Source organism: Pristiophorus japonicus, chromosome 27, assembly GCF_044704955.1.
Source record: "Pristiophorus japonicus isolate sPriJap1 chromosome 27, sPriJap1.hap1, whole genome shotgun sequence".
NCBI lineage: Eukaryota > Metazoa > Chordata > Chondrichthyes > Pristiophoridae > Pristiophorus > Pristiophorus japonicus.
The window spans coordinates 13,870,077-13,940,848 of NC_092003.1; the positions used below are offsets into that span (position 1 = coordinate 13,870,077).

Genomic DNA, 70,772 nt, shown 5'->3' on the forward strand with positions numbered 1-70,772 from the left:
ATAACAGTATCTTTTATTTATACCTTTAACTCAGTAAAACGTCCCAAGGAGCTTCACAGGAGCGTTATAACACAAAACAATTAAACTTAACACTGAGCCACACAAGAAGAAATTACGGCAGATGATCAAAAGCTTGGTTATAGAGGTAGGTTTTAAGGAGCGTCTTAAAGGATGAGAGAGAGATAGAGAGGCGGAGAGGTTTAGGGAGGGAGCTCCACAGCATGGGGCCCAGGAAACAGAAGGCACGGCCACCAATGGTTGACTGATTATAATCAGGGATGATCAGGAGGGCAGGATTAGAGGAGCGCAGACATCTCGGGGGGTTGTGGGGCTGGAGGAGATTACAGAGATAGGAAGTGGGCGAGGGCCATGGAGGGATTTGAAAACGGGATGAGAATTTTGAAATCGAGGTGTTGCTTAACCGGGAGCCAATGTAGGTCAGCGAGCACAGGGGGTGATGGATGAGCGGGACTCGGTGCGAGTTAGGACACGGGGCAGTGAGCACAGGGGGTGATGGATGAGCGGGACTCGGTGCGAGTTAGGACACGGGGCAGTGAGCACAGGGGGTGATGGATGAGCGGGACTCGGTGCGAGTTAGGACACGGGGCAGCAAGCACAGGGGGTGATGGGTGAGTGGGACTCGGTGTGAGTTAGGACACGGGGCAGTGAGCACAGAGGGTGATGGGTGAGCGGGACTCGGTGCGAGTTAGGACACGGGGCAGCGAGCACAGGGGGTGATGGGTGAGTGGGACTCGGTGCGAGTTAGGACACGGGGCAGTGAGCACAGGGGGTGATGGGTGAGCGGGACTCGGTGCGAGTTAGGACACGGGGCAGCGAGCACAGGGGGTGATGGGTGAGCGGGACTCGGTGCGAGTTAGGACACGGGTCAGCGAGCACAGAGGGTGATGGGTGAGCGGGACTCGGTGTGAGTTAGGACACGGGGCAGTGAGCACAGGGGGTGATGGGTGAGCGGGACCCGGTGCGAGTTAGGACACGGAGCAGCCGAGGTGGCAGGGGAAACACTGATTGGCTGCAGCACCTTGGGTCAGGGAAGGGGATGTAAATCAAGCCACCAATCGGACAGCTCGTCGAGTCGCGGGCCTGCGAGTGTCAGCGAGAACAGAAGGTCAGGCTCGGCGCCGACGCCCCACGTGGTTAAATAGCTGCCATGATTTCGAGGGTGGAGGTGCCAGAGGGTGCCCCTGGAACTGCACCATAGCTGGGGTCATCAATTTCAGGAGGCGAGGGGAGAGGAGAGAGCTGAGCTGATAATTCTGTTTGCAATGTTCCCTTTCTCAGACAAAACATCAATGTATCTGTTATCACTCCACGAAAGGAATTCCTTGACAAAGGCACAAAATATAAGATAAGGTTAGTTGCAGTTACACGAGGTATTAGGTAAAAGGGAACGATTCACTCCCGTCTGGTACTGTACGGCCCGTGTGTGCCTCAGTCTCAGCTCCTGTACATGTCCATACACAGCAAACCTCCTTCCACTGTCACAACAAAGATTCATAGGTCAGGTACAGCATGGGTTAGACACAGAGTAAAGCTCCCTCTGTGCACAGGGAGCTTTATACTGTATCTAACCCCCTGTACCTGCCCTGGGAGTGTGTGATGGGACAGTGTAGAGGGAGCTTTACTCTGTATCTAACCCCCTGTACCTGCCCTGGGAGTGTTTGATGGGACAGTGTAGAGTGAGCTTTACACTGTATCTAACCCCGTGCTGTACCTGCCCTGGGAGTGTTTGATGGGGACAGTGCAGAGGGAGCTTTACTCTGTATCTAACCCCGTGCTGTACCTGCCCTGGGAGTGTTTGATGGGGACAGTGTAGAGGGAGCTTTACTCTGTATCTAACCCGTGCTGTACCTGCCCTGGGAGTTTGTGATGGGGACAGTGTAGAGGGAGCTTTACTCTGTATCTAACCCGTGCTGTACCTGCCCTGGGAGTGTGTGATGGGACAGTATAGAGGGAGCTATACTCTGTATCTAACTCGTGCTGTACCTGCCCTGGGAGTGTTTGATGGGACCCCCTCGATTAGATTCCAGCCTGTAACTGACTCCCGGGTATCTGTTATTCTATATATAACCCGCCCGAACCCCTCGATTAGATTCCAGCCTGTAACTGACTCCCGGGTATCTGTTATTCTATATATAAACTACCCTGAACCCTTCGATTGGATTCCAGCCTGTAACTAACTCCCAGGTATCTGTTATTCTATATATAACCCCCCACCCCAAACCCCTCGATTAGATTCCAGCCTGTAACTCACTTCCGGGTATCTATTATTCGATATATAAACCCCCCCGAACCCCTCGATTAGATTCCAGCCTGTAACTCACTCCCGGGTATCTGTTATTCTATATATAAACCCCCCCGAACCCCTCGATTAGATCCCAGCCTGTAACGCAATTCGATTACTATTTGGGTTGTGTCCTGATCTCACAGTTCAGTCACATTATTTAAGAAAGGAGGGAGACAGAAAGCAGGAAACTATAGACCAGTTAGCCTACTGGTCATCTGCGGTTGGGAAAATGCCGGAGTCCATTATTAAGGAAGCAGTAGCGGGACATTTAGAAAATCATAAACCAGTCAGGCATGGTCAGCATGGTTTTATGAAAGGGAAATCATGTTTGACAAATCTGCTGGAGTTCTTTGAGGATGTAATGAGCAGGGTGGATAAGGGGGAACCAGTGGATGTGATGTATTTGGATTTCCAGAAGGCATTCGATAAGGTGGCATACAAAAGGTTCCTGCACAAATTAAGAGCTCATGGGGTTGGGAGTAATATATTAGCGTGGATAGAGGATTGGCTAACTAACAGAAAACAGAGAGTCAGGATAAATGGGTCATTTTCAGGTTGACCAACTGCAACTAGTGGGGTGCCACAGGGATCAGTGCTGGGGCCTCAACTATTTACAATCTAAATTAATGACTTAGATGAAGGGGCCGAGTGTAATGTAGCCAAATTTGCTGATGATACAAAGATGGGTGGGAAAGCAAGTTATGAGGAGGATGCAAAGAATCTACAACGGGATGTAGACAGGCTCAATGAATGGGTAAACATTTGGCAGATGGACAATAATGTGGGAAAATGTGAGGTTATCCACTTTGGCAGGAAAAATAAGAAAGCAAATTATTATTTAAATGGAGAGCAATTACAAAATACTGCAGTCCAGAGGGATCTGGGAATCCTTGTGCATGAAACGCAAAAAGTTAGTATGCAGGTACGGCAAGTAATCAGGAAGGCAAATGGAATGCTGGCCTTTATTGCAAAGGGGAAAATAGAGTATGAGAGGAAGTTTGCTAGGAACATAAAAACTGACTGCAAAAGCTTCTATAGATATGTGAAGGGAAAAAGATTAGTGAAGACAAACATAGGTCCTTTGCAGTCAGATTCAGATGAATTTATAATGGGGAACAAAGAAATGGCAGACCAGTTGAACAAATACTTTGGTTCTGTCTTCACGAAGGAAAACACAAATAACCTTCCAGAAATACTAGGGGACCGAGGGTCTAGTGAGAAGGAGGAACTGAAGGATATCCTTATTAGGCGGGAAATTGTGTTAGGGAAATTGATGGGATTGAAGGCCAATAAATCCCCAGGGCCTGATAGTCTGCATCCCAGGAGTGCAGCGAAGGTTCACCAGACTGATTACCTGGACGGCAGGACTGACATATGAGGAGAGACTGGATCGACTGGGCCTGTATTCACTGGAGTTTAGAAGGATGAGAGGGGATCTCATAGAAACATATAAACTTCTGACGGGACTGGATAGGTTAGATGCAGGAAGAATGTTCCCGATGTTGGGGAAGTCCAGAACCAAGGGATATAGTCGAAGGATAAGGCGTAAGCCATTTAGGACTGAGATGAGGAGAAACTTCTTCACTCAGAGACTTGTTAGCCTGTGGAATTCCCTGTCGCAGAGAGTTGTTGAGGCCAGTTCGTTAGATATATTCAAAAGGGAGTTAGATATGGCCCTTATGGCTAAAGGGATAACGGGGTATGGAGAGAAAGCAGGAAAGGAGCACTGAGGTGAAGGATCAGCCATGATCTTATTAAATGGCGGTGCAGGCTTGAAGGGCCGAATGGCCTACTCCTGCACCTATTTTCTATATTTCTAAACCCCATACCCTTCACTGTAACACTTTCTGATATACACCACACCCCTCACTGTATCACTGATATACCTCACACCCCTCACTGTATCACTGATATACCCCACACCCCTCACTGTAACACTGATATACCCCACACCCCTCACTGTAACACTCTGATATACCCCACACCCTCTCACTCTAATATCACCTCGGATCCCAGGAGAATAATGCCCTTCAAACGCCCTCCACCCTATTCTCGACCCAACGTGGGTCTCACAATATTTAACACTCTCAGTACAAATAATCTTGCTTCTCCGAGTGCCCCGAGGAGCAATGGCGCGGGGGGGCGGGGAGCGATTGTGATCTGGGGATTGTTATTGCAACAATCGAGGGAGATCAAATCGAGGTCAAGGTGCAAGGAGACGCTCCCCTTTTAAGCCGCTGCAGAGGAGGGCGAGTGGGACGGATGCTCCGCCCGTTATGAGCAGACTGCAGGAAATACTCTGTTGACAGCTGCCAAGCCGGACAGAGAGAGAGATAGAAAGAAGGCGAGAGTTTGGGAACAGTCTCCACAAGCCCAGGAAACGTGAGTGGGCTGAAACTGACATTCCTCTCTGAGCTGGAAAAGTTTGGCTGAAGTTTGGCAAAAGTTTTTAAAGTTTCTCGCAGTCAAGGAGCTCCAACATTGAGGGGTAGGATTCATTCTGTGTTTCATTATTTCCCCCACCAATATAACTTACGATCGATTTGTGTCTGTTTTCTAATTGTGTCTTAATTATTTGCCATTTATTTAACTGCGTACGGACATTATTCTCTGAGCCGTTTTATACAAGATGCGTCAAGGGATTGGAAAATGTTCAATCAACATATTCCTTTAAATTAAACTGTGGGGCTGTGGGGCAAGGATTGCACAAGTTCAAACTGGTTTAAAAAAAAAGGCCAATTTAGTCATGTTGATCAGGAAGTTGAGATTCAGACCAAGGGAGGATTCAGAGACTGTTCGGGGTGAAACCCTTTGCGTTGGTTTTTAAATACAGGCCGACTCGGCAGTGAAGGGGAATGTCTGATGCCGCTCTCGCTGTTTGGGTGAGATAGAGAGGGAGAGACGGAGAGAGAGATGTGGAGAGAGAGGGAGGGGGCGAGGGAGGGCGGGTATGAGGGCGGGCGAGGAGGGCAGTCGGTGGAGGGGGTTAACCAATTTACTCAAAGGGAGAATGGAACTGAGGAATAAATTGCTCCGGGGAAGGAGACTGAGTCTCAAAATTCAGAATGATAGATCTTTGTTGAAAAGAACGACTTGCATTTATATAGCGCCTTTCAGGACCATTGGACGTCTGAAAGCGCTTTACAGCCAATGAAGTACTTTGGGAGTGTAGTCACTGTTGTAATGTGGGGAACATAAGGAAGGGTATTCAGGAACCAAGATGGTCAGATGGAATTAAGATCCAGATCAGCCATGATCGGATTGAATTGTGGAACAGGCTGAGGGGCTGAATGGCCTCCTCCTGTTGCTGTGACGGGGCGGGTTTGATGGCAAGAATGTGCTCCTCATGTCTCTATCCTCTAGCCATCTGCAGTCTCTCTCTTCCAGCGATGGACAGATCAGCAGAAATGAGATGATAACTTACTTCATGCAAGCTTCCTGCTCAACTACAAGATGGTAAACCTGCACAACTTCAGCGTGACCTGGTACTGGTTTGGCACTACCTGTGATTTCTGCAAGAAAAGGGTACGTATACCGCACGGCTTTGGTCTCCCTATCTGAGGAAGGACATACTTGCCTCGGGGGGCGGTGCAGCGAAGGTTCGCGAGATTGCTCCCTGGGTCACGAGGGTTGTCCTCTAAGGAGAGTTCCTCGCCCTTCCCTATCTCTGTAATCTCCTCCAGCCCCACAATCCCCCGAGATCTCTGCGCTCCTCCAATTCTGCCCTCTTGAGCATCCCCGATTTTATTCGCTCCGCCATTGGTGGCCGTGCCTTCAGCTGCCTGGGCCCCAAGCTCTGGAATTCCCTCCCTAAGCCTCTCCACCTCTCCTCCTTTAAGACATTCCTTAAAACCTACCTCTCTGACCGAGCTTTTGGTCACCTGTCCCTAATACCTCTCTGTGTGGCCGGGTGTTACATTTTGTCTGATAATCGCTCCTGTGAAGTGCCTTGGGACATTTTACTGCATTAAAGGCACCGTATAAATGCCAGTTGTTGTTGTATGTTGCCCAGCCTGGATTTAAATGGACCCCTATTCACGTGAGGCTGGGCCACATTGGTCGGAAGCTGTGGGGACTGAACACCGTGTCAAACAGGATTGCCTCTGATTTCCATGCTCGCTGTTCCGTGATGGTTTCCTTTGCTTTCCTCCCACAGATCGGGTTTTGGACAGATTTCTACAACTGCAATGGTAAGAGTGTGGGTTGACATGTATGGGGGGTCCCGGGGGGGGGGGGGGTCCTGGCGTCTAGAGATCAGAACACAGGAACAGGAGTCGGCCATTCAGCCCCTCGAGCCTGCTCCGCCATTCGATGAGATCGTGGCTGATCTGTGACCTAACTCCATCTCCCCGCCTTTGGCCCATGTCCCTAAATACCTTGGGTTAACAGAAAGCCATCAATCTCCGAGTTACATTTAACAATTGACCCAGCAGCGATTGCCGTTTGTGGAAGAGAGTTCCAAACCTCTCCCACCCTTTCAAGCGCATGCAACGGCCACCACATGTTAAAAAAATCCACGCAAAGGCATCTTCCACCCTTGAGGATGTAGTTCGGAACACCTGTGAACTCATCCTTTTTTTTGGCGTGGAAGCAAGTCACCCTCGTTTCGAGGGACTGCCTATGATGATGATGTTTCCCAACTTCACTCCCAAAAGGCCTGACTGTAATCTTTAGACTGTGCCCCTCGTCCTAGACTCCCCAACCAGCGGCAATAGTTTCTGTCTATCTACCCTCTCTGTTCCCCTCAATATCCTGAAAACTTCGATGAGGTCTGTTACGTATGGAGAAAGAATCAGACTGAACACTGTGACCTCAAAGTAAAGTGTGACCATAGTCTTTTATTGCAGGTCTCCAGAGTGCCTCTCCAACCTATGAAGCCTCCTTAAATACCTGTGCTCCCAAGGGATTATGGGATGAGCCCTCTGGTGGCTGTACAGTGTAAATACAAGTTCATATATATAACAACACTCCCCCCAAAGTCAATAGTGTAACTATTTACAATGTGAGTCGATCTGGGGCCCTTCTTGCCCTGGTTGATCATCTCGGTGTGAAGGCTGGTGTTGTTAAATCATTTGATGGGCCCTCGCTGGGCTGCTGTGCAGCTGGCCTTGCTGGGCTGCTGTGGATGATGGGTTCTGATTCGTGGTCCACTGCGGTGCCGGTTGCCACTGGTGTGTATGTTGGGGGATCAAAAAAGGTAGGGTCCAAGGTGGGTTGCTCAGGATAGTCCGTGAATCTGAGTTTGATTTGGTCCAAGTGTTTCTAGTGAATGAGTCCATTTGAAAGTTTGACCCGAAACACCCTGCTCCCCTCTTTGGCCACGACAGTGCCGGGATGCCACTTGGGACTTTGTCCATAATTCAATACAAATACAGGATCATTGATTTCAGTCTCGCTTGACACATTTGCGCTATCATGGTATGTACTTTGTTGAAGCCGCCTGCTCTCTATTTGTTCATGTCAATCAGGGTGAACTAAAGAGAGCCTTGACTTAAGTGCTCGTTTCATGAGCAGTTCAGCAGGTGGGATCCCAGTGAGTGAGTGGGGTCTCGTGCGGTAACTAAGCAGGACTCGGGATAGGCGAGTCTGCAGTGAGCCTTCAGTTACCCACTTCAAGCCTTGCTTGGTGGTTTGCACTGCTCTCTCTGCCTGACCATTGGCCGCTGGTTTCAACGTGGCAGATGTGACATGTTTGATCCCGTTACGGGTCATGAATTCTTTGAACTCAACACTGGTAAAACCTGGCACGTTGTCACCCACCAGGACATCGGGTAGGTCATGTGTGGCAAACATGGCCCGCAGGCTTTCAGTAGTGGCAGCGGACGTGCTAGCCAACATTATCTCCACATTCAATACACTTGGCATACGAATTTACAACCACAAGGAACATTTTACCCAAGAACGGGCCTGCATAGTCGACGTGTACCCTAGACCACGGTTTGGAGGGCCAAGACCATAAACTTAGCGGTGCCTCCCTGGGTACATTGCTTAACTGTAAGTATGTATTACATCTGTGAACGCAGGACTCTTAAGTCCATGTCGATACCGGGCCACCACACGTGGGATCTGGCTATCGCTTTCATCATTACGATGCCTGGGTGGGTACTGTGGAGGTCATTGATGAAGGTGTCTCTGCCCTTCTTGGGGACCACTACTCGATTGCCCCACAGAAGGCAGTCTGCCTGTGTAGACATTTCATCTTTGCACCGCTGGAACGGCTTTATCTCTTCCTACATTTCCACTGGGACACTGGACCAGCTCCCATGAAGCACACAGCTTTTGACCAGGGATAATAAGGGGTCCTTGCTCATCCAGGTTTTGATCTGCCGGGCAGTGACGGGTGATTGATCACTCTCAAATGCTTCCATAACCATTGCTAAATCTGTGGGCTGTGCCATTTCCATCCCCGTGGTGGGCAATGGCAGCCTACTGAGAGCATCAGCCTGGCCTGTGGCAGATGGCGTAGTTGTGTGCGGACAATGTGAGCGCCCATCTCTGGATGCAGGCCGATGCGTTGGTATTTATCCCTTTACTCTCAGAAAACAGGGATATGAGTGGCTTATGGTCAGTTTCCAATTCAAATTTTAGCCCAAACAGGTATTGATGCATTTTCTTTACCCCATAGACAAATGCTAACGCTTCTTTTTCAATCATGCTGTAGGCTCTCTTAGCCTTACAGACACCGGGATACATAAGCAACCGGTTGCAGTTTCCCAAAATCATTAGCTTGTTGCAATACACACCCGACGCCATATGACGATGCATCACATGCTAGTACCAAACATTTACAATGGATCATACTACACAGCAATTTGTTTGAGCATAACAATTTTCTCGCTTTTACAAAGGCATTTTCTTGGCTTTTGCCCCAAACCCATTCGTCACTTTTTCGTAGTAAGACATGCAGTTGTTCTAGCAGTGTGCTGAGATCTGGTAAGAAGTTACCAAAGTAGTTCAGGATCCCAGAAACGACCGCAGCTCCGTCACGTTCTGTGGCCTCGGTGCGTTCTCGATTGCCTCCGTCTTCGCGTTGGTGGGCCTGATGCCATCCGCCGCAATCCTCCTTCCCAAGAACTCCACTTCAGGCACCAGGAAAACGCACTTCGAGCGTTTTAACCTGAGCTCCACGCGGTTGAGTCGACTAACAACCTCCTCCAGGTTCTGCAGGTGCTCGGCTGTGTTCCGACCTGTGACCAAGATGTCATCCTGGAAAACCATGGTGTGCGGGACCGACTTCAGTAAGCTTTCCATGTTTCTCTGGAATATCGCCGCCGCTGATCGAATTCCAAACGGGCATCAGTTATAAATAAAAAGACCTTGGTGCGTGTTGATGCAGATGAGGCCCTTCAACGATTCTTCCAGTTCCTGCGTCATGTAGGCTGAAGTCAGATCCAGCTTTGTGAACGTCTTTCCTCCTGCCAGCGTTGCAAAGAGGTCATCGGCTTTTGGTAGTGGGTATTGGTCCTGCAGGGAGAAACGTTTGATAGTTACTTTGTAATCGCCACAGATTCTGATGGTGCAATCTCCCATGAGGACTGGAATGATCGGGCTGGCCCAATCGTTGAACTCGATCGGTGAAATGATGCCCTCTCGTTGCAGCCGGTCTACCCTTTCTCTCATCATGTACGGTACTGCTCTCGCCTTGTGATGGATGGGTCTCGCCCCCGGAATGAGGTGGATCTTCTCTTTTGCTCCTTGGAATTTCCCGATGCCTGGTTCGAACAGCAAAGGGAACTTGTTTAACACCTGGGCACACAAAGTGCCGTCAGCGGGCAATAGCGCTCAGACGTCGTCCCAGTGCCAGCGTATCTTTCCCAGCCAGCTCCTGCCGAGCAGCATGGGACCATTGCCCGGTACCACCCAGAGTGCTAGCATGTGCACCGCTCCATCGTAGGAGACCTTTATGGCAGCATTGCCAATTACGGGAATCAGTTCTTTCGTGTAAGTTCTTAGTTTCATACGAATTGGAGTTAAGACTGGCCTTGAGGCCTTGTTGCCCCACAGTTTTTCGAAAGTCTTTTTGCCCATGATGGACTGGCTCACGCCCGTGTCCAGTTCCATTGACACCGGGAGTCCATTTAGTTCACCATTCAGCATTATCGGTGGACAATTCATGGTGAATGTGTGCACCCGATGTGTTATATATGTGGACTTGTATTTACTATGTACAGCCACCAGAGGCCTCATTCCCCGGAGTACCAAGGGATCCCATAATCCCTTGGGAGCACAGGTATTTAAGAAGGCTTCACAGGTTGGAGAGGCACTCTGGAGACCTGCAATAAAAGACTAAGGTCACACCTTACTTTGACCTCAGAGTGTTCAGTCTGACTCTTTCTCCATACACAACAACTGTCAACGAACCCAAAGATGCAGAGAACAGTGGGCATCCTGGAGAAATTTTCGGAGGGAGATGATTGGGAAACTTTTGTGGAGCGACTCGACCAATACTGCGTGGTCAACGAGCTAGATGGCGAAGAGAGCCAAGCATAGAGCAATTCTCCTCACCGTCTGTGGGGCACCAACGTATGGTCTCATGAAGAATCTGCTCACTCCAGCGAAACCCACGGAGAAATCGTACGACGATTTGTGCACACTGGTCCAAGAGCATTTGAAACCGAAGGAAAGCGTTCTGATGGTGAGGTACCGGTTCTACACCGACAAAAGGTCTGAAGGCCAGGAAGTGGCGAGTTATGTCACCGAGCTAAGACACTTTGTAGGACAATGCGAATTTGAAGGACATTTGGAGCACATGCTCAGAGACTTTTTCGTACTTGGCATTGGCCACGAAACCATACTTCACAAATTTTTGACCGTTGAGACCCCAACCTTGAGTAAGGCCATAGCGATAGCCCAGACGTTCATTGCCACCAGTGACAATACGAAGCAAATCTCTCAGCACACAAGTGCTGCTACAAGTACTGTGAACAAAGTGATGTTGTTTTCAAATCATAACGTACAGGGCAGGTCACACATACCTGCAGCTGCACATCCGCAGATGTCTCAGAGTCCACCATCAAGGGTGATAAATGCAAGGCCATTAACACCTAGTTGGCGCTGCGGAGGTGATCATCGTTTTCTATTGTGTTCCTAACACAGATGAGACTGCACACAGGGAGGTTAAAGTAATAGTGACCTCAGTCTTTAATAAGACACTCCAGAGTGAGGAACAGGCCTTAGGGGCCGTCTTATATACAGTGCTCCCAAGGGATGCTGGGATCCCGTGTGACTTCAGGGGATGAGCTCCCTGGTGGCAGAACATGGTAGTGCATGCTTTACAGATACACAACATCACTTCCCCCCCCCGCAAAGTCAAAGTGAAAACTATTTCCAAGGTGAGGCGGTCGGGAGCCTTTCTTTCCCTGGTGGACTGCCTCGGTACAAATGTCTGTTCTGGTGTGTTGGCTGTGCCCTCACTGGGCTGGCGTGTTGTTGGCCCTGCAGGGCTGGGTGAGCCTGGCCTTGCTGGGCTGTTGGGCGTGATGGGTTCGATTTCCTCGTCCGGCATGGTGTTTTTGATCCTTTGGGTGTATGTTGTGGGCTCGAAAAAGGTGGTGTCTGCTGTGGGTTGTTCAGGGCAGTCTGTGAACCACAGCCTCGTTTGGTCCAGGTGCTTTCTGCAAATTTGTCCATTGTCTCGTTTGACTACAAACACCCTATTCCCTTCTTTAGCTATCACCGTGCCCGCGATCCACTTGGGACCATAACCATAGTTTAGCACATACACAGGGTCATTCAGATCAATTTCCCTTGACACAGTGGCGCGACCATCATTTACATTTTGTTGCTGCCGCCTGCTCTCTCCCTGATCATGCAGGTTGGGGTGAACCAGCGAGAGTCTGGTTTTAAGTGTAGCTTGCTGGGGGCACCCCTGTGAGCGAGTGGGGTCTCGTGCGGTAGCTGAGCAGTACTCGGAACAGGCGGGTTTGGAGTGAGCCTTCTGTGACTCGTTTAAGGCTCTGTTTGATGGTTTGTACTGCCCGCTCTGCCTGCTCATTGGTGGCTGGTTTAAACGGGGCCGAGATGACATGTTTGATCCCATTGCGGGTCATGAATTCTTTAAATTCGGCACTGGTGAAACATGGCCCCTTGTCACTGACCAGTATGTCAGGCAGGCCGTGGGTGGCAAACATGGCCCTCAGGCTTTCAATGGTGGCGGTGGCGGTGCTTCCCGACATTATTTCACATTCAATCCATTTTGAAAAAGCATCCACACACCAGGAAGACTTTACCGAGAAACGGGCCCGCATAGTCAACATGGATCCTCGACCATGGTCTGGAGGGCCAGGACCACAAACTTAGTGGTGCCTCTCTGGGCGCATTGCTCAACTAAGCACACACACTGCATTGCCGTATACAAGACTCTAAGTCAGAGTCGATACCGGGCCACCACACGTGGGATCTGGCTATCGCTTTCATCATTACTATACCCGGGTGTGTGCTGTGGAGATCCGAGATAAACGTCTCCCTGCCCTTTTTTTGGTAGCACTACGCGGTTACCCCACAACAGGCAGTCTGTCTGAATCGTCCTTTCGCCGCTGGAACGGTTTGATTAGCTGTTACATTTCAACGGGGATGCTGGCCCAGCTCCCATGCAGTGCACAGTTTTTTACTCGGGACAACAGAGGATCTTGACTGGTCCAAGTCCTAATCTGGTGGGCCGTGACACGTGATTTATCATTTTCAAATGCTTCCATGACCATCAACAAGTCTGCGGGCTGCGCCACCATCAACAAGTTTGCAGGCTGTGCCATTTCCACCCCCGTGGTGGGCAATGGTAGCCGACTGAGAGCATCCGCACAGTTCTCGGTGCCTGGCCTGTGGCGGATGGTATAGTTATACGCTGATAGCACGAGTGCCCACCTTTGTATGCGGGCTGAGGCATTCGTATTTATCCCCTTGTTTTCAGTGAAAAGGGATATGAAGGGCTTGTGATCGGTTTCCAGCTCAAATTTGAGGCCAAACAGGTACTAATGCATTTTCTTTACCCCGAACACACACACTTATACCTCTTTCTCAATCATGCTGTAGGCCCTCTCGGCCTTAGACAAGCTCCTGGAAGCATAGCCGACAGGTTGCAACTTCCCCGCAACGTTAGCTTGTTGTAATACACACCTGACTCCGTACGACAACGCGTCACATGTTAGCACAAGTCTTTTACACGGGTTATACAATACAAGCAGCTTGTTGGAGAATAAAATGTTTCTGGTTTTCTCAAAAGAAATTACTTGTTTTTTTCCCCATACCCAGTTCTCATCTTTGCGCAATAACACATGTAGGGGCTCTAAAAGGGTGCTTAACCCCTGTAGGAAGTTACCAAAATAGTTGAGGAGTCCCAGAAACAACCGCAGCTCCGTGACGTTCTGTGGCCTGGGCGCGTTCTTGATAGCCTCTGTCTTGGCGTCTGTGGGCTGAATGCTGTCCGCCGCGATCTTTCTCCCCAAAAACTCCACTTCTGTTGCCATGAAGATGCATGTCGACCTCTTCAGCCGCAGCCCTATGCGATCCAGTCGCTGGAGGACCTCCTCCAGGTTTTGTAGGTGCTCGGTGATGTCCCGACCCGTGACCAATATGTCGCCCTGAAAGACCACCGTGTGTGGTACCGACTTGTGTAGGCTCTCCATGTTTCTCTGGAAGATCGCTGCAGCCGACCGAATTCCAAACGGGCATCTGTTGTCGATGAACAGTCCCTTGTGCATGTTGATGCAGGTGAGGCCCTTCGAAGACTCCTCCAGCTCCTGCGTCATGTAGGCCAAAGTCAGGTCGAGCTTGGTGAATGTCTTGCCTCCTGCCAGCGTCACAAATAGGTCGTCTGCCTTAGGTAGCGGGTATTGGTCCTGTAACGAGAAACGATTAATAGTTACTTTATAATCACCGCAAATCCTGACCGTGCCATCACTTTTGAGTACTGGAACAATCGGGCTGGCCCACTCACTGAATTCCACTGGGGAGATGATGCCCTCGCGTTGCAGCCTGTCCAGCTCGATTTCCACTCTCCCCCTCATCATGTCAGGTAACACTCGCGCCTTGTGGTGAATGGGTCGTGCCTCTGGGACCAAGTGGATCCGCACCTTCGCCCCGGAAAAGTTTCCAATGCCTGGCTCAAAAAAGGAAGGAAATTTGTTAAAAACCTGGGTACATGAGGCCTCATCGACATGTGAAAGCGCTCGGATGTCATCCCAGTTCCAGCGGATTTTGCCCAGCCAGCTCCTTCCAAGCAGTGTGGGGCCATCGCCCGGGACAATCCAGAGTGGCAGTTCATGCACCGTGCCCTCGTAGGTGACCTTGACCATGGCGCTGTCCAGGACAGTGATAAGCTCTTTGGTGTACGTTCTCGTGTGGATGGGGATCAGGGCTAGTCTGAATGCCTTGTTGCACCACAGTCTTTCAAACATCTTTTTACTCATGATGGATTGGCTAGCGCCAGTGTCCAGTACCATGGCTACGGGGAAACCATTCAATTTTACATTTAGCATTATAGGTGGACATTTCGTCGAAAATGTGTGCACCCCGTGTACTTCAGCTTCTGCCTCCTCTCTCTGAGGCTCGAAATTGCTTTGATCCACCATGGACCGATCTTCCTCTGCCACGTGGTGGTTAGCAGGTTTTGCAGAGCTTGCAGCTCATTTGCAAGCTCATTGGAGTTGCCCCATTGTTCCACAGCTCTTGCAAACATACTCTTTGAAGCAGCATGAATAGACTGAATGGAAGCCTCCACAACGCCAACGAGGTGTGAATTGCCTTGCATTCATCCTTTGTTGCAGACTCTGAGTCATCTGGGTCACCTGAGGCCTGCTGGCAATTGCAAACTCGTGGTTTCTGCCCTGTACATTCCTGCTCGCAACCACAGTTCCAGTTAATTTATGAACATTGCTAGCACTTGTGTGCTGAGAGATTTGTTTGGTGTTATCACTGATGGACGTAAACACTTGTGCTATCGCAATGGCCTTACTGAGGGTCGGTGTCTCTCCAGTCAAAAGTTTTCGTCGGATGGTCTCGTGGCCAATGCCCAGTACAAAAAAGTCTCTGAGCATTTGCTCCAGGTAGCCATCAAACTCACATTGTCCTGCAAGTCGCCTTCGCTTGGCGACGTAGATCACCACTTCCTGACATTCAGATCACTGGCACATGAAGAACCGATACCTCGCCATCAGCACGCTCTCCCTCGGGTTAAGCTGCTCCTGAACTAGTGTACACAGCTCCTCATACGACTTATCTGTGGGTTTCACCGGAGCCAGAAGATTCTTCATGAGGCTGTAGGTCGGTGCCCCGCAGACCGTGAGGAGGACCGCTCTCCTTTTTGCAGCGCTTCCTTCTCCGTCCAGCTCGTTGGCTACAAAGTACTGGTCTCGCCGTTCAACATAGGCTTCCCAGTCCTCACCCTCCGAGAACTTCTCCAGGATGCCCACAGTTTGCTGCACCTTTGCGTTGGATTCGTATTCTCGTCGCCAGTTATTGTGTTCCTAACACGGATGAGGCTGCACACAGGGAGGTTAAAGTAACAGTAACCTCAGTCTTTAATAAGACACTCCAGAGTAAGGAACAAGCCTTAGGGGCCGGCTTATATACAGTGCTCCCAAGGGATGCTGGGATCCCTTGGGACTTCAGGGGATGCGCTCCCTGGTGGCGGGACATGGGAGTGCATGCTTTACAGATACACAACAGTTTCCATTCATGCCTATTCAAAGGATACGTTTGCAACGGCTGTGGAACAATGGGACATCTCCAACGAGTGTGCAGGCGAGCTGCTAAGCCTGTTAAACCTGCAAATGTTGCAGAGGAGGACTGATCCACGGAGAATCACTGCGAAGCAGTGCCTCAGATAGAGGAGGCAGAGGTACATGGAGTGCACACATTCACCACGAATTGTCCCCCAATAATGCTGAATGTTGAACTAAATGGACTCCCGGTGTCAATGGAGCTGGACACGGGCACGAGCCAGTCCATCATGGACAAAACGACTTTCGAAAGTTTGTGGTGCAACAAGGCCAGTCTTAACTCCAGTTCGCATGAGACTAAGAACTTACACTAAAGAACTGATTCCTGTAATCAGCAGTGCCACCGTAAAGGTCTCCTACGATGGAGTGATGCACAAGCTACCACTCTGGGTGGTACCGGGCGATGGTCCCATGCTGCTCGGCAGGAGCTGGCTGGGAAAGATACGCTGGAACTGGGACGACGTCCGAGCGCCATTGCCCGCTGACGACATTTCCTGTGCCCAGGTCTTAAACAAATTTCCTTTGCTGTTCTAACCAGGCATCGGGAAATTCCAAGGAGCAAAAGTGAAGATCCACTTAATTCCGGGGGATCGACCCATACACCACAAGGCGAGAGCAGTACCGTACGAGAAAGGGTAAAGATCGAGCTGGACCGGCTGCAACGAGAGGGCATCATTTCACCGATCGAGTTCAGTGAGTGGGCCAGTCCTATTGTCCCAGTCCTCATGGGAGATGGCACCATCAGAATCTGTGGCGATTACAAAGTAACTATCAATCGTTTCTTCCTGCAGGACCAATACCCACTACTAAATGCCAACGACCTCTTTGCAACGCTGGCAGGAGGAAAGACATTCACGAAGCTGGATCTGACTTCAGCCTACATGACGCAGGAACTAGAGGAATCATCAAAGGCCCCCAGCTGCATCAACACGCACAAAGGTCTTTTTGTTTATAACAGATGCCCATTTGGAATCCGATCAGCAGCGGCGATATTCCAGAGAAACATGGAAAGTTTACTGAAGTCGTTCCCGCGCACCGTGGTCTTCCAGGACGACATCTTGGTCACAGGTCGGAACACAGTCGAGTACCTGCAAAACCTGGAGGAGGTTCTTAGTCGACTCAACCGTGTGGGGCTCAGGTTAAAACGCTCGAAATGCATTTTCCTGGTGCCTGAAGTGGAGTTCCTGGGAAGGAGGATTGCGGCGGACGGCATCAGGCCCACCAACGTGAAGACGGAGCCAATCGAGAACGCACCAAGGCCACAGAACGTGACGGAGCTGCGGTCGTTTCTGGGACTCTTGAACTACTTTGGTAACTTCTTACCGGGTCTCAGCACACTGCTAGAACAACTGCATGTCTTACTACGAAAAGGGGGCGAATGGGTTTGGGGCAAAAGTCAAGAAAATGCCTTTGTAAAAGCGAGAAAATTGTTATGCTCAATCAAATTGCTTGTGTAGTATGATCCATGTAAACGTTTGGTACTAGCATGTGATGCGTCATCATATGGTGTCGGGTGTGTATTGCAACAAGCTAATGATTTCTGGAAACTGCAACCGGTTGCTTATACATCCAGGAGTCTGTCTAAGGCCGAGGGAGCCTACAGCATGATTGAAAAAGAAGCTTTAGCGTGTGTCTATGGGGGTAAAGAAAATGCATCAATACCTGTTTTGGCTAAAGTTGAAATTGGAAACTGACCATAAGCCACTATAATCCTTGTTTTCTGAGAGTAAAGGGATAAATAACAACGCATCAGCCTGTATCCAGAGATGGGCGTTCACGTTGTCTGCGTACAACTATGCCACAGGCCAGGCATAGAAAACTGCGCCGATGCTCTCAGTAGGCTGCCATTGCCCACCACGGGTGTGGAAATGGCGCAGCCTGCAGATCTAGCCATGGTTATGGAAGCATTTGAGAATGAGTAATCACCCGTCACTGCCCGGCAGATCAAAACCTGGACAAGCTAGTATCCCTTATTGGGCCCAAGTTTCCACAGGAGAAAAAACGGGCGTCCATCCGAGCTGGGTGCCCGTTTTTCGCGCCTAAAACAGCGAACAGAAAAAAAACGCGCTATTCTCGAGCGCTTTGCAGCTCCTTGTCTGTTTGGCGCGGCGCCCAGGGGGGCGGAGCCTACACTCGCGCCGATTTTGTAAGTGGGAGGGGGCGGGTACTATTTAAATTAGTTTTTTTCCTGCCGGCAACGCTGCGCGTGCGCGTTGGAGCGTTCGCGCATGCTCAGTGTGAAAAAACATTGGCACTCGGCCATTTTTGTAGTTCTTTGTAGCTGTTTAATTTTTGAACATTTTTTAATAAAATCACATTGCCATCAGCACATCAGCACTGAGGCTACCCTTCTCACTGTCTCCTTCCCCTCCCTCCCCTCCGCGGCAACAAACGGCTCTCTCCTTCCCCTCCCTCCCCTCCCCTGCGCGGCAACAAGCCGCTGTCTCCTTCCCCTCCCTCCCCTCTCTCCACGGCAACAAGCCGCTGTCTCCTTCCCCTCCCTCCCCTCTCTCCACGGCAACAAGCCGCTGTCTCCTTCCCCTCCCTCCCCTCCCTCCACGGCAACAAGCCGCTGTCTCCTTCCCCTCCCTCCCCTCTCTCCACGGCAACAAGCCGCTGTCTCCTTCCCCTCCCTCCCCTCCCTCCACGGCAACAAGCCGCTGTCTCCTTCCCCTCCCTCCCCTCTCTCCACGGCAACAAGCCGCTGTCTCCTTCCCCTCCCTCCCCTCCCCTCCACGGCAACAAGCCGCTGTCTCCTTCCCCTCCCTCCCCTCCCCTCCACGGCAACAAGCCGCTGTCTCCTTCCCCTCCCTCCCCTCCGCGGCAACAAGCCGCTGTCTCCTTCCCCTCCCTCCCCTCCGCGGCAACAAGCCGCTGTCTCCTTCCCCTCCCTCCCCTCCCCTCCGCGGCAACAAGCCGCTGTCTCCTTCCCCTCCCTCCCCTCCCCTCCACGGCAACAAGCCGCTGTCTCCTTCCCCTCCACAACAACAAACCGCTTTCTCCTCCCCCCCGCCTCCCGCTCAGCGGCACGAACGGCTGCAGAATTCTCCCTGGCTGAAGCACTTTCACACAGGTACGAAGATGGTTTATTTAATCTTTTCTTTCCTTATAAATGTTTATTCAGGTTGGATTTATTTGTATAATATTTGTATAAGTATAAATAAAGATTTATTATAGAATTTAATGACTTCCCTTCCCCCCCCCCACCTTGTTCTGGACGCCTAATTTGTAACCTGCGCCTGATTTTTTAATGTGTAGAACAGGTTTTTTCAGTTCTACAAAAATCTTCACTTGCTCCATTCTACTTTAGTTTGGAGTACGTTTTCACTGTGGAAACTTTCAAATCAGGCGTCAGTGGCTGGACACGCCCCCTTTTGAAGAAAAAATTCTGTTCCAAAGTAGAACTGTTCTACCTGACTAGAACTGCAGAAAAAAAAATGTGGAGAATTGCGATTTCTAAGCTAGTCCGTTCTCCACCAGTTGCTCCTAAAAATCAGGCGCAAATCACGTGGAAACTTGGGCCCATTATCTCTAGTCAAAATCTGTGTGCTTCACGGGAGCTGGTCCAGTGTCCCAGTGGAAATGCAGGAAGAGATAAAGCCGTTCCAGCGACACAGAGATGAAATGTCTATACAGGCACTGTGGGGTAATAGAGTAGTGGTCCCCAAGAAGGGCAGAGACACCTTCATCAATTACCTCCATAGTACCCACCCAGACATCGTAATGATGAAAGCGATAGCCAGATCCCACGTGTGGTGGCCCGGTATCGATGCAGACTTAGAGTCCTGCGTTCACAGATGTAATACATGCTCGCAGTTAAGCAATATACCCAGGGAGGCGCCGCTAAGTTTATGGTCTTGGCCCTCCAAACCGTGGTCTAGGGTACACGTCGACAATGTGTAAAATGTTCCTTGTAGTTGTAGACGCGTATTCCAAATGGATTGAATGTGAGATAATGTCGGCTAGTACGTCCGCTGCCACCACTGAAAGCCTGCAGGCCATGTTTGCCACACACGGCTTACCCGATGTTCTGGTGAGCGACAACAGGCTGAGTTCAAAGAATTCATGAGCCGTAACGGGATCAAACATGTCACATCTGCCCCGTTTAAACCAATGGTCAGGCAGAGAGAGCAGTGCAAACCATCAAGCAAGGCTTGAAGAGGGTAACTGAAGGCTCACTGCAGATTCGCCTATCCCGAGTCCTGCTTAGCTACCGCATGAGACCCCACTCACTCACTGGGATCCCACCTGCTGAACTGCTCATGAAAAGAGCATTTAAGACAAGGCTCTTGTTAGTTCACCCTGATCTACATGAACAGGTAGAGAGCAGGCGGCTTCAACAAAGTGCATACCATGATAGCGCAAATGTGTCACGCGAGATTGAAGTCAATGATCCTGTATTTGTATTAAATTATGGACAAGGTCCCAAGTGGCTTCCCGGCACTGTCGTGGCCAAAGAGGGAAGCAGGGTGTTTCGGGTCAAACTTTCAAATGCACTCATTCATCGGAAACACTTGGACCAAATCAAACTCAGATTCATGGACTATCCTGAGCAACCCACCTTGGACCGTACCTTTTTTGATCCCCCAACACACACACCGGTGGCAACCGGCACCACGGTTAACCACGAATCAGAACCCATCATCCACAGCAGCCCTGCAAGGCCCAACACACCAAGCAGCCCAGCAAGGCCAGCTGCACAGCAGCCCAGCGAGGGCCCAACAAATGATTCAACAACACCAGCTTTCACACCGAGACGAACAACCAGGGCAAGAAGGACCCCAGATCGACTCACATTGTAAATAGTTACACTATTGACTTTGGGGGGGAATGTTGTTATATATATGGACTTGTATTTACTCTGTACAGCCACCAGAGGGCTCATCCCCCTGAAATCCCATAATCCCTTGGGAGCACAGGTATTTAAGGAGGCTTCATAGGTTGGAGAGGCACTCTGGAGACCTGCAATAAAAGACTAAGGTCACACTTTACTTTGACCTCAGAGTGTTCAGTCTGACTCATTCTCCATACACAACACAACCTCTGCCTCCTCAGAATGAGGCTCTGATTCGTCGCGATCCTCCGTGGATCTGTCCTCCTCTGCAACATGGTGGTTTGCAGGTTTAACAGGATTAGCAGCTCACCTGCACATACGTTGGAGGTGTCCCATTGTTCCACAGTTCTTGCAAACATACCCTTTGAATCGGCATGAATGGAAACGATGATCACCCCTGCACTGCCAACAAGGTGTTAATGGCCTTGCATTTATCACCCTTGATGGTGGACTGTGAGACATCTGCGGATGTGCAGCTGCAGGTATGTGTGACCTGCCCTGTACGTTGCGATTCGAAAACAACATCACTTTGTTCATAGTACTTGTGGCAGCACTTGTGTGCTGAGAGATTTGCTTCATATTGTCACTGGTGGCTATGAATGCCTGGGCTATCGCTATGGCCTTACTCAAGGTTGGGGTCTCTACAGTCAAAAGTTTGCGAAGTATGGTTTCGTGGCCAATGCCAAGTACGAAAAAGTCTCTGAGCAAATGTCCTTCAAATTCGCAATGTCGTGCAAGGCATCTTAGCTCGGCGACATAACTCACTACTTCCTGGCCTTCAGACCTTTTGTCGGTGTAGAACCGGTACTTCGCCATCAGAACGCTTTCCTTCGGGTTCAAATGCACTCGGACCAGTGTGCACAAATCATTGTACGATTTCTCCGTGGGTTTCGCTGGAGTGAGCAGATTCTTCATGAGGCCATACGTTGGTGCCCCACAGACGGTGAGGAGGATCGCCCTTTGTTTGACAGCATTCTCTTCCCCATCTAGCTCATTGGCCACAAAGTATTGGTCGAGTCGCTCCACAAAAGTTTCCCCATCATCTCCCTCCGAGAATTTCTCCAGGGTGCCCACTGTTCTCTGCATCTTTCGGTTTGCTTATCTGTATCTTGTCGCCAGTTGTTAAGTATAGAGACAGAGTCAGACTGAACACTGTGAGCTCAAAGTAAAGTGTGACATTAGTCTTTTATTGCAGGTCTCCAGAGTGCCCCTCCAACCTGTGCGGCCTCCTTAAATACCTGTGCTCCCAAGGGGTTATGGGATCCCTTGGGACTCCAGGGGATCAGCCCTCTGGTGGCTGTACCAAGTAAATTCAAGTTTACATTTCGAACAAGATCGCCCATAACCATCTAAATTATTGGAAATAAGACCCTAGTTTGTGTAATCTCTCCTCGTAACTGAACCCTTGGAGTGCTGGTATCATTCTAGTATCATTTTGGAATAAAGAAACTCCAGAGTGAGGCACAAGCATGGTGGGCAGCCTTTTATACTGGGCCCTGCCACCAGGGCAAGAAACCCCCGGTCTCCACCAATTGCACCCTCTAGTGCTGCCAGCGTGTATATGGACTGCGTAAACCTGATTGAAAGCACATCAGGTAAACAAGTCTCCACCTTATGCAACAAAATAGTGATTACACAGAGAGTACATCCATAAACTGTATGTACAACATCACTCTCCCCCAAGTCCTTTGTGCCAATTACCTTTGCACTATGTGCTCTGGCTTAGCTCTCCCAAACTTAATTGCCAATAGCACTTGCACCTTGGCTGTGCTTTGGCTTGGCTCTCTCCCTGTTAACCCCCAAGTCGTATATGCAGACGATGGATGTGTATATACATGCTGGCACCACTAGAGGGTGCAACTGGTGGAGACCGGGGGTTTCCTGCTGCACACCATGCTTGTGGAGTTTGGAATAAAGGACCAAGGTCACTGCACATTGCCTCGTGGAGTCATTCATAGGTACATCACAGACGTAATGGTTTTAGTTGCCCATCTTTGATCCCATGCGAGTATTTGGTGCACACGTCTAATTTAGGCTCATGCCCTTTGACCCAAGAGGGGTCAGATGTTGTGGTGCATTGGTCTGTACTGTCCCTCGGAGTGGGATCCCGCATTGAGTCTTGAGGGGGGTGTCACACTGGAAATGCTCCCCTGATCCTGCCCCGGGTTGGGGCCGTCCCATTTGCCACCTGCATACGACTGAATCGGGGCGAGAAAGACGGCCCGATCTGTGATTAGTGGGCGGTGAACGAGCCCGCGGGGTAAGGACCCGAGCTCCCGGCCCGCTGCTGGGAGTGGGGGGGGCAGTGGGGTGGAGAGAGAGAGGGAGAGGGGGTGGGTGAGGGGAGAGGGGGAGGGGAGAGGGAGAGAGAGGGGGTGGGTGGGGGGAAAGCGAGGGGAGGGGGAAAGAGAGGGGAGGGGGAGAGAGGGAGGGAGGGGAGGGAGAGGATATGACAGAGCGGAGGAAGGGGAGAGAAGGAGAAGGAGGGAGAGAGGAACTGGGGGAGAGAGGGAGGGGAGGGAGAGAAGGTAGAGGGAGGGAGAGAGAACATAAGAATTAGGAACAAGAGTAGGCCATCTAGCCCCTCGAGCCTGCTCCGCCATTCAACAAGATCATGGCTGATCTGGCCGTGGACTCAGCTCCACTTACCCGCCCGCTCCCCGTAACCCTTAATTCCCTTATTGGTTAAAAATCTATCTATCTGTGATTTGAATACATTCAATGAGCCAGCCTCAACTGCTTCCTTGGGCAGAGAATTCCACAGATTCACAACCCTCTGGGAGAAGAAATTCCTTCTCAACTCGGTTTTAAATTGGCTCCCCCGTATTTTGAGGCTATGCCCCCTAGTTCTAGTCTCCCCGACCAGTGGAAACAACCTCTCTGCCTCTATCTTGTCTATCCCTTTCATGATTTTAAATGTTTCTATAAGATCACCCCTCATCCTTCTGAACTCCAACGAGTAAAGACCCAGTCTACTCAATCTATCATCATAAGGTAACCCACTCATCTCCGGAATCAGCCTAGTGAATCGTCTCTGTACCCCCTCCAAAGCTAGTATATCCTTCCTTAAGTAAGGTGACCAAAACTGCACACAGTACTCCAGTTACGGCCTCACCAATACCCTATACAGTTGCAGAAGGACCTCTCTGCTTTTGTACTCCATCCCTCTCGCAATGAAGGCCAACATTCCATTCGCCTTCCTGATTACCTGCTGCACCTGCAAACTAACTTTTTGGGATTCATGCACAAGGACCCCCAGGTCCCTCTGCACTGCAGCATGTTGTAATTTCTCCCCAATCAAATAATATTCCCTTTTACTGTTTTTTGTTCCCAAGGTGGATGACCTCACATTTTCCGACATTGTATTCCATCTGCCAAACCTTAGCCCATTCGCTTAACCTATCTAAATCTCCTTGTAGCCTCTCTGTGTCCTCTACACAACCCGCTTTCCCACTAAACTTTGTGTCATCTGCAAATTTTGTTACACTACACTCTGTCCCCTCTTCCAGGTCATCTATGTATAGTGTAAGGAGGAGGGGAAGTGAGGGAGGGAGAGAGGAATGAGAGAGCGAGTGAGGGGGAGAAGGGGAGAAGGGGTGAAGGGGTGTTGGAGCGGAGTAGGGAGGGCTCCAATCCCAACGGGTTGCATTGGTTATAATTTTCCAACATTCCATGGACTCTGGATCAGTTGCTATGGACTGGAGGTTAGCTAATGTAACCCCACTTTATAAAAAAGGAGGGAGAGAGAAAGCAGGTAATTGTAGACCGGTTAGCCTGACATCAGTAGTGGGGAAAATGTTGGAATCAATCATAAAGGATGAAATAGCAGCGCATTTGGAAAGCAGTGACAGGATCGGTCCAAGTCAGCATGGATTTATGAAAGGGAAATCATGCTTGACAAATCTTCTGGAATTTTTTGAGGATGTAACTATAGAGTGAACAAGGGAGAACCAGTGGATGTGGTGTATTTGGACTTTCAAAAGGCTTTTGACAAGGTCCCACACAAGAGATTAGTGTGCAAAATCAAAGCACATGGTATTGGGGGTAATGTATTGATGTGGATAGAGAACTGGTTGGCAGACAGGAAGCAAAGAGTTGGAATAAACGGGTCCTTTTCAGAATGGCAGGCAGTGACGAGTGGGGTATCACAAGGGACACCAGCTATTTACAATATACATTAATGATTTAGACGAAGGAATTGAATGTAATAACTCCAAGTTTGCAAGTGACACTGAGCTGGGTGGCAGTGTGAGCTGTGAGGAGGATGCTATAAGGCTTCAGGGTGACTTGGACAGGTTAGGTGAGTGGGCAAATGCATGGCAGATGTAGTATAATAAATAAATGTGAGGTTATCCACTTTGGTGGCAAAAACAGGAAGGCAGAATATTATCTGAATGGTGTCAGATTAGGAAAAGGGGAGGTGCAACGAGACCTGGGTGTCATGGTACGTCAGTCATTGAAAGTTGTCATGCAGGTACAGCAGGCGGTGAAGAAGGCAAATGGCATGTTGGCTTTCATAGCAAGAGGATTTGAGTTTTGGAGCAGGGAGGTCTTACTGCAGTAGTACAGGGCCTTGGTGAGACCACACCTTGAGTATTGTGTTCAATTTTGGTCTCCTAATCTGAGGAAGGACATTCTTGCTATTGAAGGAGTGCAGCGAAGGTTCACCAGACTGATCCCCGGGATGGAGGACTGACATATGTTGAAAAACTGGATCGACTAGGCTTATGTTCACTGGAATTTAGAAGAATGAGAGAGGATCTCATAAAAACATAAAATTCTGACAGGTTTAGACAGGTTAGATGCAGGAAGAACGTTCCCAATGTTGGGGAAGTCCAGATCCAGGGGTCACAATCTGAGGATAAGGGGTAAGCCATTTAGGACATAGAAACATAGAAACATAGAAAAATAGGTGCAGGAGTAGGCCATTCGGCCCTTCGAGCCTGCACCGCCATTCAATAAGATCATGACTGATCATTCCTTCAGTACCCCTTTCCTGCTTTCTCTCCATACTCCTTGATTCCCTTAACCGTAAGAGCCATATCTAACTCTCTCTTGAATATATCCAATGAACTGGCATCAACAACTCTCTACGGCAGGGAATTCCACAGGTTAACAACTCTCTGAGTGAAAAAGTTTCTCCTCATCTCAGTCCTAAACGGCCTACCCCTTATCCTAAGACTAGGTCCCCTGATTCTGGACTTCCCCAACATCGGGAACATTCTTCCCGCATCTAACCTGTCCAGTCCCGTCAGAATCTTATATGTTTCTATGAGATCCCCTCTCATCCTTCTAAACTCCAGTGAATAAAGGCCCAGTTGATCCAGTCTCTCCTCATATGTCAGCCCAGCCATCCCTGGGATCAGTCTGGTGAACCTTCGCTGCACTCCCTCAATAGCAAGAACGTCTTTCCTCAGACTAGGAAACTGAACACAATATTCCAGGTGAGGCCTCACTAAGGCCCTGTACAACTGCAGTAAGACCTCCCTGCTCCTATACTCAAATCCCTTAGCTATGAAGGCCAACATACCATTTGCCTTCTTTACCGCCTGCTGTACCTGCGTGCCCACTTTCAGTGACTGATGAACCATGACACCCAGGTCTCGTTGCACCTCCCCTTTTCCTAGTCTGCCGCCATTCAGATAATATTCTGCTTTCGTGTTTTTGTCCCCAAAATGGATAACCTCACATTTATCCACATTATACTGCATCTGCCATGCATTTGCCCACTCACCTAACCTGTCCAAGTCACCCTGCAGCCTCTTAGCGTCCTCCTCACAGCTCACACCGCCACCCAGTTTAGTGTCATCTGCAAACTTGCAGATATTACACTCTATTCCTTCATCCAAATCATTAATGTATATTGTAAATAGCTGGGGCCCCAGCACTGAGTCCTGCAGCACTCCACTAGTCACTGCCTGTCATTCTGAAAAGGACCCGTTTATCCCGACTCTCTGCTTCCTGTCTGCCAACCAGTTCTCTATCCACGTCAGTATATTACCCCCAATACCATGTGCTTTGATTTTGCACAACAATCTCTTGTGTGGGACCTTGTCAAAAGCCTTCTGAAAGTCCAAATACATCACATCCACTGGTTCTCCCTTGTCCACTCTACCAGTTACATCCTCAAAAATTTCCAGAAGATTCGTCAAGCATGATTTCCCTTTCATAAATCCATGCTGACTTGGTCTGATCCTGTCACTGCTTTCCAAATGTGCTGCTATTTCGTCCTTCATGATCGATTCCAACATTTTCCCTACTACTGATGTCAAGCTAACCGGTCTATAATTACCCATTTTCTCTCTCCCTCCTTTTTTAAAAAGTAGTGTTACATTAGCTACCCTCCAGTCCATGGGAACTGATCCAGAGTCGATAGACTGTTGGAAAATTATTACCTATTTCTAGGGCCACTTCCTTGAGCACTCTGGGATGCAGACTATCAGACCCCAGGGATTTATCGGCCTTCAATCCCATCAATTTCCCCAACACAATTTCCCACCTAATAAGGATATCCTTCAGTTCCCCCTTCTCACTAGACCTTCGGTCCCCTAGTACCTTCGGAAGGTTATTTGTATCTTCCTTCGTGAAGACAGAACCGAAGTATTGGTTCAATTGGTCTGCCATTTCTTTGTTCCCCATTATAATTTCACCTGAATCCGAATGCAAGGGACCTACGTTTGACTTTACTAATCTTTTTCTCTTCACATATTTATAGAAGCTTTTGCAGTCAGTTTTTATGTTCCCTGCAAGCTTCCTCTCGTACTCTATTTTCCCCCTCTTCAATAAACCCTTAGTCCTCCTCTGTTGAATTCTAAATTTTTCCCAGTCCTCAGGTTTGTTGCTTTTTCTGGCCAATTTATATGCCTCTTCCTTGGTTTTAACACTATCCTTAATTTCCTTTGTTAGCCACGGTAGAGCCACCTTCCCAGTTTTATTTGTACTCCAGACAGGGATGTACATTTGCTGAAGTTCATCCATGTGATCTTTAAATGTTTGCCATTGCTTATCCACCATCAACCGTTTTAGTATCATTTGTCAGTTTATTCTAGCCAATTGACCCCTCGTACCGTCGAAGTTACCTTTCCTTAAGTTCAGGACCCTAGTTTCCGAATTAACTTTGTCACTCTCCATCTTAATAAAGAATTCTACCATATTATGGTCACTCTTCCCAAGGGGCCTTACACAACAAGATTGCTAATTAGTCCCTTCTCATTACACAATATCCAGTCTAGGATGGCCAGCTCCCTGGTTGGTTCCTCGACATATTGATCTAGAAAACAATCCCTAATGCATTCCAGGAAATCCTCCTCCACCGCATTGCTACCAGTTAGGTTAGCCCAATTAATGTGTAGATTAAAGTCGCCCATGATAACTGCTGTACCTTTATTGCACACATCCCTTATTTCTTGTTTGATGCTGTCCCCAACCTCACTACTACTATTTGGTGGTCTATACACAACACCCACTAGCGTTTTCTGCCCTTTGGAATTCCGCAGCTCCACCCGAGATGAGGAGAAACTTCTTCGCTCAGAGAATTGTGAACCCGTGGAATTCTCTACACACAGAAAGTTGTTGAGGCCAGTTCGTTAGATATATTCAAAAGGTAGTTAGATGTGGCCCTTATGGCTCAAGGGATCAAGAAGTATGGAGAGAAAGCAGGAATGGGGTACTGAAGTTGCATGATCAGCCATTATCATATTAAATGGTGGTGCAGGCTCGAAGGGCCGAATGGCCTACTCCTGCACCTATTTTCTATGTTTCTATGTTTCTATGATTCTGTGCACTGGGAGAACCCAGCATCAAACCCTGACCTCCCAGCCCGTGACCCCGTGACCCCTGAGCTTGGGGCCAAACACGGGACTGGGATGAAGTCGGGGAGGTTGGTGTGTGAGAGTCGCTGGTGTCTGGGCCCAGGCTCCCCTCCCTGTGCCTCACCATCTCTCGCTCTGTTTCAGTTAGGATATGTGGGTACTGCTGCCACATAGAGTGCCTGAGCGAGCTGGAAGTGGTCCAGAAGCAAGATAGCAAGCGGGGCAGGAAATCACAGTGTAAGACCGTGAACCCCGAAAGGGCAGGTGAGGCTCGCGATCGGCACTGGGCACCCGGGGAAGGTGGGGAGACAGGTATCTCTTTCACACTCACACTCACACTCACACACACACTCACACTCACACACACACACACACTCTCCCACACACACTCTCCCACACACACTCTCCCACACACACAATTGCACACATACACAATCACACACACACACACTCACACTCACACTCTCCCACACACACTCTCCCACACACACTCTCCCACACACACAATCGCACACATACACAATCTCACACACACACACACACACACTCACACTCATATTCACACTCACACTCTCCCACACACACTCTCCCACACACACTCACACTCACACTCACACACACACTCTCCCACACACACTCTACCACACACACAATCTCACACACACACACTCACACTCACACTCTCCCACACACACTCTCCCACACACACAATCGCACACATACACAATCTCACACACACACACACACAATTTCACACACACACACACACACACATAATCTCACACACACACACACATAATCTCACACACACACACACATAATCTCACACACACATTCTCACACACTCACATTCTCACACACTCACACACTCTCACACACACACATACCCACACACACACACACTTTCAGACACGCACACACACACGCTCGCTCACACACTCGCTCACACACTCGCTCAGTCACTCTCACACTCACACTCTCACATTCACTTACACGCGCACTCACACTCACTCACTCACACACACATACTCACATACACATACACACACTCACATACTCTCACTCACACACTCACTCACACTCACTCAGACACACCCACGCTCAGACACGCACACGCTCACTCACTCACTCTCACACTCATTCACGCATGCCTATTCACGCACGCTCATTCACGCACACTCATTCACTCACACTCACACAACCTCAGACACTCTCACTCACTTACTCACTCACACTCACTCACACTCACTCACTCATTCACTCTCACAGACGCACACTCTCACACATCATCATCATCATCATAGGCAATCCCTCAGAATCGAGGAAGACTTGCTTCCACTCCTGAAGTGAGTTCTTTGGTGGCTGAACAGTCCAATACGAGAATGACAGTCCCTGTTAATATGTCCTTACTATACAGTGTAAATGCACACAAGGCCCATACTTGAGAGAAGGTCACTCTGTGACCAGTTACCTTTATTACCCAGACCTCAAGAAACAGACGGTGGGTGGAGCTTCCCCTTTTATACCTGAAAGTCCAGGTTAGGAGTTTCTCCCACAAGTTCGCCCCCTGTGGTCAGTGTTCTCAAGGTGTACAACTTAGGTCAGTTTATACATGGGTTACAATGCTGGTTGAATACATGACATCACCTCCCCCCGCAAAGTCTTATTGGGGTCACAGGTTAAGTCTCTCTGGTGGTTTACGCTCCCTTGTAGAGCGCCTGAGTTGGGGCTCCGGTTGTTGGGCGCTGGCCTGAGTGTCTGCTGTTTGCGATGCCTCAGGCCTGTCCGGACTGCCCACAGTGATTGGGCTCTCCTCCACTTGGTTCCGGTGTTCGGTCACCTGTGGTGGAGGAAACTCAACGTCGTGTTCTTCCTCTGCTTCTTCTATGGGGTTGCTGAACCTCCTTTTTGTTTGATCCACGTGTTTGCGGCAGATTTGTCCATTGGTAAGTTTAACTACCAGAATCCTATTTCCCTCTTTGGCAATCACAGTGCCTGCAAGCCATTTAGGCCCTGCAGCTTAATTAAGGACAAAAGCAGGGTCATTGACATTAATACATCGCGCCCTCGCATTCCTGTCATGGTAGTCACATTGTGACTGACGCCTGCTCTCAACAATTTCTTTCATAGTCGGGTGTAAAAGGGATAACCTGGTTTTAAGCGTCCTTTTCATTAGCAGCTCTGCGGGTGGAACCCCTGTGAGCGAGTGTGGTCGGGATCTATTGGCCAACAGAAGGCGTGATAAGCGGCTTTGTAGGGAATCCCCTTGGACTCTGAGCATCCCCTGTTTGATTATCTGCACTGCTCGTTCTGCCTGGCCGTTTGAGGCCGGCTTGAACGGTGCCGTTCTGACATGGTTAATTCCATTGCCTGCCATGAAGTTCTGGAATTCAGTGCTTGTGAAGCACGGGCCATTGTCGCTGACCAAGACGTCCGGTAGACCATGGGCGGTGAACATTGCCCATAGACTTTCTACCGTGGCAGAGGATGTGCTTGAATTTAAAATGTCACACTCGATCCATTTGGAATAGGCATCTACTACAACCAAAAACATTTTTCCCATGAAAGGACCTGCGTAGTCCACATGGATATGTGACCAAGGCTTGGCGGGCCAGGACCAAGGGCTAAGGGGGGGCTTCCCTGGGTGCGTTGCCCAGCTGAGCACACGTGTTGCACCTGCAAACACAAAGTTCCAGGTCTGCATCTATCCCTGGCCACCAAACGTGTGACCTGGCAATTGCCTTCATCGTGACAATGCCCGGGTGTTCATTGTGAAGTTCTCTGATAAACACCTCTCTGCCCTTCTGGGGCATGACTACACGGTTTCCCCACAGTAGGCAATCGGCTTGAATTGAGAGTTCATCCTTGCACCTATGAAACGGTTTAAACTCCTCAGGGCATGCCCTGTATGTGGCTGCCCAGTCCCCATTCAGGACACATTTCTGAACTAAAGACAGTAGCGGGTCTTTATTTGTTCAGACTTTAATCTGACGGGCTGTCACAGGTGAGCCTTCGCTTTCAAAAGCTTCAACAGCCATGACCATCTCAGCATCATGCTCGGTAGCCCCCTCAGTGGTGGCTAGTGGGAGCCTGCTGAGTGCATCGGCACAGTTTTCAGTGCCCGGTCTGTGCCGAATTGTGTGGTCATAGGCAGCTAACGTGAGTGCCCACCTCTGTATGCGAGCCGATGCATTCGCATTTATGGCCTTGTTGTCAGCCAAAAGGGACGTTAGGGGTTTGTGATCTGTCTCCAGCTCAAATTTCCTGCCAAACAGGTACTGTTGCATTTTTTTTACTGCATGTACACATGCTAGCACTTCCTTTTCTACCATCCCGTAGCCCCTTTCTGCCTGGGACAGACTTCTGGAGCCATAAGCTATCGGCTGTAACTGACCATTGGCATTGACATGCTGCAACACACACCCGACCCCATAGGACGACGCATTGCACGTTAAAACAAGTTTCTTACATGGGTCATATAGCGTTAACAGTTTGTTGGAACATAACAAATTGCGTGCTCTATTAAAAGCCCTTTCCTGGCTGTCCCCCCAGACCCATTCGCGACCTTTGCGTAGGAGCACATGTAGTGGCTCGAGCAGCATGCTCAATTTGGAAAGAAAGTTAACAAAATAGTTCAGGAGCCCCGGGAATGAACGCAGCTCCATCGTGTTACGGGGTCTGGGTGCTCTCTGGATCGCTTCTGTTTTGGATGCAGTGGGGCTAATCCCGTCTGCTGCGACCCTCATCCCCAGGAATTCTACCTCTGGAGCTAGGAAGACGCACTTCGCCTTTTTCAGTCGCAGACCTACCCGGTCCAGTCTGCGTAGCACCTCCTCCAGGTTGTGGAGGTGTTCTTCAGTATCGCAACCCGTGATGAGGATGTCGTCCTGAAAAACCACCGTCCTTGGAATCGACTTGAGGAGACTTTCCATGTTTCGCTGAAAGATCGCGGCAGCCGAACGAATCCCGAACGGACATCTGTTGTACTCAAACAACCCCTTGTGTGTCGTGATGGTTGTCAGCTTCTTCGACTCACTCGCCAGCTCCTGGGTCATGTAAGCTGAGGTCAGGTCCAATTTTGAAAAACGTTTGCCACCGGATAACATCGCAAAGAGGTCCTCCGCTCTCGGTAGCGGGTACTGGTCTTGGAGTGACACCCGATTGATGGTGGCCTTGTAATCGCCACATATCCTGACCGACCCATCCGCCTTGAGCACCGGCACAATTGGGCTCGCCCAGTCACTGAATTCGACTGGCGAGATGATGCCTTCCCTCAGCAGGCGGTCCAATTCGCCTTCTATCTTTTCCCGCATCACGTACGGCACCGCTCTGGCCTTGTGGTGTACTGGCCTGGCGTCCAGGTTTATGTGAATCACTTGGTCCCCATGAAAATGCCGTTGCCTGTTTGAAATAATGAGCCAAATTTGTCCAGGACCTGTGAGCATGATACTCGCTCCACAGAGGAAATTGCACTGACATCGCCCCATTTCCAGTTCATGACAGCAAGCCAATCCTCCCCAGTAGTGCGGGACCATCCCCCGGGACAACCCAGAGTGGCAATCTGTTCTCCGAATCTTTGTGGGTCACGACTACCGTGGCGCTGCCTAGCACCGGAATGATCTCCTTTGTATATGTCCGTAGCTGTGCGTCAATCGGCAATAATTTTGGCCTCCTGGCCTTGGACACCCACAACCTTTCGAACTGTTTGATACTCATCAGGGACTGGCTGGTCTCCATGTCCAGCTCCATTAATATTAGGATGCCATTGAGGAGCACTTCCATCATTATCGGTGGCGTCCTGGTGTATGAACTGTATGTGTGCTCTACATGAACTCGCTGAACTTCAGCTTCCAGCGATTTCCCCCAGTATTCATTTGGCCCCGTAGGGCTTACATCGGGCCTGTCCTCCTCGTACATCAACCTGGCTGCAGGCTTCCTGCACATACGCGCCAAGTGACCGCTGACGTTGCAGGTTCTGCAGGTATATTGCTGATACCTGCAAGCTCTGGCTGTGTTTGCCTCCACACCTCCAGCATGAGCTAGAGGCCCCATTGTTGGAAACAAAAGGTCCATTACCAGTCGATCGCCTCTGACTGTCTCTGTAACTGTCCTTAAATGCACCATTAACAGGTGTTGATGGCCCCGTGACTGGCCGCATTGTCCATTGCGATGGCATGAATCGCTGTTCAGCTAGCCATTGTCTGTTGAATTCCCCCTTTGGGTTCGACTACATGCTGGGGCATGTCCGATTGCCCTTGTCTGCCTAGAGAACTGTGTGCCGCGTTAACAATGTTGACTCCCTGGTCATTTGCCGCATTTGAGCCAAGATTTTTGCCATAAATCATTCCGGTCTCTTCCTCCCCGAAGATAATTGTCTGGGCTAACAGAGCCGCCGCTTCCAAGGTCAGGTCTTTGGTCGCAATCAGTTTCCTAACAACCCCAGCGTGCCCGATGTCCTCAACAAAAAAAGTCTCGCAGCATCTCCGCTCTGCGTGCATCTGGGAACTTACATAGGCTCGCCAGTCGCCGGAGGTCTGCCACGAAGTCTGGAACGCTTTGCCCTTCTCGCCGCCGGTGCGTGTAAAACCGGTGTCTCGCCATGTGCATGCTGCTCGCCGGTTTAAGGTGTTCCCCGATCAACTTACTGAGCTCTTCAAACGTCTTGTCCGCCGGCTTCTCTGGCGCAAAAGGTCCTTCATCAGGGAGTACGTCCTGGATCCACAAACCGTCAGGAGATGAGCCCTGCATTTGCCGGCTGAATCCTGTCCCAGCCATTCCTTCGTGACAAAACTTTGCTGTAGTCTCTCAATAAAGTCGCCCCAATCATCACCAACACAGTACCTCTCTTCTGTGCTGCCAGTGGCCATGCTCGCGTGGTTTAAATCCCAGTTTCTCGTCGCCAATAATATGTCCTTACTATACAGTATAAATGCACAAGAGGCCCATACTTGAGAGAAGGTCACTCTGTGACCAGTTACCTTTATTACCCAGACCTCAAGAGCCAGACGGTGGGTGGAGCTTCCCCTTTTTTACCGGAAAGTCTAGGTTAGGAGTGTCTCCCACAAGTTCGCCCCCTGTGGTCAGTGTTCTCAAGGTGTCCAACTTAGGTCAGCTTACACATGGCTTACAATGACAGTTGAATACATAACGCCTGTCACAGGTGGGACAGATATTCGTCAGGGGAAGGGGTGGGTGGGACTGGTTTGCCGCATGCTCTTTCCGCTGCCTGCGTTTGACCTCTTCACACTCGCAGCATTGAGACTCGAGGTGCTCAGCGCCCTCCCACATGCACTTTCTCCACTTAGGGCGGTCTTCAGCCAGGGTTTTCCAGGTGTCAGTGGGGATGTTGCACTTTATCAGGGAGGCTCTGAGGATGTCCTTGTGACGTTCCCTCTGCCCACCTTTGACTTGTTTGCCGTGAAGGAGTTCCGAGTAGAGCGCTTGCTTTGGGAGTCTTGTGTCTGGCATGTGAACAATGTGGTCTGCCCAGCGGAGCTGGTCGAGTGTGGTCAGTGCTTCGATGCTGGGGTCGTTGGCCTGGTCGAGGACGCTAATGTTGGTGCGTCTGTCCTCCCAAGGGATTTGCAGGATCTTGCGGAGACATCGTTGGTGATGTTGTTCCGGCGACTTAAGGTATCTTTTGTACATCATCCATGCCTCTGATCCATACAGCTCTGTAGACCATGAGCTTGGTGGTAGATTTGAGGGCCTGGTCTTCGAACACTCTTTTCCTCAGGTGGCCGAAGGCTGCACTGGCGCACTGGAGGCGGTGTTGGATCTCGTCATCAATGCCTGCTCTTGTTGATAGGAGGCTCCCAAGGTACGGGAAATTGTCCACGTTGTCCATGGCCACACCGTGGATCTTGATGACTGGGGGGGCAGTGCTGTGCGGCGAGGACAAGCTGGTGGAGGACCTTTGTCTTACAGATGTTAAGCATAAGGACCATGCTTTCATACGCCTCGGTGAATACATCGACTATATCCTGGAGTTCAGCCACAGAATGTGCGCAGACGCAGGCGTCGTCCGTATACTGCAGCTCAACGACAGAGGTTGGGGTGGTCTTGGACCTGGCCTGGAGGCGGAATAGGTTAAACAGCTTCCCACTGGTTCTGTAGTTTAGTTCCACTCCAGCGGGGAGTTTGTTGACTGTGAGGTGGAGCATGGCAGTGAGGAAGATTGCAGTCGGACTCAGGTGAATTTATAATGGGGAACAAAGAAATGGCAGACCAATTGAACAAATACTTTGGTTCTGTCTTCATGAAGGAAGACACAAATAACCTTCCGGAAATACTAGGGGACTGAGGGTCTAATGAGAAGGAGGAACAGAAGGAACTCCTTATTAGGCGGGAAATAGTGTTAGGGAAATTGATGGGATTGAAGGCCGATAAATCCCCAGGGCCTAATAGTCTGCATCCCAGAGTACTTAAGGAAGTGGCCCTAGAAATAGTGGATGCATTGGTGATCATTTTCCAACAGTGTGTCGACTCTGGATCGGTTCCTATGGACTGGAGGGTAGCTAATGTAACACCACTTTTTAAAAAAGGAGGGAGAGAGAAAACGGGTAATTATAGACCGGTTAGCCTGACATCAGTAGTGGGAAAAATGTTGGAATCAATTATTAAAGATGAAATAGCAGTGCATTTGGAAAGCAGTGACAGGATCGGTCCAAGTCAGCATGGATTTATGAAAGGGAAATCATGCTTGACAAATCTTCTGGAATTTTTTTGAGGATATAACTGGTAGAGTGGACAAGGGAGAACCAGTGGATTTGGTGTATTTGGACTTGCAAAAGGCTTTTGACAAGGTCCCACACAAGAGATTGGCGTGCAAAATTAAAGCACATAGTATTGGGGGTAATGTACTGACGTGGAGAGAGAACTGGTTGGCAGACAGGAAGCAGAGAGTCTGGATAAATGGGTCCTTTCAGAATGGCAGGCAGTGACTAGTGGAGTGCCGCAGGGCTCAGTGCTGGGACCCCAGCTATTTACAGTATACATTAATGATTTAGATGCAGGAATTGAGTGTAATATCTCCAAGTTTGCAGATGACACTAAGCTGGATGGCGGAGTGAGCTGTGTGGAGGACGCTAAGAGGCTGCAGGGTGACTTGGACAGGTTAGGTGAGTGGGCAAATGCATGGCAGATGCAGTATAATGTGGATAAATGTGAGGTTATCCATTCTGGGGGCAAAAAAACAAAGGCAGAATATTATCTGAATGGCGGCAGATTAGGTAAAGGGTTGTCATGGTACATCACTCATTGAAAGTTGGCATGCAGGTACAGCAGGCGGTGAAGAAGGCAAATGGTATGTTGGCCTTCATAGCTAGGGGATTTGAGTATAGCAGCAGGGAGGTCTTACTGCAGGTGAACAGGGCCTTGGTGAGGCCTCACCTGGAATATTGTGTTCAGGTTTGGTCTCCTAATCTGAGGAAGGACATTCTTGCTATTGATTGCAGCGAAGGTTCACCAGACTAATTCCCGGGATGGCAAGACTGACATATGAGGAGAGACTGGATCGACTGGGCCTGTATTCATTGGAGTTTCGAAGGATGAGAGGGGATCTCATAGAAAGATAAAATTCTGACTGGACTGGACAGGTTAGATGCAGGAAGAATGTTCCCGATGTTGGGCAAGTCCAGAACCAGGGGTCACAGTCTAAGGACAAGAGGTAAGCCATTTAGGACCGAGGTGAGGAGAAACTTCTTCTCTCAGAGAGTTGTTAACCTGTGGAATTCTCTACCGCAGAGAGTTGTTGATGCCAGTTCATTGGATATATTCAAGAGGGAGTTAGATATGACCCTTATGGCTAAAGGGATCAAGGGGTATGGAGAGAAAGCAGGAAAGGGGTACTGAGGTGAATGATCAGCAATGATCTTATTGAATGGCGGTGCAGGCTCGAAGGGCCGAATGGCCTGCCCTGCACCTATTTTCTATATTTCTTTGTTAAGAGAGTTGGAGCGATGACACAGCCCTGTTTGACCCCGGTCCAGACGTGGATTGGGTCTGTAATGGATCTGTTGGTAAGGATCACGGCCTGCATGTCGTGTGGAGCAGGCGAAGGATGTTGACAAACTTTTTGAGGGCATCCAAAACGGAGAAGGACGCTCCATAGACCCTCGCGGTTGACAGTGTCAAATGCCTTTGTAAGGTCGGAGAAGGCCATGTATAAGGGCTGGCGCTGCTCCCTGCATTTTTCCTGCAACTGTCTCGCTGCAAAGATTATGTCCATTGTGCCCCGTAGGGGACGAAATCCGCATTGTGATTCCGGGAGGAGCTCCTCCGCCACAGGGAGAAGACGGTTGAAGACTCTAGCGACAACTTTCCCAGTGGCTGACAGCAGGGAGATTCCCCTGTAGTTACCGCAGTCGGACTTGTCCCCTTTTTTAAAGATGGTCACAATCACTGCGTCTCTGAGGTCTCCCGGCATGCTCTCCTCCCTCTAGATGAGAGAGATGAGGTCATGTATCCACGCCAACAGCGCCTCTCCGCCATCCCTTAGCGCCTCAGCAACGATTCCATCCGCATCCGTAGCCTTGTTATTCCTGAGCTGTTTTATGACTTTTCCGACCTCGTGCAACGTTGGGGTTTCACTGAGGTGGTGGAGGGTCACATGCTGCGGGATGGAGTCGAGAACACTCGAGTCAAAGGCAGAGTCTCGATTGAGGAGATCTTCGAAGAGCTCCTTCCAACGGGCCCTGACAGCCTCGGTGTCCTTGATGAGTGTTTCCCCGTTCTTGGCCAGGAGTGGGGTGGGGCCTTGGGAGTTTGGACCGTAGGTGGCCTTGACTGCAGTGAAGAATCCTCGTGTGTCGTGGTTGTCGACCAGTTGTTGTATCTCCTGTGCTTTCTCCATCCACCACCTGTTCTTTCGGTCCCGAGTTTTTTGTTGGACCTGAGCCTTGAGCCGTCTGTAATGTTGTTTTGCTGTTCTCGAGTTGCGCTATTGCTTGAAGCTCAGAAATGCTCTGCGCTTGCGATCTATTAATTCTTGGATCTCCTGATTATTCTCATCAAACCAGTCCTGGTGTTTGCTGGTTGAGTAACCAAGTGTCTCTTCACAGGCACTGATTATAGAGGCCTGGAGGGCAGACCAAGCACTGTGGGCATTCAGCATCTCGGGGTCATCAAGGCACGCCAGGTTGGCTGTGGGCGCTGGCTGTATAGGGCTCTCTTAGTTGGGTCTTTAAGTGCCCCGGCATTAACTTTTGTGCGGAACTGCTTCTGCTGTCCCCTCTGTTTTGGGGCTATGTTAATGTTGATGATGGATCGGATTAGGCGGTGGTCCGTCCAGCAGTCGTCGGCTCCTGTCATGGCGCAGGTGATGCGCACATCCTTGCGATCCCTGGCTCGGACGATGACATCGTCGAGCAGATGCCAGTGTTTGGAGCGAGGGTGTTGTATTTGTCCCTCTGGCGGAACAAGGTGATGAGGAGTTCATGTTCTAGACATTTTGTCAGGAGCAGGGTACCGCTGGAGTTGGCTTTCCCTACCTCCTCTCTGCCAATCACCCCTCCCCAGAGGGCTGTGTCTTTGCCGACCCTGGCATTAAAATCACGCAGGAGGATCAATTTGTCGCCTCGAGGTTGAAATAAGAACCCTCTTTAGCCTCATCCGTTGCATCGAGTGTCAGGGCGTACGCACTGATGACTGTGTGGCGCATTGGTTCCGGGATAGGGTGAGTCGAAGAGTCATGAGGCGTTCGTTAACCCAGCAAGGGGCGTCTTTGAGGCGGTCGACCAGCTCATTTTTGATGGCGAAGCCGACTCCATGAATGCGGCGTTCTTCTTCTGGTTTCCCTTTCCAGAAGAAGGTGTAACCTCCACCTTGTTCCTTGAGCTGGCCTTCCCCTGCCCGCCGGGTCTCGCTTAGGGCGGCGATGTCGATATCAAAATGTCTGAGTTCCCGGGCAACTACGGCGGTGCAGCATTTCGGCCTGATGCTGTTGGGATTGTCCATGAGGGTCCTGACGTTCCAGGTCCAGAACTTCATACTGACGGAGTGGAAGATGCCTGTGCGTGAGTTCTTTTAACGTGGCACACCGGCAACCACACGGGCTTAGCTGAGCAAGGTCTTGGTCCAGTGGCAAGGGGGTCCTAGACGACTGGAGACCAGGCGCTGCCGTATGGGCCTAATTGCCTACGGCGAGGAGTTGGCCGCAAGCTCAGTGCCGAGTAGCGCCATTGATGGTAGGTGGCCCGAGGCTTGGTTGGGGGCAGGCAGCTGTCCGCTGGGGTTCCGAGGGATGTTTGAAGAAGTTTCTTCCAAAGTTTCCAAAGTTATTTAAAAGTTAGTTTTCAAGTTGTTTAATAGTTTAAAAGTATTTCCAAATTGTTTAAAAAGTTTCTCAGGTTGTTTAGACAGTTTAAAAGTTGATTAAAAGTTTAAGATGTCCGTCAGTAGTAGGAATTCTGGCCCCTCAAAGAAATTACGGCAGCTTGGTCCCTTCGGCTGGTTCAATGCCGGCCCCAGAGGAAGAATGACTGTTTGACTCACACTCTCTCTCACTCACCCTCATGCACACACTCACTCACACACACTCATAAGAATTAGGAACAGGAGTAGGCCATCTAGCCCCTTGAGCCTGCTTCGCCATTCAACAAGATCATGGCTGATCTGGCCGTGGACTCAGCTCCACTTACCCGCCCGCACCCCGTAACCCTTAATTCCCTTATTGGTTAAAAATCTATCAATCTGTGACTTGAATACATTCAATGAGCCAGCCTCAACTGCTTCCTTGGGCAGAGAATTCCACAGATTCACAACCCTCTGGGAGAAGAAATTCCCTCTCAACTCGGTTTTAAATTGGCTTCCCGGTATTTTGAGGCTGTGCCCCCCAGTTCTAGTCTCCCCGACCAGTGGAAACAACCTCTCTGCCTCTATCTTGTCTATCCCTTTCATTATTTTAAACGTTTCTATAAGATCACCCCTCATCCTTCTGAACTCCAACGAGTAAAGACCCACTCTAAATCTATCATCATAAGGTAACCCCCTCATCTCCGGAATCAGCATAGTGAATCGTCTCTGTACCCCCTCCAAAGCTAGTATATCCTTCCTTAAGTAAGGTGACCAAAACTGCACGCAGTACTCCAGGTGCGGCCTCACCAATACCCTATACAGTTGCAGCAGGACCTCCCTGCTTTTGTACTCCATCCCTCTCGCAATGAAGGCCAACATTCCATTCGTCTTCCTGATTACCTGCTGCACCTGCAAACTAACTTTTTGGGATTCATGCACAAGGACCCCCAGGTCCCTCTGCACCGCAGCATGTTGTAATTTCTCCCCATTCAAATAATATTCCCAAGGTGGATGACCTCACACTATCCGACATTGTATTCCATCTGCCAAACCTTAGCCCATTCGCTTAACCTATCTAAATCTCTTTGCAGCCTCTCTGTATCCTCTACACAACCCGCTTTCCCACTAATCTTTGTGTCATCTGCAAATTTTGTTACACTACACTCTGTCCCCTCTTCCACGTCATCTATGTATCTTGTAAACAGTTGTGGTCCCAGCACCGATCCCTGTGGCACACCACTAACCAGCGATTTCCAACTCACACTCACTCACTCACTCACACTCACACTCACTCACTTTCACACACACACACACACACACTCTCACACACACTCACTCACACTCACTCACTCTCACACACACTCTCACACACACTCACACTCACTCACACTCACCCACTCTCACACACACTCACACTCACTCACACTCACTCACTTTCACACACACACACACACACTCTCTCACACACACTCACTCACACTCATTCACTTTCACACACACACACACACACACACTCTCACACACACTCACTCACACTCACTCACTCTCACACACACTCTCACACACACTCTCACACACACTCACACTCACTTACACTCACCCACTCTCACACACACACACACACACGCACATTCACACACACTCTCACACACACAGTTACACACACACACACACTCTCAAACACACTCACACACACCCTCCACACTCACTCTCTCACACACACACACACTCTCACACACAATCACACTCACGCTCACACACACAATCACACAAAGGCACTCACACTCACTCACTCACACACACTCACTCTCTCGCACAGACGTTCACTCACACCTAATGTCCTGTGCTTCATCGGGACATGTGAGCACAAGTGCCTGTGGGTGTGTACAATTGTGAATGCGTGTCTGTACATATGTGTCAGTGTACGTGCATGTGTTGTGTGAGTGAGTGAGTGTGTGACTGTGATTGAGTGAGAGTGAGAGTGCAAGGACGAGAGTTTGAGTGAGTGTGAGTCAGTGTGAATGTGTGTGCGAGTGTGAGAGTGAGTGAGTGTGTGAGTGTGTGCGAGTGTGAGTGTGTCTGAGTGTGTGAGAGTGTATGGACGCGTGTGTGAGGGAGAGCGACACTACTCCTGCAGTACCACCCACTGCCACAGGAGGATGGCAGTGCGCTGTGTGAACAATGCTGTCCCTGATTGTAAAGGCCCTGGGGAATGGGCCCGGGATTGTCGCCTCTCGCTTCTCCCCACCCCCAAACTCTCTGCCCAACCACTGCCCCGGCAGTCAGCACTGTTAGAAGGCAGAGAAAGGGGGGGGATTCGGCCCGTCAAAGCTGCTCCCCCCGCCCTCCCCTTTACCCTCATTCTCCTAGTGCGTTGGCCTGTTTAATCCTGGGGTGTTGAGCGAGCTGGGTGAGTGAGTGATTCTCCTGGGTAACGTTCAGCACTCAGCGGCTCCGTGTGTGGTACTGAGTCCCAAGGAACAGGAAGATCCCGCGTCCGATCCCGCGTCCTGTGCCGTGTGGGCCCTTCTCAGCCGCAGGGAACCCGCCTCAGGGTATTCCGGGCTTGGATTCTCAAAGCTCCCCACACCGGGCCGGGCTCAAACATCAGCTTCGGTTCCCGCTCCCGCCCGCTATCCAGTGCTTGCCCTGCTGGAAAGGGCACGGAGTCAGGACGCAGAGTGCGCTGGGCTGTGATGCCCCCCACAGTCAAATAGACCGCCGCCCCCAGGCCTCGCGCCTGAGGTACAGCAATCTGCCCTGGGAGTGTTTGATGGGACAGTGTAGAAGGAGCTTTACTCTGTATCTAACCCCCTGTACCTGCCCTGGGAGTGTTTGATGGGGCAGTGTAGAGGGAGCTTTACTCTGTATCTAACCCCGTGCTGTACCTGCCCTGGAAGTGTTTGATGGGACAGTGTAGAGGGAGCTTTACTCTGTATCTAACCCCCTGTACCTGCCCTGGGAGTGTTTGATGGGACAGTGTAGAGGGAGCTTTACTCTGTATCTAACCCCGTGCTGCACCTGCCCTGGGAGTGTGTAATGGGACAGTGTAGAAGGAGCTTTACTCTGTATCTAACCCGTGCTGTACCTGCCCTGGGAGTGTTTGATGGGACAGTGTAGAGGGAGCTTTACTCTGTATCTAACCCCCTGTACCTGCCCTGGGAGTATTTGATGGGACAGTGTAGAGGGAGCTTTACTCTGTATCTAACCCGTGCTGTACCTGCCCTGGGAGTGTTTGATGGGGTAGTGTAGAGGGAGCTTTACTCTGTATCTAACCCCGTGCTGCACCTGCCCTGGGAGTGTGTAATGGGACAGTGTAGAAGGAGCTTTACTCTGTATCTAACCCGTGCTGTACCTGCCCTGGGAGTGTTTGATGGGACAGTGTAGAGGGAGCTTTACTCTGTATCTAACCCCCTGTACCTGCCCTGGGAGTATTTGATGGGACAGTGTCGAGGGAGCTTTACTCTGTATCTAACCCCCTGTACCTGCCCTGGGAGTATTTGATGGGACAGTGTAGAGGGAGCTTTACTCTGTATCTAACCCCCTGTACCTGCCCTGGGAGTATTTGATGGGACAGTGTAGAGGGAGCTTTACTCTGTATCTAACCCCGTGCTGTACCTGCCCTGGGAGTGTTTGATGGGACAGTGTAGAGGGAACTTTACTCTGTATCTAACCCCGTGCTGTACCTGCCCTGGGAGTGTTTGATGGGACAGTGTAGAGGGAGCTTTACTCTGTATCTAACCCCGTGCTGTACCTGCCCTGGGAGTGTTTGATGGGACAGTGTAGAGGGAACTTTACTCTGTATCTAACCCCGTGCTGTACCTGCCCTTGGAGAGTTTGATGGGACAGTGTAGAGGGAGCTTTACTCTGTATCTAACCCCGTGCTGTACCTGCCCTGGGAGTGTTTGATGGGACAGTGTAGAGGGAACTTTACTCTGTATCTAACCCCGTGCTGTACCTGCCCTGGGAGTGTTTGATGGGACAGTGTAGAGGGAGCTTTACTCTGTATCTAACCCCCTGTACCTGCCCTGGGAGTGTTTGATGGGACAGTGTAGAGGGAGCTTTACTCTGTATCTAACCCCCTGTACCTGCCCTGGGACTGTTTGATGGGACAGTGCAGAGGGTTGGAAGTGCAGGTCCCACTTTAGTTGCCCCTGGAACGCCTCTTCAGATTCCGTCTCATGTGTTCTCCCGTTTTTCTCCAGAGCCCCCATCCGGCTGCTGCTGCTTGAAATTGTGAAGATATTGAACGGGAACGGAGAGACATCTCCTGTGCTTGAAGCTGGCTATGACTACAACACTCGCTGACTGACGCTCGCTGGGGTGAGTGGGGGCGAGAGTAACGCAATGAAGTCCGGCTTCGCAAATCTGTCTGGCAAATCCTCGGGCCTTGTGACGTGCCTCAGGCCTGGGGCCTAACCGGGCCCGATTGCCACCGCACGAGCTGCCTTCTGTGTCGTGAGCAAGCAAACGCTGCAATAAAAATGTCAATGTGGTTTTGTGTCTCTGTGTGTGTCTCTGGTTCTTGCCTGAGATCGGAACCTGCTCTCTGAGCGCTCTTTAAAACCTTGTGGAAGACTGCTGACTCTTAAAGGTAAAGGCAAATTTACACTGGTCCTCCCGTCTCGGGAATGGACCAAAACCCGTTTGAAATGTCCAGCACGGTAAAAGTTGTTGCAGCCGCAGGGATACTCGCGATCAAATCTGCTACCACGGCTACCGTGGGTGCACAGGCTGGAATATTGCAGGACTCGGCAATCTACCATGGCCCTCCATGAATTATCGGCTTTCTTTACTGGCCAGAGGGGTGAGTTTACATGTGTGGCTATTGTCCTCAACACACCTTGATCCACCAGGGAATTTATAACAGTTTCCAAACCCCTTTCTGCTTCCCGGGGAAAATTATACTGTTTCTGGGGCCGTGTCACCAGATCCCCGTCTATCTTCACCTCTACCCCAGTTACTCTCCCGCAATCATGCGTGTGCGTGGCAAATGCATCCAGATTCTCTCGTACATGGCCGTAATGTTGTCGACTAATCTTTCTAAGACATAACTCCCTTTCGGCTTCAAAGTGCAGGTGCTGCCTTTGTCTGTACTGTCCCTGGGAATCACTACAATCTCTCCCATCCTATCTGCATCAACTGCCCCCCCCATAGACAATTGTTCTTCATATCCACTATGGCGTGGGTATGCCAACATGTAGTCGACCCCGAGAACTCCCGAACCCGGGCTGTTCCCACTTTATTAAAATGCATTCCCATTTTGTTATGTTCGGTCCCAACTCTATGGTTAAGGGTTTTGACACTGCCCCAGCCTGCTCATTACCCGTAAAACCCACCAGTGTAAACGGAACTCCACTCGACCACGGGGAAGTGGTCGGATTCGGTGAGTGGACAACCGTGCTAGAGGCTCCTGTATCTACGAGATACCTTCCCCTAACTGCTTCCACCTTCACATCCACACATGGCCTGCCCCACCCATCGTAGATGAGCGGACACAGTTATTCTGGCTTGGCGCAATGTCAAATTGGGTGTGTCGACGCAATGGGTGCCTCCCCCTGCCGAAGTGCCTTACCCTAGCTGTATAAACGATGCAACTAATTGTAGTGCAATTTTGGCAGACATGTGACAAGTCCCGGCCCCTGTCAAGCTTTGCCCCGCCCCTCCCAGCCGAATCATTCCATGCATGTGATGCCGAGAAGCAGGACCTGATGGCTTATCCTCCAAGGGGACCAATCATAGACAAAGGGTGGAGCATGGCGGCCATTTTCACAGTACAAATAAACGTGTCCTTTATATAGCGCCTTTAACGTAGTGAAACATCCCAAGGCGCTTCACAGGTGCATTGTAAGACAAAACAAATACATTTGACACTGAGCCACATAAGGAGAAATTAGCGCAGCTGACCAAAGGCTGGGTCAAACAGGGAGGTTTTAAGGAGCGTGTTAAAGGAGGAAAGAGAGGTAGAGAGGCGGAGAGGTTTAGGGAGGGAGTTCCAGAGCTTGGGGCCCAGGCAACAGAAGGCACGGCCACCGATGGTGGAGCGATTATAATCAGGGATGCTCAGGAGGGCAGAATTAGAGGAGCGCAGAGATCTCGGGGAGTTGTGGGGCTGGAGGAGATTACAGAGATAGGGAGGGGGGGAGGGCCATGGAGGGATTTGTAAACAAGGATTTGCAAACTCGCACCGAGTCCCATTCACCTATTATCCCCTGTGCACGGGTAGGGAAGGGGAGTGAGCGGGTCGGGAGGGGGAGTGAGCGGGTAGGGAAGGGGAGTGAGCTGGTCGGGAGGGGGAGTGAGCGGGTAGGGAAGGGGAGTGAGCTGGTTGGGAGTGAGTGGGAGTGAGCAGGTCGGGAGGGGGAGTGAGCGGGTTGGGAGTGAGTGGGAGTGAGCAGGTCAGGAGGGGAGTGAGGGGGTCAGGAGGGGGAGTGAGCGGGTAGGGAAGGGGAGTGAGCTGGTTGGGAGGGGGAGTGAGCGGGTTGGGAGTGAGCAGGTCAGGAGGGGAGTGAGGGGGTCGGGAGGGGGAGTGAGCGGGTAGGGAAGGGGAGTGAGCTGGTCGGGAGGGGGAGTGAGCGGGTAGGGAAGGGGAGTGAGCTGGTTGGGAGTGAGTGGGAGTGAGCAGGTCGGGAGGGGGAGTGAGCGGGTTGGGAGTGAGTGGGAGTGAGCAGGTCAGGAGGGGAGTGAGGGGGTCGGGAGGGGGAGTGAGCGGGTCGGGAAGGGGAGTGAGCGGGTAGGGAAGGGGAGTGAGCGGGTCGGGAGGGGGAGTGAGCGGGTAGGGAAGGGGAGTGAGCTGGTTGGGAGTGAGTGGGAGTGACCGGGTCGGGAGGGGGAGTGAGCTTGTCGGGAGGGGGAGTGAGCGGGTAGGGAAGGGGAGTGAGCTGGTTGGGAGTGAGTGGGAGTGACCGGGTCGGGAGGGGGAGTGAGCTTGTCGGGAGGGGGAGTGAGCAGGTCGGGAGGGGGAGTGAGCGGGTTGGGAGTGAGTGGGAGTGAGCAGGTCAGGAGGGGAGTGAGGGGGTCGGGAGGGGGAGTGAGCGGGTCGGGAGTGAGTGGGAGTGAGGGGGTCGGGAAGGGGAGTGAGCGGGTCGGGAGGGGCAGTGAGCGGGTAGGGAAGGGGAGTGAGCGGGTCGGGAGGGGGAGTGAGTGGGTCGGGAGGGGGAGTGAGTGGGTCGGGAGGGGGAGTGAGCGGGTAGGGAAGGGGAGTGAGCGGGTCGGGAGGGGGAGTGAGTGGGTCGGGAGGGGGAGTGAGTGGGTCGGGAAGGGGAGTGAGCGGGTAGGGAAGGGGAGTGAGCGGGTTGGGAGGGGGAGTGAGCAGTTCGGGAGGGGAGTGAGCGGGTCGGGAAGGGGAGTGAGCGGGTAGGGAAGGGGAGTGAGCGGGTCGGGAGGGGGAGTGAGCGGGTCGGGAGGGGGAGTGAGCGGGTCGGGAGGGGGAGTGAGCGGGTAGGGAAGGGGAGTGAGCGGGTCGGGAGGGGGAGTGAGGGGGTCGGGAAGGGGAGTGAGTGGGTTGGGAGGGGGACTGAGCGGGTAGGGAAGGGGAGTGAGCTGGTCGGGAGTGAGTGGGAGTGACCGGGTCGGGAGGGGGAGTGAGCTTGTCGGGAGGGGCAGTGAGCGGGTCGGGAAGGGGAGTGAGCGGGTCGGGAAGGGGAGTGAGCGTGTAGGGAAGGGGAGTGAGCGGGTCGGGAGGGGGAGTGAGTGGGTCGGGAGGGGGAGTGAGCAGGTCGGGAGGGGGAGTGAGCGGGTCGGGAGGGGGAGTGAGCGGGTCGGGAGGGGGAGTGAGGGGGTCGGGAGGGGGAGTGAGTGGGTTGGGAGGGGGAGTGAGCGGGTCGGCAGCGGGAGTGAGCGGGTCGGGAGCGGCCGGTAACGTCAGTGTGTGTCAGTTGGAGGCCTCTCCACTCGGGGATCTTCCGAGGGCCTCCCATGCGCGTGCGCGAGGCTTCGCCATTTTTTGGGGTAGTTTTTGTCTTCCAATGTGTCGTCCTTTCAGGGCGTTTGAGGCTGATTGCCGTACTGCACATGGGCATAAAGGCACAGCACTTTATTCCACCTGTGAGGGTGAGAGGGGAGAGTGGAGAGTTGGAGGTTGGAGAGGGAGGAGTTGGAGGTTGGAGAGTGGAGAGTTAGAGGTTGGAGAGGGGAGAGTTGGAGGTTGGAGAGGGAAGAGTTAGAGGTTGGAGAGGGGAGAGTTGGAGGTTGGAGAGGGGAGAGGTAGAGGTTGGAGAGGGGAGAGTTGGAGGTTGGAGAGTACAGAGTTGGAGGTAGGAGAGGGGAGAGTTAGAGGTTGGAGAGGGGAGAGTTGGAGGTTGGAGAGTACAGAGTTGGAGGTTGGAGAGGGGAGAGTTGGAGGTTGGAGAGGACAGAGTTGGAGGTTGGAGAGGGGAGAGTTGGAGGTTGGAGAGAGTAGAGTTGGAGGTTGGAGAGGGGAGAGTTGGAGGTAGGAGAGGGGAGAGTTGGAGGTTGGAGAGTACAGAGTTGGAGGTTGGAGAGGGGAGAGTTGGAGGTTGGAGAGTGGAGAGTTGGAGGTTGGAGAGGGGAGAGTTGGAGGTTGCAGAGGGGAGAGTTGGAGGTTGGAGAGGGGAGAGTTGGAGGTTGGAGAGGACAGAGTTGGAGGTTGGAGAGGGGAGAGTTGGAGGTTGGAGAGGGGAGAGTTGGAGGTTGGAGGGGGAGAGTTGGAGATTGGAGAGGGGAGAGTTGGAGGTTGGAGAGGGGCGAGTTAGAGGTTGGAGAGGGGAGAGTTGGAGGTTGGAGACGGGAGAGTTGGAGGTTGGAGAGGGGAGAGTTGGAGGTTGGAGAGGGGAGAGTTGGAGTTTAGAGAGGGGAGAGTTGGAGGTTGGAGAGGGGAGAGTTGGAGGTTGGAGAGGGGAGAGTTGGAGGTTGGAGAGGGGAGAGTTGGAGGTTGGAGAGGGGAGAGTTGGAGGTTGGAGAGGGGAGAGTTGGAGGTTGGAGAGGGGAGAGTTGGAGGTTGGAGAGGATAGAGTTGGTAAAATTGAGAGCCACAAACTATTGAGCACCAATCGTTTCATCATTGACGATGAGTGGCGAGAAACTAGCAATGGAGACTGGCCAGACCCGGCCCAGAGCTCCCTGGTTTAATGAGCAGGAATTGCAGGAGCTGGTAACGGAGGAGGAGCCCAGGTACTAAGGCCCCACCCAGGATGGTCGTGGCAAGCCTCCACCACCCCAATACAGGCGCATTTGGAGGGAGATCGCTGGGATCATGTCCGCAATGGGCAACGTTGAGCGGGATGTGGACCGGTGCCGGAAACGATGGAACAATTTGGTGGCGGCAGCAAGAGTCAATACAAATGTATTCGCCCCCTCCTGTCCAACGCCAAAAGGCTTGTGCACTAGATGTGTGTGTATGTGTGGGTGTGTGTGAGGGGGTGTGGTTGTGTGTGTGAGAGTGTGTGCGGGGGTGTGTGGTTGTGGGGGTGTGTGGTTGTGTGTGTGTGTGGGTGTGTGAGGGGATGTGTGAGGGAGTGTGTGGGGGTGTGTGTGAGTGTGTGTGAGGGGGGTGTGAGAGTGTGTGTGGGGGTGTGTGGGTGTGGGGGTGTGTGAGGGTGTGTGTGTGAGAGTGTGTGGGGGGTGGTGTGAGAGTGTGTGTGGGGGTGTGTGAGGGGGTGTGTGGGGGTGTGTGTGAGAGTGTGTAGGGATATGTGAGAATGTGTGTGGGGGTGTGTGTGGGTGTGTGTGGGGGGGTGTGTGGGGGGGTGTGTGGGGCGTGTGTGTGTGGGGGTGTGTGAGGGGGTGTGTGTGGGGGTGTGTGTGTGTGAGTGTTTGTGGGGGTGTGTGTGGGGGTGTGTGAGGGGGTGTGTGTGAGGGGGTGTGTGGGGGGGTGTGTTTGGCGTGTGTGTGTGGGGGTGTGTGGGGGTGTGTGTGTGAGTGTTTGTGGGGCAGTGAGCAGGTTGGGAGTGAGCGGGCGGAAGCGGGAGTGAGCAGGAGTGAGTGGGAGTGAGCAGGCGGGATTGGGAGTGAACAGGTGGGGAGTGGGAGTGAGCGGGCGGGAGCGAGAGTGAGTGGGCGGAAGTGGGAGTGAGCGGGAGTGAGGGGGAGTGAGCGGGCAGGAGTGAGCGGGAGTGAATGGGTTGGGAGGGGAGTGAGGGGGTCGGGAGGGGAGTGAGGGGGTCGGGAGGGGAGTGAGGGGGTCGGGTGGGGAGTGAGGGGGTCGGGAGGAGAGTGAGGGAGTCGGGAGTGGGAGTGAGCGGGTCGGGAGGGGGAGTGAGCGAGAGTGAGCGGGAGTGAGCGGGTCGGGAGTGTGTGGGAGTGAGCGGGTCAGGAGGGAGTGGGAGTGAGCGGGTCGGGAGGGGGAGTGAGCGGGTCGGGAGGGGGAGTGAGCGGGTCGGGAGTGAGTGGGAGTGAGCAGGTCGGGAGGGTGAGTGAGCGGGTCGGGAGTGAGTGTGAGTGAGCAGGTCGGGAGGGGAGTGAGTGGGTCGGGAGTGAGTGGGAGTGAGCAGGTCGGGAGGGGAGTGAGTGGGTCGGGAGTGAGTGGGAGTGAGCAGGACGGGAGGGGGAGTGAGCAGTTCGGGAGGGGGAGTGAGCGGGTCGGGAGGGGGAGTGAGCTGGTTGGGAGTGGGAGTCAGCAGACCGGGAGGGGGAGTGAGCAGGTCGGGAGGGGAGTGAGCGGGTTGGGAGGGGAGTGAGTGGGTCTGGAGTGAGTGGGAGTGAGCAGGACGGGAGGGGGAGTGAGCAGTTCGGGAGGGGGAGTGAGCGGGTCGGGAGGGGGAGTGAGCTGGTTGGGAGTGGGAGTCAGCAGGCCGGGAGGGGGAGTGAGCAGGTCGGGAGGGGAGTGAGCGGGTTGGGAGGGGAGTGAGTGGGTCGGGAGTGAGTGGGAGTGAGCAGGACGGGAGGGGGAGTGAGCAGTTCGGGAGGGGGAGTGAGTGGGTCGGGAGTGAGTGGGAGTGAGCGGGTCGGGAGGGGGAGTGAGCGGGTCGGGAGGGGGAGTGATCGGGTCAGGAGTGAGTGGGAGTGAGCGGGTCGGGAGGGGGAGTGAGTGGGTCGGGAGTGAGTGGGAGTGAGCGGGTCGGGAGGGGGAGTGATCGGGTCAGGAGTGAGTGGGAGTGAGCGGGTCAGGAGTGAGTGGGAGTGAGCGGGTCGGGAGGGGGAGTGAGTGGGTCGGGAGTGAGTGGGAGTGAGCGGGTCGGGAGGGGGAGTGAGTGGGTCGGGAGTGAGTGGGAGTGAGCGGGTCGGGAGTGAGTGGGTCGGGAGTGAGTGGGAGTGAGCGGGTCGGGAGGGGGAGTGAGCGGGTCGGGAGGGGGAGTGAGTGGGGTCGGGAGTGAGGGGGAGTGAGTGGGTTGGGAGGGGGAGTGAGTGGGGTCGGGAGTGAGGGGGAGTGAGCGGGTCGGGAGGGGGAGTGAGTGGGGCCGGGAGTGAGGGGGAGTGATCGGGTCGGGAGCAGCCGGTATCGTCAGTGTGTGTCAGTTGGAGGCCTCTCCACTCGGGGATCTTCCGAGGGCCTCCCATGCGCGTGCACGAGGCTTCGCCATTTTTTGGGGTAGTTTTTGTCTTCCAATGGGTCGTCCTTTCCGGGCGTTTGAGGCTGATTGCCGTACTGCACATGGGCATTAAGGCAGAGCACTTTATTCCACCTGTGAGGGTGAGAGGGGAGAGGGGAGAGTTGGAGGTTGGAGAGGGGAGAGTTGGAGGTTGGAGAGGGGAGAGTTGGAGGTTGGAGAGGGGAGAGTTGGTGTTTAGAAAGGGGAGAGTTGGAGGTTGGAGAGGGGAGAGTTGGAGGTTGGAGAGGACAAAGCTTTTACAGATATATAAAACAGAAAAGAGTGACTCAAGTAAATGTTGGTCCCTTAGAAGATGAGAAGGGGGATTTAATAATGGGAAATGTGGAAATGGCTGAGACCTTAAACAATTATTTTGCTTCGGTCTTCACAGTGGAAGACACAAAAACCATGCCAAAAATTGTTGGTCACGGGAATGTGGGAAGGGAGGACCTTGAGATAATTACTATCACTAGGGGGGTAGTGCTAGACAGGCTAATGGGACTCAAGGTAGACAAGTCCCCTGGTCCTGATGAAATCCTAGGGTATTAAAAGAGATGGCGGAAGTTATAACAGATGCATTCGTTATAATCGACCAAAATTCTCTGGACTCTGGGGAGGTACTAGCGGATTGGAAAGCAGCTAATGTAACGCCTCTGTTTAAAAAAGGGGGCAGACAAAAGGCAGGTAACTCTAGGCCGGTTAGTGTAACATCTGTAGTGGGGAAAATGCTTGAAGCTATCATTAAGGAAGAAATCGCGGGACATCTAGATAGGAATAGTGCAATCAAGCAGATGCAACATGGATTCATGAAGGGGAAATCATGTTGAACTAATTTACTGGAATTCTTTGAGGATATAACGAGCATGGTGGATAGAGGTGTACTGATTGATGTGTTGTATTTAGATTTCCAAAAGGCATTCGATAAGGCGCCACACAAAAGGTTACTGCAGAAGATAAAGGTACGCGGAGTCAAAGGAAATGTATTAGCATGGATAGAGAATTGGCTGGCTAACAAAAAGCAGAGAGTCAGGATAAATGGGTCCTTTTCGGGTTGGAAATCGGTGGTTAGTGGTGTGCCACAAGGATCGGTGCTGGGAGCACACTGTTTACAATATACATAGATTGACCTGGAAGAGGGGACAGAGTGTCGTGTAACAAAATTTGCTGATGACACAAAGATTAGTGGGAAAGTGGGTTGTGTAGAGGACACAGAGAGGCTGCAAAGAGATTTAGATAGGTTAAGCGAATGGGCCAAGGTTTGACAGATGGAATACAATGTCGGAAAATGTGAGGTCATCCACCTTGGAGAAAAAAAGAGTAAAAGTGAATATTATTTGAATGGGGAAAAATTACAACATGCTGTGATGCAGAGGGACCAGGGGGTCCTTGTGCAAGAATCATAAAAAGTTAGTTTGCAGGTGCAACAGGTAATCAGGAAGGCGAATGTAATGTTGGCCTTCATTGCGAGAGGGATGGAGTACAAAAGCAGGGAGGTCCTGCTGCAACTGTATAGGGTATTGGTGAGGCCGCACCTGGAGTACTGCGTGCAGTTTTGGTCACCTTTCTTAAGGAATGATATACTAGCTTTGGAGGGGGTACAGAGACGATTCACTAGGCTGATTCCGGAGATGAGGGGATTACCTTATGATGATAGATTGAGTATACTGGGTCTTTACTTGTTGGAGTTCAGAAGGATGAGGGGTGATCTTATAGAAACATTTAAAATCATGAAAGGGAGAGACAAGATAGAGGCAGAGAGGCTGTTTCCACTGGTTGGGGAGACTAGAACTAGGGGGCACAGCCTCAAAATACGGGGCAGCCAATTTAAAAGCGAGTTGAGAAGGAATTTCTTCTCCCAGAGGGTTGTGAATCTGTGGAATTCTCTGCCCAAGGAAGCAGTTGAGGCTAGCTCATTGAATGTATTCAAATCACAGATAGATAGATTTTTAACCAATAAGGGAATTAAGGGTTACAGGGAGCAGGTGGGTAAGTGGAGCTGAGTCCACGGCCAGATCAGCCATGATCTTGTTGAATGGCGGAGCAGGCTCGAGGGGCTAGATGGCCTACTCTTGTTCCTAATTCTTATGTTCTTATGTTCTTATGAGTTGGAGGTTGGAGAGGGGAGAGTGGGAGGTTGGAGAGGGGAGAGTTGGAGGTTGGAGAGGATAGAGTTGAAGGTTGGAGAGGGGAGAGTTGGAGGTTGGAGAGGCGAGAGTTGGAGTTTGGAGAGGAGAGAGTTGAATGTTGGAGAGGGGAGAGTTGGAATTGGAGAGTAAAGAGTTGGAGCTTGGAGAGGGGAGAGTTGGAGGTTGGAGAGGACAGAGTTCGAGGTTGGAGAGGGGTGAGTTTGAGGTTGGAGAGTACAGAGTTGGAGTTTGGTGAGTACAGAGTTGGAGGTTGGAGAGAACAGTGTTGGAGTTTGGAGAGGGGAGAGTTGGAGGTTGGAGAGGGGAGAGTTGGAGGTTGGTGAGGGGGGAGTTGGAGGTTGGAGAGGGGAGAGTTGGAGGTTGGAGAGGGGCGAGTTGGAGGTTGGAGAGGGGCGAGTTCGAGGTTGTAGAAGGGCGAGTTGGAGGTTGGAGAGGGGAGAGTTGGAGTTTGGAGAGGGGAGAGTTGGAGGTTGGAGAGGGGAGAGTTGGAGGTTGGAGACAGGCGAGTTGGAGGTTGGAGAGGGGTGAGTTGGAGGTTGGAGAGAGGAGAGTTGGAGGTTGGAGAGGGGAGAGTTGGGTGTTGGAGAGGGGAGAGTTGGAGGTTGGAGAGAGGAGAGTTGGAGGTTGGAGAGGGGAGAGTTGGAGGTTGGAGAGGGGAGAGTTGGAGGTTGGAGAGGGGAGAGTTGGAGGTTGGAGAGGGGAGAGTTGGAGGTTGGAGAGGGGAGAGTTGGAGGTTGGAGAGGACAGAGTTGGAGGTTGGAGAGGGGAGAGTTGGAGGTTGGAGAGGGAAGAGTTGGAGGTTGGAGAGGGAAGAGTTGGAGGTTGGAGAGGGGAGAGTTGGAGGTTGGAGAGGACAGAGTTGGAGGTTGGAGAGGGGAGAGTTGGAGGTTGGAGAGGGGAGAGTTGGAGGTTAGAGAGGGGAGAGTTGGAGGTTGGAGAGGGGCGAGTTGGAGGTTGGAGAGGGGCGAGTTGGAGGTTGGAGTGGGGAGAGTTGGAGGTTGGAGAGGGGAGAGTTGGAGGATGGAGAGGGGAGAGTTGGAGGTTGGAGAGGGGAGACTTGGAGTTTGGAGAGGGGAGAGTTGGAGGTTGGAGAGGGGCGAGTTGGAGGTTGGAGAGGGGCGAGTTGGAGGTTGGAGAGGGGAGAGTTGGAGGTTGGAGAGGGGAGAGTTGGAGGTTGGAGAGGGGAGAGTTGGAGGTTGGAGAGGGGAGAGTTGGAGGTTGGAGCGGGGAGAGTTGGAGGTTGGAGAGGGGAGAATTGGTGGTTGGAGAGGGGAGAGTTGGTGGTTGGAGAGGGGAGAATTGGTGGTTGGAGAGGGGAGAGTTGGTGGTTGGAGAGGGGAGAGTTGGAGGTTGGAGAGGGGAGAGTTGGAGGTTGGAGAGGGGAGAGTTGGAGGTTGGAGAGGGGAGAGTTGGAGGTTGGAGAGGGGCGAGTTGGAGGTTGGAGAGGGGAGAGTTGGAGGTTGGAGAGGGGAGAGTTGGTGGTTGGAGAGGGGAGAATTGGTGGTTGGAGAGGGGAGAGTTGGTGGTTGGAGAGGGGAGAGTTGGAGGTTGGAGAGGGGAGAGTTGGAGGTTGGAGAGGGGCGAGTTGGAGGTTGGAGAGGGGCGAGTTGGAGGTTGGAGAGGGGAGAGTTGGAGGTTGGAGAGGGGAGAGTTGGAGGTTGGAGAGGGGAGAGTTGGAGGTTGGAGAGGGGAGAGTTGGAGGTTGGAGAGGGGAGAGTTGGTAAAATTGAGAGCCACAAACTGTTGAGCACCAATCGTTTCATCATTGACGATGAGTGGCGAGAAACTAGCAATGGAGACTGGCCAGACCCAGCCCAGAGCTCCCTGGTTTAATGAGCAGGAATTGCAGGAGCTGGTAATGGAGGAGGAGCCCAGGTACTAAGACCCCACCCAGGATGGTCGTGGCAAGCCTCCACCACCCCAATACAGACGCATTTGGAGGGAGATCGCTGGGAACATGTCCGCAATGGGCAACGTTGAGCTGGATGTAGACCGGTGCCGGAAACGTTGGAACGATTTGGTGGCGGCAGCAAGAGTCAATACAAATGTATTTGCCCCCTCCTGTCCAACGCCAAAAGGCTTGTGCACTAGATGTGTGTGTATGTGTGGGCGTGTGTGAGTGGGTGTGGGGTTGTGTGTGAGAGTGTGTGTGGGGGTGTGTGGTTGTGGGTGTGTGAGGGGATGTGTGAGGGAGTGTGTGGGGGTGTGTGTGAGTATGTGTGAGGAGGGTGTGAGACTGTGTGGGGGTGTGTGAGGGTGTGTGTGTGAGAGTGTGTGGGGGGGTGGTGTGAGAGTGTATGTGGGGGTGTGTGAGTGGGTGTGTGGGGGTGTGTGTGAGAGTGTGTAGGGGTATGTGAGAGTATGTGAGGGGGTGTGTGTGGGGCGGGGTGTGAGAGTGTGTGGGGGGTGTATGTGGGGGTGTGTGTGTGAGTGTTTGTGGGGGTGTGTGTGGGGGTGTGTGTGGGGGTGTGTGAGGGGGTGTGGGGGGTGTGTGTGTGGGGGTGTGTGTCGTGAGTGTTTGTGGGGGAGTGAGCAGGTTGGGAGTGAACGGGCGGAAGCGGGAGTGAGCAGGAGTGAGTGGGAGTGAGCAGGAGTGAGTGGGAGTGAGCAGGCGGGAGTGGGAGTGAACAGGTGGGGAGTGGGAGTGAGCGGGCGGGAGCGAGAGTGAGTGGGCGGAAGTGGGAGTGAGTGGGAGTGAGCGGGAGTGAGGGTGTGTGAGCAGGCGGGAGTGAGCGGGCGGGAGTGAGCGGGAGTGAATGGGTTGGGAGGGGAGTGAGGGGGTCGGGAGGGGAGTGAGGGGGTCGGGAGGAGAGTGAGGGGGTCGGGAGTGGGAGTGAGCGGGTCGGGAGTGGGAGTGAGCGGGTCGGGAGTGGGAGTGAGCGGGTCGGGAGTGGGAGTGAGCGGGTCGGGAGGGGGAGTGAGCGGGTCGTCGGGGGAGTGAGCGGGTCGGGAGGGGGAGTGAGCGGGTCGGGAGGGGGAGTGAGCGGGTCGGGAGGGGGAGTGAGCGGGTCGGGAGGGGGAGTGAGCGCGTCGGGAGGGGGAGTGAGCGGGTCGGGAGTGAGTGGGAGTGAGCGGGTCGGGAGCGAGAGTGAGTGGGAGTGAGCAGGCGGGAGTGAGCGGGTCGGGAGTGAGTGGGAGTGAGCGGGTCGGGAGGGGGAGTGAGCGGGTCGGAGCGGAGTGAGCGGGTCGGGAGTGAGTGGGAGTGAGCAGGTCGGCAGGGTGAGTGAGCGGGTCGGGAGTGAGTGCGAGTGAGCAGGTCGGTAGGGGAGTGAGTGGGTCGGGAGTGAGTGGGAGTGAGTGGAATGAGCAGGCCGGGAGGGGGAGTGAGCAGGTCGGGAGGGGGAGTGAGCGGGTCGGGAGGGGGAGTGAGCAGGTTGGGAGGGGGAGTGAGGGGGTCAGGAGGGGGAGTGAGTGGGTTGGGAGGGGGAGTGAGCGGGTCGGGAGGGGGAGTGAGTGGGTTGGGAGGGGGAGTGAGCGGGTCGGGAGGGGGAGTGAGCGGGTCGGGAGGGGGAGTGAGTGGGTTGGGAGGGGGAGTGAGCAGGTTGGGAGGGGGAGTGAGAGGGGTCGGGAGGGGGAGTGAGGGGGTCGGGAGGGGGAGTGAGCGGGATCGGGAGGGGGAGTGAGTGGTTTGGGAGGGGGAGTGAGGGGGTCGGGAGGGGGAGTGAGTGGGTTGGGAGGGGGAGTGAGCGGGTCGGGAGGGGGAGTGAGCGGGTCGGGAGCGGCCGGTAACGTCAGTGTGTGTCAGTTGGAGGCCTCTCCACTCGGGGATCTTCCGAGGGCCTCCCATGCGCGTGCACGAGGCTTCGTCATTTTTTGGGGTAGTTTTTGTCTTCCAATGTGTCGTCCTTTCCGGGCGTTTGAGGCTGATTGCCGTACTGCACATGGGCATTAAGGCAGAGCACTTTATTCCACCTGTGAGGCTGAGAGGGGAGAGGGAAGAGTTGGAGGTTGGAGAGGGGAGAGTTGGAGTTTAGAGAGGGGAGAGTTGGAGGTTGGAGAGGGGAGAGTTGGAGGTTGGAGAGGGGAGAGTTGAGGTTGGAGAGGACAAAGCTTTTACAGATATATAAAACAGAAAAGAGTGACTCAAGGAAATGTTGGTCCCTTAGAAGATGAAAAGGGGGATTTAATAATGGGAAATGTGGAAATGACTGAGACCTTAAATAATTATTTTGCTTCGGTCTTCACAGTGGAAGACACAAAAACCATGCCAAAAATTGTTGGTCACGGGAATGTGGGAAGGGAGGACCTTGAGATAATCACGATCACTCGTGGGGTAGTGCTAGACAGGCTAATGGGACTCAAGGTAGACAAGTCCCCTCGTCCTGATGAAATCCTAGGGTATTAAAAGAGATGGCGGAAGTTATAGCAGATGCATTCGTTATAATCGACCAAAATTCTCTGGACTCTGGGGAGGTACCAGTGGATTGGAAAGCAGCTAATGTAACGCCTCTCTTTAAAAAAGGGGGCAGACAAAAGGCAGGTAACTATAGGCCGGTTAGTGTAACATCTGTAGTGGGGAAAATGCTTGAAGCTATCATTAAGGAAGAAATCGCGGGACATCTAGATAGGAATAGTGCAATCAAGCAGATGCAACATGGATTCATGAAGGGGAAATCATGTTTAACTAATTTACTGGAATTCTTTGAGGATATAACGAGCATGGTGGATAGAGGTGTACTGATTGATGTGTTGTATTTAGATTTCCAAAAGGCATTTGACAAGGCGCCACACAAAACGTTACTGCAAAGATAAAGGTACGCGGAGTCAGAGGAAATGTATCAGCATAGATAGAGAATTGGCTGGCGAACAGAAAGCAGAGAGTCGGGATAAATGGGTCCTTTTCGGGTTGGAAATCGGTGGTTAGTGATGTGCCACAAGGATCGGTGCTGGGAGCACACTGTTTACAATATATATAGATTGACCTGGAAGAGGGGACAGAGTGTAGTGTAACAAAATTTTCAGATGACACAAAGATTAGTGGGAAAGTGGGTTGTGTAGAGGACACAGAGAGGCTGCAAAGAGATTTAGATAGGTTAAGCGAATGGGCTAAGGTTTGACAGATGGAATACAATGTCGGAAAATGTGAGGTCATCCACCTTGGGGAAAAAAAGAGTAAAAGGGAATATTATTTGAATGGGGAGAAATTACAACATGCTGTGGTGCAGAGGGACCAGGGGGTCCTTGTGCAAGAATCCCAAAAAGTTAGTTTGCAGGTGCAACAGGCAATCAGGAAGGCGAATGTAATGTTGGCCTTCATTGCGAGAGGGATGGAGTACAAAAGCAGGGAGGTCCTGCTGCAACTGTATAGGGTATTGGTGAGGCCGCACCTGGAGTACTGCATGCAGTTTTGGTCACCTTTCTTCAGGAATGATATACTAGCTTTGGAGGGGGTACAGAGACGATTCACTAGACTGATTCCGGAGATGAGGGGATTACCTTATGATGATAGATTGAGTAGACTGGGTCTTTACTCGTTGGAGTTTAGAAGGATGAGGGGTGATCTTATCGAAAAATTTAAAATAATGAAAGGGATAGACAAGATAGAGGCAGAGAGGCTGTTTCCACTGGTTGGGGAGATTAGAACTAGGGGGCACAGCCTCAAAATACCGGGAAGCCAATTTAAAAGCGAGTTGAGAAGGAATTTCTTCTCCCAGAGGGTTGTGAATCTGTGGAATTCTCTGCCCAAGGAAGCAGTTGAGGCTAGCTCATTGAATGTATTCAAATCACAGATAGATAGATTTTTAACCAATAAGGGAATTAAGGGTTACGGGGAGCGGGCGGGTAAGTGGAGCTGAGTCCACGGCCAGATCAGCCATGATCTTGTTGAAAGGCGGAGCAGGCTCGAGGGGCTAGATGGCCTACTCTTGTTCCTAATTCTTATGTTCTTATGTTCTTATGAGTTGGAGGTTGGAGAGGACAGAGTTGGAGGTTGGAGAGGGGAGAGTTGAGGTTGGAGAGGACAAAGCTTTTACAGATATATAAAACAGAAAAGTGTGACTCAAGTAAATGTTGGTCCCTTAGAAGATGAGAAGGGGGATTTAATAATGGGAAATGTGGAAATGGCTGAGACCTTAAACAATTATTTTGCTTCGGTCTTCACAGTGGAAGACACAAAAACCATGCCAAAAATTGCTGGTCACGGGAATGTGGGAAGGGAGGACCTTGAGATAATCACTATCACTAGGGGGGTAGTGCTGGACAGGCTAATGGGACTCAAGGTAGACAAGTCCCCTGGGCCTGATGAAATGCTTCCCAGGGTATTAAAAGAGATGGCGGAAGTTATAGCAGATGCATTCGTTATAATCTACCAAAATTCTCTGGACTCTGGGGAAGTACCAGCGGATTGGAAAGCAGCTAATGTAACGCCTCTGTTTAAAAAAAGGGGACAGACAAAAGGCAGGTAACCTAAGGCCGGTTAGTTTAACATCTGTAGTGGGGAAAATGCTTGAAGCTATCATTAAGGAAGAAATCGCGGGACATCTAGATAGGAATAGTGCAATCAAGCAGACACAACATGGATTTATGAAGGGGAAATCATGTTTAACTAATTTACAGGAATTCATTGAGGATATAACGAGCATGCTGGATAGAGGTGTACCGATGGATGTGGTGTATTTAGATTTCCAAAAGGCATTTGACAAGGTGCCACATAAAAGGTTACTGCAGAAGATAAAGGTATGCGGAGTCAGAGGAAATGTATTAGCATGGATAGAGAATTGGCTCGCTAACAGAAAGCAGAGAGTTGGGATAAATGGGTCCTTTTCGGGTTGGAAATCGGTGGTTAGTGGTGTGCCACAGGGATCGGTACTGGGACCACACTGCTTACAATATACATAGATGACCTGGAAGAGGGGACAGAGTGTAGTGTAACAAAATTTTCAGATGACACAAAGATTAGTGGGAAAGTGGGTTGTGTAGAGGACACAGAGAGGCTGCAAAGAGATTTAGATAGGTTAAGCGAATGGGCTAAGGTTTGACAGATGGAATACAAAGTCGGAAAATGTGAGGTCATCCACCTTGGGAAAAAAAACACTAGAAGGGAATATTATTTGAATGGGGAGAAATTACAACATGCTGCGGTGCAGAGAGACCTGGGGGTCCTTGTGCATGAATCCCAAAAAGTTAGTTTGCAGGTGCAGCAGGTAATCAGGAAGGCGAATGGCATGTTGGCCTTCATTGCGAGAGGGATGGAGTACAAAAGCAGGGAGGTCCTGCTGCAACTGTACAGGGTATTGGTGAGGCCGCACCTGGAGTACTGCATGCAGTTTTGGTCACCTTTCTTAAGGAAGAATATACTAGCCTTGGAGGGGCTACAGAGACGATTCACTCGGCTGATTCCGGAGATGAGGCGATTACCTTATGATGATAGATTGAGTAGACTGGGTCTTTACACGTTGGAGTTCAGAAGGATGAGGGGTGATCTTATAGAAATATTAAAAATAATGAAAGGGAGAGACAAGATAGAGGCAGAGAGGCTGTTTCCACTGGTCGGGGAGACTAGAACTAGTGGGCACAGCCTCAAAATACGGGGGAGCCAATTTAAAACCGAGTTGAGAAGGAATTTCTTCTCCCAGAGGGTTGTGAATCTGGAATTCTCTGCCAAGGAAGCAGTTGAGGCTAGCTCATTGAATGTATTCAAATCACAGATAGATAGATTTTGAATCAATAAGGGAATTAAGGGTTACGGGGAGCGGGCGGGTAAGTGGAGCTGAGTCCACGGCCAGATCAGCCATGATCTTGTTGAAAGGCGGAGCAGGCTCGAGGGGCTAGATGGCCTACTCCTGTTCCTAATTCTTATGTTCTTTTGTTCTTATGTTCTTATGAGTTGGAGGTTGGAGAGGGGAGAGTGGGAGGTTGGAGAGGGGAGAGTTGGAGGTTGGAGAGGGGAGAGGGGAGAGTTGGAGGTTGGAGAGGGGAGAGTTGGAGGTTGGAGAGGGGAGAGTGGGAGGTTGGAGAGGGGAGAGTGGGAGGTTGGAGAGGGGAGAGTTGGAGTTTAGAGAGGGGAGAGTTGGAGGTTGGAGGTTGGAGAGTGGAGATTTGGAGGGTGGAGAGGGGAGAGTTGGAGGTTGGAGAGGGGAGAGTTGGAGGTTGGAGAGGGGAGAGTTGGAGGTTGGAGAGGGGAGAGTTGGACATTGGAGAGGAAGGAGTTGGAATTTAGAGAGGGGAGAGTTGGAGGTTGGAGAGGGGAGAGTTGGAGGTTGGAGAGGGGAGAGTTGGAGGTTGGAGAGGGGGAGTTGGAGGTTGGAGAGTCAAGAGTTGGAGGTTGGAAAGGGGAGAGTTGGAGAGGGGAGAGTTGGAGGTTGGAGAGGGGAGAGTTGGAGGTTGGAGAGGACAGAGTTGGAGGTTGGAAAGGGGAGAGTTGGAGGTTGGAGAGGGGAGAGTTGGAGATTGGAGAGGGGAGAGTTGGAGGTTGGAGAGGGGGAGTTGGAGGTTGGAGAGTCAAGAGTTGGAGGTTGGAGAGGGGAGAGTTCGAGGTTGGAGAGGGGAGTGTTGGACATTGGAGAGGAAGGAGTTGGAGTTTAGAGAGGGGATAGTTGGAGGTTGGAGAGGGGAGAGTTGGAGGTTGGAGAGGGCAGAGTTGGAGGCTAGAGAGGACAGAGTGGGAGGTTGGAGAGGGGAGAGTTGGAGTTTGGAGAGGGGAGAGTTGGAGTTTGGAGAGGGGAGAGTTGGAGATTGGAGAAGGCAGAGTTGGAGGTTGGAGAGGGGAGAGTTGGAGGTTGGAGAGGGGGGAGTTGGAGGTTGGAGAGGGGAGAGTTGGAGGTTGGAGAGGGGAGAGTTGGAGGTTGGAGAGGGGAGAGTGGGAGGTTGGAGAGGGGAGAGTGGGAGGTTAGAGAGGGGAGAGTTGGAGGTTGGAGGTTGGAGGTTGGAGAGTGGAGATTTGGAGGGTGGAGAGGGGAGAGTTGGAGGTTGGAGAGGGGAGAGTTGGAGGGTGTTAAAAAAACAAGCCTAAAGGCTTTGTGTCTTAATGCAAGGAGTATCCGCAATAAGGTGGATGAATTAACTGTGCAAATAGATGTTAACAAATATGATGTGATTGGGATTACGGAGACGTGGCTCCAGGATGATCAGGGCTGGGAACTCAACATCCAGGGGTATTCAACATTCAGGAAGGATAGAATAAAAGGAAAAGGAGGTGGGGTAGCATTGCTGGTTAAGGAGGAGATTAAGGCAATAGTTAGGAAGGACATTAGCTTGGATGATGTGGAATCTATATGGGTAGAGCTGCAGAACACCAAAGGGCAAAAAACTTTAGTGGGAGTTCTGTACAGACCTCCAAACAGTAGTAGTGATGTTGGGGAGGGCATCAAACAGGAAATTAGGAGTGCGTGCAATAAAGGTGCAGCAGTTATAATGGGTGACTTTAATATGCACATAGATTGGGCTAACCAAACTGGAAGCAATACGGTGGAGGAGGATTTTCTGGAGTGCATAAGGGATGGTTTTTTAGACCAATATGTCGAGGAACCAACTAGGGGGGAGGCCATCTTAGACTGGGTGTTATGTAATGAGAAAGGATTAATTAGCAATCTCGTTGTGCGAGGCCCCTTGGGGAAGAGTGACCATAATATGGTGGAATTCTGCATTAGGATGGAGAATGAAACAGTTAATTCAGAGACCATGGTCCAGAACTTAAAGAAGGCTAACTTTGAAGGTATGAGGCGTGAATTGGCTGAGATGGATTGGCGAATGATACTTAAGGGGTTGACTGTGGATGGGCAATGGCAGACATTTAGAGACCGCATGGATGAACTACAACAATTGTACATTCCTGTCTGGCATAGAAATAAAAAAGGGAAGGTGGCTCAACCGTGGCTATCAAGGGAAATCAGGGATAGTATTAAAGCCAAGGAAGTGGCATACAAATTGGCCAGAAATAGCAGCGAACCTGGGGACTGGGAGAAATTTAGAACTCAGCAGACGAGGACAAAGGGTTTGATTAGGGCAGGGAAAATGGAGTATGAGAAGAAGCTTGCAGGGAACATTAAGACGGATTGCAAAAGTTTCTATAGATATGTAAAGAGAAAAAGGTTAGTAAAGACAAATGTAGGTCCCCTGCAGTCAGAATCAGGGGAAGTCATAACGGGGAACAAAGAAATGGCGGACCAATTGAACAAGTACTTTGGTTCGGTATTCACGAAGGAGGACACGAACAACCTTCCGGTTATAAAAGGGGTCGGGGGGTCTAGTAAGGAGGAGGAACTGAGGGAAATCCTTATTAGCCGGGAAATTGTGTTGGGGAAATTGATGGGATTGAAGGCCGATAAATCCCCAGGGCCTGATGGACTGCATCCCAGAGTACTTAAGGAGGTGGCCTTGGAAATAGTGGATGCGTTGACAGTCATTTTCCAACATTCCATTGACTCTGGATCAGTTCCTATGGAGTGGAGGGTAGCCAATGTAACCCCACTTTTTAAAAAAGGAGGGAGAGAGAAAACAGGGAATTATAGACCGGTCAGCCTGACATCGGTAGTGGGTAAAATGATGGAATCAATTATTAAGGATGTCATAGCAGTGCATTTGGAAAGAGGTGACATGATAGGTCCAAGTCAGCATGGATTTGTGAAAGGGAAATCATGCTTGACAAATCTTCTGGAATTTTTTGAGGATGTTTCCAGTAGAGTGGATAAGGGAGAACCAGTTGATGTGGTATATTTGGACTTTCAGAAGGCGTTCGACAAGGTCCCACACAAGAGATTGATGTGCAAAGTTAGAGCACATGGAATTGGGGGTAGTGTACTGACATGGATTGAGAACTGGTTGTCAGACAGGAAGCAAAGAGTAGGAGTAAATGGGTACTTTTCAGAATGGCAGGCAGTGACTAGTGGGGTACCGCAAGGTTCTGTGCTGGGGCCCCAGCTGTTTACACTGTACATTAATGATTTAGATGAGGGGATTAAATGTAGTATCTCCAAATTTGCGGATGACACTAAGTTGGGTGGCAGTGTGAGCTGCGAGGAGGATGCTGTGAGGCTGCAGAGCGACTTGGATAGGTTAGGTGAGTGGGCAAATGCATGGCAGATGAAGTATAATGTGGATAAATGTGAGGTTATCCACTTTGGTGGTAAAAACAGAGAGACAGACTATTATCTGAATGGTGACAGATTAGGAAAAGGGGAGGTGCAAAGAGGCCTGGGTGTCATGGTACATCAGTCATTGAAGGTTGGCATGCAGGTGCAGCAGGCGGTTAAGAAAGCAAATGGCATGTTGGCCTTCATAGCAAGGGGATTTGAGTACAGGGGCAGGGAGGTGTTGCTACAGTTGTACAGGGCATTGGTGAGGCCACACCTGGAGTATTGTGTACAGTTTTGGTCTCCTAACCTGAGGAAGGACATTCTTGCTACTGAGGGAGTGCAGCGAAGGTTCACCAGACTGATTCCCGGGATGGCGGGACTGACCTATCAAGAAAGACTGGATCAACTGGGCTTGTATTCACTGGAGTTCAGAAGAATGAGAGGGGACCTCATAGAAACATATAAAATTCTGACGGGGTTAGACAGGTTAGATGCAGGAAGAATGTTCCCAATGTTGGGGAAGTCCAGAACCAGGGGTCACAGTCTAAGGATAAGGGGTAAGCCATTTAGGACCGAGATGCGGAGGAACTTCTTCACCCAGAGAGTGGTGAACCTGTGGAATTCTCTACCACAGAAAGTTGTTGAGGCCAATTCACTAAATATATTCAAAAAGGAGTTAGATGAGGTCCTTACTGCTAGGGGGATCAAGGGGTATGGCGAGAAAGCAGGAATGGGGTACTGAAGTTGAATGTTCAGCCATGAACTCATTGAATGGCGGTGCAGGCTAGAAGGGCCGAAGGGCCGAATGGCCTACTCCTGCACCTATTTTCTATGTTTCTATGTTTCTATGAGTTGGAGGTTGGAGAGGGGAGAGTTGGAGGTTGGAGAGGGGAGAGTTGGAGGTTGGAGAGGGGAGAGTGGTAGGTAGGAGAGGGGCGAGTTGGAGGTTGGAGAGAGGCAAGTTGGAGGTTGGAGAGGATAGAGTTGGAGGTTGGAGAGGGGCGAGTTTGAGGTTGGAGAGGGGCGAGTTTGAGGTTGGAGAGGGGCGAGTTTGAGGTTGGAGAGGGGCGAGTTTGAGGTTGGAGAGGGGCGAGTTTGAGGTTGGAGAGGGGCGAGTTTGAGGTTGGAGAGGGGCGGGTTTGAGGTTGGAGAGGGGAGAGTTTGAGGTTGGAGAGCTGAGAGTTGGAGGTTGGAGAGGGGGGAGTTGGAGGTTGGAGAGCTGAGAGTTGGAGGTTGGAGAGGGGCGAGTTGGAGGTTGGAGAGGACAGAGTTGGAGGTTGGAGAGGGGAGAGTTGGAGGTTGGAGAGGGGGGAGTTGGAGGTTGGAGAGCTGAGAGTTGGAGGTTGGAGAGGGGCGAGTTGGAGGTTGGAGTGGACAGAGTTGGAGGTTGGAGAGGGGCGAGTTGGAGGTTGGAGAGGGGAGAGTTGGAGTTTGGATAGGGGAGAGTTGGAGGTTGGAGAGGGGAGAGTTGGAGGTTGGAGAGGGGAGAGTTGGAGGTTGGAGAGGGGAGAGTTGGAGGTTGGAGAGGGGCGAGTTGGAGGTTGGAGAGGGGTGAGTTGGAGGTTGGATAGGGGAGAGTTGGAGGTTGGAGGGGGAGAGTTGGAGGTTGGATAGGGGAGAGTTGGAGGTTGGAGAGGGGAGAGTTGGAGGTTGGAGAGGGGAGAGTTGGAGGTTGGAGAGGGGAGAGTTGGAGGTTGGAGAGGGGAGAGTTGGAGGTTGGAGAGGGGAGAGTTGGAGGTTGGAGAGGGGAGAGTTGGAGGTTGGAGAGGGGAGAGTTGGAGGTTGGAGAGGGGCGAGTTGGAGGTTGGAGAGGGGAGAGTTGGAGGTTGGAGAGGGGAGAGTTGGAGGTTGGAGAGGGGAGAGTTGGAGGTTGGAGAGGGGCGAGTTGGAGGTTGGAAGGGGAGAGTTGGAGGTTGGAGAGGGGAGAGTTGGAGGTTGGAGAGGGGCGAGTTGGAGGTTGGAGAGGGGCGAGTTGGAGGTTGGAGAGGGGAGAGTTGGAGGTTGGAGAGGGGAGAGTTGGAGGTTGGAGAGGGGCGAGTTGGAGGTTGGAGAGGGGCGAGTTGGAGGTTGGAGGTTGGAGGGGGGAGAGTTGGAGGTTGGAGAGGGGAGAGTTGGAGGTTGGAGAGGAGCGAGTTGGAGGTTGGAGGGGGAGAGTTGGAGGTTGGAGAGGACAGAGTTGGAGGTTGGAGAGGGGAGAGTTGGAGGTTGGAGAGGGGAGAGTTGGAGGTTGGAGAGGGGAGAGTTGTAGGTTGGAGGGGGAGAGTTGGAGGTTGGAGGGGGAGAGTTGGAGGTTGGAGAGGGGAGAGTTTGAGGTTGGAGAGGGGCGAGTTTGAGGTTGGAGAGGGGCGAGTTTGAGGTTGGAGAGGGGCGAGTTTGAGGTTGGAGAGGGGAGAGTTTGAGGTTGGAGAGGGGAGAGTTTGAGGTTGGAGAGGGGAGAGTTTGAGGTTGGAGAGGGGAGAGTTTGAGGTTGGAGAGGGGAGAGTTTGAGGTTGGAGAGCTGAGAGTTGGAGGTTGGAGAGGGGCGAGTTGGAGGTTGGAGAGGGGCGAGTTGGAGGTTGGAGAGGACAGAGTTGGAGGTTGGAGAGGGGAGAGTTGGAGGTTGGAGAGGGGGGAGTTGGAGGTTGGAGAGCTGAGAGTTGGAGGTTGGAGAGGGGCGAGTTGGAGGTTGGAGTGGACAGAGTTGGAGGTTGGAGAGGGGCGAGTTGGAGGTTGGAGAGGGGAGAGTTGGAGTTTGGATAGGGGAGAGTTGGAGGTTGTAGGGGGAGAGTTGGAGGTTGGAGAGGGGAGAGTTGGAGGTTGGAGAGGGGCGAGTTGGAGGTTGGAGAGGGGCGAGTTGGAGGTTGGATAGGGGCGAGTTGGAGGTTGGAGGGGGAGAGTTGGAGGTTGGAGAGGGGAAAGTTGGAGGTTGGAGAGGGGAGAGTTGTAGGTTGGAGAGGGGCGAGTTGGAGGTTGGAGAGGGGCGAGTTGGAGGTTGGAGAGGGGCGAGTTGGAGGTTGGAGAGGGGCGAGTTGGAGGTTGGAGAGGGGCGAGTTGGAGGTTGGAGAGGGGCGAGTTGGAGGTTGGAGAGGGGCGAGTTGGAGGTTGGAGAGGGGCGAGTTGGAGGTTGGAGAGGGGCGAGTTGGAGGTTGGAGAGGGGAGAGTTGGAGGTTGGAGAGGGGAGAGTTGGAGGTTGGAGAGGGGAGAGTTGGAGGGGGGAGAGTTGGAGGCTGGAGAGGGGAGAGTTGGAGGTTGGAGAGGGGAGAGTTGGAGGTTGGAGAGGGGAGAGTTGGAGGTTGGAGAGCGGAGAGTTGGAGGTTGGAGGGGGGAGAGTTGGAGGGGGGAGAGTTGGAGGGGGGAGAGTTGGAGGCTGGAGAGGGGAGAGTTGGAGGTTGGAGAGGAGCGAGTTGGAGGTTGGAGGGGGAGAGTTGGAGGTTGGAGAGGGGCGAGTTGGAGGTTGGAGAGGGGCGAGTTGGAGGTTGGAGAGGGGAGAGTTGGAGGTTGGAGAGGGGAGAGTTGGAGGTTGGAGAGGGGAGAGTTGGAGGTTGGAGAGGGGAGAGTTGGAGGTTGGAGAGGGGAGAGTTGGAGGTGGGAGAGTTGGAGGTTGGAGAGGGGAGAGTTGGAGGTTGGAGAGGGGAGAGTTGGTAAAATTGAGAGCCACAAACTGTTGAGCACAAATCGATTCATCATTGACGATGAGTGGCGAGAAACTAGCAATGGAGACTGGCCAGACCCGGCCCAGAGCTCCCTGTTTTAATGAGCAGGAATTGCAGGAGCTGGTAACGGAGGAGGAGCCCAGGTACTAAGACCCCACCCAGGATGGTCGTGGCAAGCCTCCACCACCCCAATACAGGCGCATTTGGAGGGAGATCGCTGGGATCATGTCCGCAATGGGCAACGTTGAGCGGGATGGGGACCGGTGCCGGAAACGATGGAACAATTTGTTGGCGGCAGCAAGAGTCAATACAAATGTATTCGCCCCCTCCTGGCCAACGCCAAAAGGTTTGTGCACTAGATGTGTGTGTATGTGTGGGTGTGTGTGAGGGGGTGTGGTGGGGTGTGTGAGGGTGTGTGTGTGAGTGTGTGCGGGGGGCGGTGTGAGAGTGTGTGTGGGGGAGTGTGTGGGGTGCGTGTGAGAAAGTGTGTGTGGGTGAGTATCAGAGTGTGTGTGAGGGGTTGTCTGGGTCTGTGGGGGGAGGGTGTGAGAGTGCGTGTGGTGGTGTGTGAGGGAGTGTGTGGGGGTGTGTGTGAGTGGGGTGTGAGAGGGGTGTGAGAGTGTGTGTGTGGGTGTGTGTGTGAGAGTGTGTGGGGGGATGTGAGAGTGTGTGTGGGGTTGTGTGTGGGGTTGTGTGTGGGGTTGTGTGTGAGGGTGTGTGTGTGAGTGTTTGTGGGGGTGTGTGTGTGGGGGGTGAGTGGGGGGTGTGCGTGCGTGAGTGTGTGTGGGGGGTGTGTGTGCGTGAGTGTGTGTGGGGGGTGTGTGTGGGGGGTGTGTGTGGGGGGGTGTTTGTGAGTTTGTGTGGGGTGTGTGTGTGGGGTGTGTGTGTGGGGTGTGTGTGTGGGGTGTGTGTGTGGGGTGTGTGTGTGGGTGTGTGTGTTTGTGGGGGTGTGGGTGTGTGTGTTTGTGGGGGTGTGAGTGTTTGTGGGGGGGGTGTGTGGGGTGTGTGTGTGGGGGTGCGTGGGGATGTGTGGGGGTGTGTGGTGGTTGTGTGTGTGAGTGTGTGTGGGGGTGGGGTTGGAGATGTGTGGTGGTATGTGGGGGGGGATGTATGGGGTTGTGTGTGGGGGGGTGTGTGGGGGGGTGTGTGGGGGGGGTGTGTGGGGGGGGTGTGTGGAGTTGTGTTTGGAGTTGTGTTTGGAGTTGTGTGTGGGGGTGTGTGTGGAGTTGTGTGTGGAGTTGTGTGTGGGGGTGTGTGTGGGGTTGTGTGTGGTGTTGTGTGTGGGTGTGTGTGGGGGATGTGTGTGTAAGAGTGTGTTTGGGGGTTTGTGTGGGGGTGTGTGGGGGTGTGTTTGGGTGTGTGTGTGTGAGTGTATGTGGGGGTGTGTGTTCGGGTGTGTAGGGGTGTGTGTGGGGTTGGGTGGGGGTGTGTTTGGGTGTGTGTGTGTGGGGGTGTGTGGGGGGGGTGTTTGGGGATGCGTGGTGGTGTGTGAGAGAGAGTGTGTGGGGGTGCGTGGGGATGTGTGGGGGTGTGTGGTGGTTGTGGGGGTGTGTGTGGGGGTGTGTGTGGGGGTGTGTGTGAGTGTGTGGGGGTGTTTGTGAGTGTGTGTGGGGGTATGTGTGGGGGTGGGGGCTGTGGGGGTGTGTGTGTGGGGATGTGTGGGTGTGTGTGTGAGTGTTTGTGGGGGTGTGTGTGTGAGTGTTTGTGGTGGGGTGTGTGTGGGGGGGTGCGTGGGGATGTGTGGGGGTGTGTGGTGGTTGTGTGTGTGAGTGTGTGTGGGGGTGGGGGTGGAGGTGTGTGGTGGTATGTGGGGGGTGTTTGGGGGGGGGTGTGGGGTTGTGTGTGTGAGTGTGTGTGGGGTTGTGTGTGGGGTTGTGTGTGGGTGTGTGTGGGGGATGTGTGTGTAAGAGTGTGTGTGTGGGGGTGTGTTTGGGGGTTTGTGTGTGGGGGTGTGTGGGGGTGTGTTTGGGTGTGTGTGTGTGAGTGTGTGTGGGGGGGTGTGTTCGCGTATGTGTGGGGATGTGTGTGAGGGTGGGTGGGGGTGTGTTTGGGTGTGTGTGTGTGAGTGTGTGTGAGTGTGTGTGGGGGTGTGTGGGGGTGTGTGTGGGGATGTGTGGGGGTGTGTGGGGTGGGGTGTTTGGGGATGCGTGGGGGTGTGTGTGAGAGAGTGTGTGGGTGTGTTTGTGGGGTGTGTGTGTGGGGGTGCGTGGGGATGTGTGGGGGTGTGTGGTGGTTGTTTGTGGAGGTTGTGGGGGTGTGTGTGGGGGTGTGTGTGGGGGTGTGTGTGGCGGTGTTTGTGAGTGTGTGTGGGGGTGTGTGTGTGGGGGTGGGGGGTGTGTGGGCGTGTGGGGGTGTGTTTGTGGGGTGTTTGTGGGGTTGTGTGTGTGAGTGTTTGTGGGGTTGTGTGTGTGAGTGTTTGTGGGGGGGTGTGTGTGTGAGTGTTTGTGGGGGTGTGTGTGTGGGGGGGTGCGTGGGGATGTGTGGGGGTGTGTGGTGGTTGTGTGTGTGAGTGTGGGTGGGGGTAGGGGTGGA

The 70,772-nt window shown here is 52.0% G+C and overlaps 1 long non-coding RNA gene across 1 annotated transcript; it reads left to right on the plus strand.

Annotated features, from left to right (window-relative positions):
- The first annotated feature begins 4,602 nt into the window (after nucleotides 1-4,602).
- On the plus strand, nucleotides 4,603-44,450 carry LOC139239310 (uncharacterized). Its single transcript, XR_011588632.1, has 4 exons — nucleotides 4,603-4,793; nucleotides 5,693-5,830; nucleotides 6,462-6,495; nucleotides 44,166-44,450. It is a non-coding gene; the product is annotated as an uncharacterized lncRNA (long non-coding RNA).
- The last annotated feature ends 26,322 nt before the right edge of the window (nucleotides 44,451-70,772 follow it).